This window comes from Saimiri boliviensis, chromosome X (assembly GCF_048565385.1).
Source record: "Saimiri boliviensis isolate mSaiBol1 chromosome X, mSaiBol1.pri, whole genome shotgun sequence".
NCBI classification, from domain to species: Eukaryota; Metazoa; Chordata; class Mammalia; order Primates; family Cebidae; genus Saimiri; species Saimiri boliviensis.
In genome coordinates, this window is record NC_133470.1 from 25,028,431 (window position 1) to 25,100,519 (window position 72,089).

The window sequence follows — 72,089 nt, forward strand, 5'->3', positions numbered from 1 at the left end:
TAACTCAGCCATGTGTCCAAGGTATCTTTAGATCAATTAAGAGTAAATATAAAAACACTTTCTTGAACAGCATGCTAGCAGCGCTGAACAGAAGTGAGGGTGCAAAAGATTTTTCAAAAGGAATTTAGCATGAAGAATGCCATATATGCTGTTGTTAATGCTTTTAATACCATGCTAAAAACACAATTGCTTTTAGTATAGCCTGCGACTATTTTCAGTAATGGTGATGAACAAGGTGGTGACTTTGAAGGATTTCAAATTATCAAATTTTAAAAATTGATGTCTGACCTCCTTACATATGCAAAAAGTATATCTTCAGAGTCCAGAGTCTATCATGAAGGTGGAAGAAGTGGCTATTCAAGAAGTTTTTAACATCAATAATGTGGCTTCAGTTATACATTTATTGACCAATGGTGAAACAGCCAACATGGTTCTGAATCAAGGTGATCATGATCATAGAAATGATGAAGATGACATTGTTAACATTGCAGAAAAAGTGGCTACAGACAATATGGTGAAAATGTGTGATTGTTTTACTGAAGGAATAGAACAGTGTACATTCATAACAGATCAGGAAGTCATGTCAGTTTATAAAATCCAAGAGAGACTTCTGAGACAAAAAACATTATTAAAGAGGCAGATGACCCTGGAGGGAATATTTTTTAAAAGCCATCCAGCAGAATGCCTCCTCATCACTAGAGAATGCACTTCCTGGTCCCTCAACGGCTTCTGATGTTTCTTCATACCTAAAAAATAGAATACAACATACAATATCCTTTTACACAGCAACATAGATAGAGACTGAAAGCCTGCTGTTGTTGTTGTTGAACAGTTGATACAGGTTTTCTGGTGTTGCCACTGTGCTGCTTAGTTACCCTGAAAAAATTTTCTACTGTATCAATGGTATGTAATATTTTTCTTACTAAGTACTTAGGTATGAATAGGTTTAAGCAAATAATTTCTTATCAGGAGCACATAAATACAGTCAAGAATAATTGTGATGCCTAGCAACCCCAGATTTTCTACATGAGTGGCTGAGATAGCAAAACACCTTTACTTTCTGATTGTTGGATGTACACTTTATTCCTTGCACAAAATTACCTAAAATATTGTATAAAATTACTTCAGGCTATATGTATAATATGTCTAGAAAACAAATAAATTCTACGTTTAGACTTGGATTCCATCCACAAGATATCTTGTTTATATGCTATTATCCATAATCTGAAAAAAATCTAAAATCTGAAACACTTCTGGTCCGTAGCATTTCAGATAAGAGATGCTCAACCTGTACTGCATTGTCTTAATGTTCAGTTTAAAATGACACACAACACAATGGAGTACAAGAGGTATAATGCTTCTAAAATAAGTCATTATTAGGTTCATAATATTAAAGTAATAGCTAAAAGATGTTTCCCTTAAACTTTTCAACAATTTATTCATAAGTACAAAACTGTACTTATGATCAAAAGAAATACACACACATATCCGTGCCTATATATTATATACTTTTAACATATGTTATACATTTCTAACATCTACAAATACTAAATTTTTCAAATTAGGACTTAAGTTTGTTCACTATACATACACAGAATTGACTAAATCATATAGATGCCATAAACCTATAACCAGAAATTGTCTTCTAAAGAAGGACAATTTGGCCTAGAAACGTTCTTTTTCTTACTCCTTTTCATTTCTGTCCACTAAATGGACAAGTGTAAGCATTTGTAATGCTAAGAGGTGATTGTAACAATTGTATTTCCCTAAGTTATTTTCAGAAGACTTTCTTGAATATGAAATTTAACAAGAAATGAAGAAAAACTTACTAACTCCACTTTTGTCATAACTGACAACCTCTTTAAATTCTAGAAAGACTAGATGTAAAATGAAAACTGGTTAGTCCATTATAAACACCATAGACCAACAAAGTAAGAAGACATATACAAAACATGGAGGACAAGTGTTTGTTTAAAATGATACAACTGTGAACACATTGCCACTGAGTCCTGAGTGCTGTGTTCTCCTCCCTCTTGCCAGACCAAGTGCATAAACACAATGAGTACTGCTCCAAGAGAAGGTTTAGCCATTTCCTTCCTCAAAGATAAGATTTCACGTAAATTTCATATGAAAGTCTTATTTTACTACCACTAGTATAAATACATTGGACATTTCTAAATATTTAGAAAGTCTGCATATTTGAAATAAGAACTTATTTGTCCATTTATGCAGAATGCCATTCAACAAAACTGCACACACAAAATGATGCTTATGGTTTGAGGTGTCTCCTAATTGTGTCCATCTTGGTCTTAAACCATGTCCTCCTCTCTTCACCCTTTTCACCACCAATTCAGTGGACAAGTATAGACAAGTGTACTGCTTAGAGGCGGTTGAAGAAATTTAAATTTATTTCCAAAAGTGTTTTACAGAAGACATGTTTTCCTATGAGTTCCAATACAAAGTGTACAATGTTTTAGTTTTCTTAACACAATTAAGAATTCATAGAATTCTTTAACACATAGATAATAGAGGTTGCAAAATTGGGATGTATTCATTGATTATGTGCTTATAAATATTGTAAAACAAAATACAGCTCACAAGGGAAGTTTAACTATTTTATTTCCAAAATATATGATTTAATCTGAAAATAACAAACATAATTAACAAAATGTGTTATTTTATTTCACTGTTTTTGACAGACTTTGTGGACCTCAGAACATATAGAGTGACTAGATATTTCAAAGAAAAGTAACATTATCAATGATATAACAAAAGGGGAACCAATGCACAAAGAGATGATTAATGTTTTGAGTGATGGATTTACTAATTACTCAGATTTGATTATAACACATTTTACATATGTATCAAAATATCACACTTACCCCATAAATATGTACAAGTATTATGTCAATGAAAAACAATAGCAAAATAATTAAAATAAGAAAAAGTAAAGGGAAATATTGTTTTGAGGGGTGTGTGGGGGTGGGGAGAAAAAATGCATACACAGAATGCATTTGTTATAACATGAAATATCCTCTAAATATGAACTCTTTTCTTTCTTTCTTCTCAAGTCCTTTGCTCCACCTCCTCTAACCCACCAAACAAATGTGTTCATATGTTGCTCCTGATGTCCCTTTTAGTGGTTATATTCCCAGATGTCATTTCCAGAAGATATTTATTTTTAAGTGTTTTTTAAAACAAAAGGTCACCTACAAGACCTGTGATTTTCTAACTCTACATTTTTAACATATGTCAGCAACCTTTTTATTTCTAGAAGCCTAGATGTGGCAAAATAAGAATTTAAAGTTGTCTTTTAAAAGGTTGACAAAAATTGAGAGAAGTCTTTTTATAGTTATATGCGTTAAGCCTTTTATAAATGACCTGAGCATCTTTCAAAACGTTGTTGGGCACTCCCTGCTGACCAAATGAAGTACGTTGTTCTAGTTTTTCTCTCGCCCACTCTCCCGGCCTGGTAGTAGGCCAACTGCTCACTTGCTGGCCACTGACTTCCCCCTGGCCTTGTCCAGGCTCTGTACATCTGCTTGGACCCAACAAGGCCTGTTCTGTCATGGCCACAGCAAAGCAGGATCTATTTCACTTGGTACAGGGAGGTTGCACCAGATGCCTGGATCTGCATGTCTCCATTAAGCCAAGGTGGCTGAGCTCACATCCATGTAAGCTTCTTCTCACACCTCTGATGCCCCTGTTATCCTCCACAGTGTTCTGACATCTGACAGCTTCTTGGCCCCACTGCAGTAACCAAATGGCTGGACCTAGTTGGGATTCTGGGCAGCCAGGATCAGTGAGGCCACCACCACGACAATCAGGTCATCAGTATATATCATAGCTGCCTTCAGGCCTGGCATGGTCTCCAGCGCCTGGGCAGACCAGTGCAACTGTCCCAAGTTCCCAGCACAAGGGCAGGTTGGTGGCCTGAAGGTCCCCAAAACCCTAGTGCACCAGCATGCTGGTGGTCAGAAAAGCCCCTTGAGGGACCAGCACAAAGGAAGTAGCTGGAAGGGCCCCCTGGGGCAACAGTGTGAGGTTCAGAAAGCAGCTGGAAAGGCCCTTGTTTCCACAGCACATGAGCAGGTGGATGGCCAGAAGGGCCTGGGTTTCTCAGCGGATGGGCATGGTGATGGCTAAAAAGCCCCAACAGGTTATACAGTGGTTATACAATGATTGAAAGGGCTAGTGGGTCTAGAGTTAAGGAGTGGGCCAGTGACTGGAAAAGACCTGGGGGCATCATTGTGTGGCATGCATGATTGCTAATAGAGCCTGAGGTTCCGCAGATCACAGACAGGCTGCTGACCAGAAAGGACCCTGGGGTACTAGCGCCCAGGAAAAATGTTAGCCGAAAGGGCAACGAGGTCTGAACGTATGGGCTCACTGGTGACTAGAAGGGACTCCGAGGTTCCAGCCTGCTGGACAGATGGTTGCTGATAGGGTTCCATACCAAACAGGCAGGTTGATTACTAGAACGAGGGCCTGGTTACCAGAGCAGGAGAAGGATGGTCACCAAAGCCCTTGGTTTACTAACATGTACGTGGCAGGTCAGTGGTAGAAAACAGAAACAGCCCAGTTGCCTCAGTGTAGGATGGAAGGTGACTGGAAGGTCCCAAATTTACTCAACACATAGGCAGAGTGGTGACTAGAAGGTCAAGTCCAAGGCAAGAAAAAGTGTATCTGGAAATTAATACAGAAAGACTTGAACTGGGACTATTGGAATGGGAATAGGAGGACAGTTGCACTAGGGATATGCTGAAAACCTAATTCAGAAACATCTCAGGGAAGGAGTAGGCAAGCAAAGCTTTTGTATGCAGTTGCCATGGGATAGGTGGCTGTGGAAGGAGGAAGTGAGTGCTAAAACTGCTAGCCAGAGGGCTCGAAATTACACAACTATGTAAAATACTGCAATAAGGAGAATGTTGAGGTAAGAAGTGTTTATTTGTGTTTAAGCACAAGGCAGAGGTTTGGGACTGAGATGAGCAAAGCAGTTATAGTGCAGGATGTTCTCATAAAAATTAGCATCTAGCTGTCCTAGTCAAGCCAGTCTAAAATTATGTCAAGCATAAAGTTTCATCAATCTTGTCAGTACCTTCTCTTTTTCAAGACAGACTCAGCCAGAGACTGTTCTTGAACAACTCAGGGATAAAGGGAACCAGAAACAGAATAGCTAAGTGAAATAATCCTCAGTGTGAACGCCTTCTTGTTGGGATTGTCCCTATAGGACCAGTTGAACCATCTGTTGGGCCAGGTGGCAGAGCTCAGTTGTTTTAAGGTCCTGCATTTGAGGCATTTTAAAAGAGTGGTGCCCAAAATGAAAATGATACATACTATTATAAAAGGTTATATGAAAGTAAACAGCCAGGAGTTGAGCACTAAGGGTATCCAGTTAAGCAAATTCCAAGAGGCTGATAGATGAAAATCTTTTGATTATGCAGCATTGCTCATGAGTTTCTGGTACTCTTGGTAATGTTGTTCACAGTATTTGTTACCTCACTTATAAGGACATACATTGCATGATGGATCTACTAGACTTTCTTAGTATCTCAGACATGTGTCCAGTGAGAAATCTAGCCCATGCATAGGCTGCCATGGTAATGAATCCTTTAAGGTATATATCAAGCTCTTTGGGCTTTAAGTAACAGTGCTCCTTCAGATCTTGGGGAAAAGGCCAGCGATGGGTTTACCTGGAGTTTCTATAAGGATCTGGGTAGCCATGTTTTATAGTTCTTGATGATGCCAAGGTAGGAGGGAGGGAAAGAAATTGGAAATGTTAATTTGGAGTAATGTAACCAGATATTGAACGAAACTAGAAGAATGGAAAATTTGGTATGGGTTGACAATTTAGAATCTAATCCAGTTTACAGGTAGGTAACAAAACTGTTTTCTTCAACAGTGGGAATAAAATTCAATTGATGGATATACAAATTCTATCTTTTTTTTTTTTAAGAAACTAAAGTCTTTATTGGTAAATAGCTTACAATTAAATAAATAGAGCAGGGGTTTGTTAAAGAATAAAAACTAGGACAGAGGCTAGGTGTCTCTCCACCCCTGCCTCCGGCCCTAAGCTTCAGCCTTCTGGCTGTACACTTTGGATGATGAGGACTTGATGTTGATGGGCAGCCCAGCCTTTCTCGAGCCCTTAGGGGCCTCTGTCTTCCTGGACAGGTGTGCAGGCACCACCTTGGACCCACTGGCCTTAGCAGAAGCACCCTTGGCATTCGGCCCCTGCCCAGCCCTGGGGGCATCTGCCCCTCTAGGGGCCTGGGCCTTGGCCTTGGCTACCAACTTCTTTTTGGTTGGGGAAGCAGCACCATTCTTGACCTTGCTGACCATGGGTCTTGAACTCTTACTCCCGGCTTTGATTTTCCTGCAGGCCTCAGCATCTCCTCGGCTCCTCCTGCTGCCTTTGGCCTCTGCCTTCCTGCTGAACCTTGCGCACATGACAGCCCCCCAGCCCAGCCCCGCTGGAGGGAGCCTGGGGCCTGCGGCCGAGGGGGACAGGGCTGCCTCCAAGGCACTAGAGGAGACCCGCCCAGCCCCCGAGAAGGCAGAGGGCAGCAAACTGAAGTCACCCTGGCAAGCAGCTGGCATCTGCCCCCGAACCCCTTCCTGGTGCCCCTGGAGCTTCTGGGTCGGGTGGCCACCCCTGCTAGGGTGCCATAGCTGGCAGTGCACACCATGAACCCCCGAGCACATGAACCCCTGAGCACATGTCCCTCCTGCCTGTACCTCAGGACAAGCATCTGACCTTCTTAAGAAACTGACCAGTCACGGATACTCCCTGCCAGCAGGTCCTTCCCCCTCTGTGGGTGTTCTGTGACCGTGAATAAAGTTCTTATCAATCTGCAAAAAAAAAAAAAAAAAAAAAAGAGAAAGGACTCCAGGCCCAGCCAAGGAGCTTCAGAGACCCCCACCCAGAAGCCCCCAGCCTGCAGAGCGAGCGGACCCAGCCCTGCCCCTGGAGAAACAGCCGTGGTTCCACGGCCCCCTGAACAGGGCGGATGCGGAGAACCTCCTGTCCCTCTGCAAGGAAGGCAGCTACCTAGTGCAGCTCAGTGAGACCAGCCCCCAGGACTGCTCCTTGTCTCTCAGGAGCAGCCAGGGGTTCCTGCATCTGAAGTTCTCAGGGACCCGAGAGAACCAGGTGGTGCTGGGTCAACACAACGGGCCCTTCCCCAGCGTGCCTGAGCTGGTCCTCCACTACAGTTCCTGCCCCCTGCCTGTGCAGGGAGCCGAACATCTGGCCCTGCTGTACCCTGTGGTCACGCAGACCCCCTGACAGCGACCCTCGGCCCCCTTTTGAGTCCTCGAGCCTAGAATTGTATCCCAAAGCCCTCCCCTGGCCTAGAAAATAAATAAGTTATTGTCTAAAAAAAAAAAAAGACAGATTTGTATATCCACCAGACAAGATAGAATTTGTATATCCATCAGTTACAAAGAGGTAAGTAGCTGAAAGACAATAAAAAGGACAAAAATCTTATAATCCATAAAGGTGGGCTATAGGTTTTCCTTATTGTATATTTTTAAGGTGTGCAACATGATGTTTTGATATAGATATACATAGTGACGTAATTACTGTAGTCAAATAAATTAACATCTGTATCTCACATAGTTCCCTTTCATTTTTGTGTGGTAATAAGTATCTAAACTTTACTCTCTTAGCAAATTTCCAATATACCATACAATATTATTAACTATAGTTCTCATATTGTACATTAGCTCTTTAGGCTTATTTATCTCACATAAGTGCAACTTTGTACCCTTCGACATGTATCTCGCCATTTCCCCTGCTCCCTATTACTATGACTTTTGTAATAGTCATCTGTATTAGTCAGTTCTAGCATTGCCACATCCCTGGTAACCACTTTTCTACTCTCTCTTTCTATATATTCTATTTGTTTTAGATTCCCGATTAATGAGAGATCGTGTAATATTTTTCTTTCTCTGTCCTGTTTATTTCACTTAGCATAGTATCCTCTAGGTTGATTCATGTTGTCACAAATGGCAGAGTATCTTTTTTAGGGCTGAAAAACAATGTGAATATTATTCAGCCCTAAAAAGAATACTCTGCAATTTGTTCATAATCTTATGGAATTATGCATATATATACCACTACTTCTTTATCCATTCTATATCAACAGACATTTAGGTTATTTGCATATCTTCATTATTGTGAATAATGCTGCAGTGAACAAAGAAGGGCAGATACCTTTATAAAGTGGTGATTTTATCTCCCTTGAGTATATACTCAGAGGAGTGATTGTTGGTTCATATGGCAATTCTATTTCCAGGTTTTTTTTTTGAAACTTACAAATTACATTCCAAAATTGATACACTAATTTACATTTCCACCAACAGTGTACTAGAGTTGACTTTTTCTTCCACACTCTTGCCAACACTTGTTGGCTCTTCTATTTTTTTTTTTTGTAATAGTCATCTGTATTAGTGAGTTCTAGCATTGCTATAAAAAAATACCTGAGACTGGGTAATTTATAAAGAAAAGAGATTTAATTGGCTCACTGTTGTGCAGGCTGTACAGGAAAAATGATGCTGACATCTGCTTGGCTTCTGGGGAGGCCTCAGGAAACCTACAAACACGGCAGAAGGCAAAATGAGAGCAAGCACCTCACATAGCTGGAGCAGGAGGAAGAGAGAGAGGGAGGAGGTGATACACACTTTTAAACTACCAGGTCTCACAAGCACTTAGTCACTATCAGGAGAGTAGCACCAAGGGGCACATCCACCCCCAGGATCCAATCACCTCTCACCAGGCCTCACCTCCAACATCAGGGATTAGAATTGAACATGAGATTTGGGTGGGGTCACAGAGAGAAAAAATATCACCATCTTAACTGGTGTAAAGTGATATCTCATTGTGGTTTGATTTGTATCACTTTGATAATTAGTGATGTTGAGCACCTTCTCTCATACCTGTTGGTCATTGATATGTTTCTTTTGGAGAAATATCTATTCAGGTCTTTTGACCATTTTTAAGTTGGGTTATTGGTTTTCTTTCTATTGATTGGTATGAGTTCCTTACATACTTTTAATATTAACCCCTTATCAGATATACAATTTGCAAATGTTTATTTTGTTGTTCTGTGGCATGCAAATTCTGGTAATGTCAATCAAAAAAGTTTTATACAAAATATCTATAACATAGTGATTAGCCTTATTTTCAGAGAAAAGTGGATAGATATCTCATTCATAAAAATGAATAAGCACAATTATTACACAGAAAAAAATCTTCAAATGTGTAAGAATCCTGACACATAACACACCATAAGTATATCAAGTATTTAGTTAGAATATACCAAGACTATATCAAGGGTATCAAGTAAAGAGATTCAGTCAGTCTAGAGTAGGTCCTAAACAACAGTATATGAAAACTCCATAGGTTAGTGATATGAATCCCCCATTGAAAACCACTGGTCTAGAACATACTAGATTGAATTTTAAGAAGTAAAACTGTGACCAAGTTAATGTTTTTAAAAATAATTAAAGTTATCAGTAATAACACCATACTGTTGTATAATATTAGGCAAAATAGCACCAGTACTCTGGTAAACAGAAACATCATGGACAGCAACAACACGGAAAATTCTCTAAGAACTTCATATAATTTCTGAACTACTTATATTAATAACATTTTACTCAACATAGATTTGACCTAAGAAAGGCTAAATGTCTCTTCTGATTTGACAACCCTTCCTATGCAACTCATAACATTTCAAATAAACCTAATTATTTCTAGTACTTCTCTTTGTACAAGGTGAAAGAACAACTCCTTTGTGATTTTCCAGGGACCTTCTGGGATGCAAAGGAAGTTTTAGGTGCTAAAGATAACACTTAAGATCCAATTTAAGGAAGACAAAATGCCAAAATTTGTCAGGAGGTTTGAACACTCTATTAAATAGAATCATGGGTGAGTGGAAAACAATACTTGGTTACTTATTTAATCCAAATGACAATGAAACAATTTAAAAGTAAATATAGGAGGTAATATGATTGTAGAAAACATTCACACTTTCAAATGGGATATGAGGCTGGGTGCAGTGGCTCATTGCTGTACTCCCAACACTTTGGGAGGCAGAGGTGGGAGGATTGCTTGAGTCCACGAGTTCTAGAACAGTGTGAGCAAGATAGCAAGACCCCATCTCTAACAAAAAATAAAATATAAAAAAAAAGAAAAAAATGTGAGATGAATTTTCTTCTCAAATAATCAAAGATGTAATAAAGTCAACATAAAGCATCAGAAATTATTCTGATAAGACACAGACTATTTACCTTCAAAGCAGAATACTTAAAAGGTAAAGGAAAACCTTTTCCAACCTCTTAAAAGAAGATCAATAATTCATGAAAATATTGTCATTTTTAGAGAAAAGCAAATTCTAATTTTGTATCAGTACATTTGACACTAAAGTGCTTTCTAAATATTATCAACAAATGTATCAACGTTTGTTTTGACCACTGCAAAATTCTCTTTATCTGACTTTTTATAACTTTTTATATCTATTCAGGTTTTATCCTATGCTTTTTTCTTTACCACTCTGGAACAAACAGTTTTTTGACTTAGGACAAAACTATTCTCTTTTTCTTAATAAAAATATATTCTGCCTACCTTGCATATGTATACTATGTTGATTACAATTTTTACCATTGATAATTCTGTTTTACAAAGAAACTTAGAGGTAAATAACTGTGAACTATCTGGCATACATTGGTATTTTGTAGCAGACTAGCAAAGCTTCAAGATATACATTTAACAACTTTTTTGTTGTCCTTACACAAAGGATATAGTACTACATCCTTAAAGTACAATTTCCTAATTTGGCAAAAATGGAAACACTAACACATGTATATATGTCCTTAAAATTATTTATAGTATGATTTCAGTATTTTATCTCATTTTTAATGATCTACATATATAATGAATATTTATTAATTAGACTAATTTAGATAAATCCAAGGTTTTCAGCTACCTAAACAGCTTGAAACTATCTTTTTTTTTTAATTTGTATAAATTTGAAGAGTACAAGGCCAGGTTATTTTTTGTTACATGGATATATTGCATAGTATAGTGAAGATGTCTGCGCTTTTAGTGTAACCGTCACCCTAATAACGTACACTGTACCCATTAGGTAATCTCTCATCCCACATTTCCTTTCCTCCTTATCTTACAACAGTCAGAATGACTACTATTAAAAAGTCACAAAATAACAGATGTTGGTGATGATTCGGAGACAAGGAAACACTTACACATTGTTAATGGTAATGTAAATTAGTACAACCTCTCTGGAAAACAGTATGGAGATTTGGCAAAGAATGAAAAAAAAAATTTAAACACCTGAATAGAAATAGAATTCATATATTGTACAATTCAGTCCCCTAATGGCACAATTCAACAGTTTTAAATATATTACTGATTTTTAAAAATTACACTAAAATTCTCTTTTAACCACTTTTCAGTGTTCAATTCACTGTCATTAAGTACATTCATAATGTTGTACAACCATTACCATTATCCTTTTGCAGAACTTTTTCATCATCCCAAATAAAAACTCCATACCTAATTAACAAGAACTATTCTTTCTATCCTCCCCATTCCCTGGTAACCTCAATTACACTTTCTTAGTCTATGAATTTGCCTATGGGAGATACATCATATAAATGGAATCACACAATATGTGCCCTTTTTTTGGTCTGGCTTATTTCACTTAACACAATTTTTTCTAGGTTCCTCCCTGTTGTAGCATGTATCAGAAATTCATTCCTATTAATGGCTGAATAATATAATATTGTATGCATATACCATATTTTATCTGTTCATCTAGATGGACACTAAGATTTTTTCCTCATTTTTTTCTTTTGTGAATCATACTACAAAGAACATCTAACAAGTATTAAACAGAACAAGTATCCGAATATCTGCTTTAATTTCTTTGATTATACACCTAGGAATGGAATTGCTGAGTCATTAGTAATTCTATGTGTAGCTTTTTGAGAAATTGCCAAACTATTTTCCCTAGCAGCTGCATCATTTTACCTTCTCACCAGCAATATATGAGGGTTCCAATGTTTCCACATTCTTGCTAACACTTCTTAGTTTCCATTTGTAAGTTTTAAATATAGCTGTCTAAGCAGGTGTGAGGTGGTATATCATTGTGGTTTTGATTTTCATGTCTCTAATAACTAATGTTGCACATATTTTCATGAGCCAATTGGCCATTTGTTTATTTTTTTTTAATAAATGTCTATGCAAAATTTTTACTGTGTTGTTTGTTTTAGAGTTGTAGATGTTGTTTATATATTGTGGCTATTTAACCTTATCAGATCTATAGTTTCCAAATATGTTCTCTCATTCTGTAGGTTGTTTTCATACTCTTGATAGTGTACTGTTGTGCACCAAAGTTTTTAATTTGATGGAGTTCATTATCTATTTTTCTCTTTTGTTGCTCATGGTCTTCCACTGCCAAATCCAAGGTCACATAAATTTATTTCTATATTTTCTTTTAAGAGCTTTATGGTATTAGCACTTATATTCTGGTTGTTGCTTTTTTCTGAGTTAACTTTTGTATGTGGTGTGATGCAGAGGGGTCCAGCTTCATTCTTAAGAATGTGGAAATCCAGTTGACCATACCATCATCTGTTGAAAAGACTATTCTTCCCTTGTTGAATGGGTGTGGCACTCCTGTCAAAAGCAATTGCCATAGATGCATAGGTCAGTTTTTGAAATATCAGTTCTGTCACATTGGCTTATATGTCTATCCTTATGGCAGTACTGCCCTATTTTGATCATTGTAGATTTGCAGTAAGTTTTGAAATTTGAAACTATGAGTCCTCCAACTTTTTTTCAAAAATGTTTTGACTATGTGTATCTCTTGAAATTTTATATGAAGTTGAGGATTGGCATTTTCACTTCTTCAAAACAAAAGCTGTTTTTATAGGAATTTTTGATAGAGATTGTGTGGAATCTGTAGATTGCTTTGGGTAGTATTGACACCTTAACAATATTCAGTCTCTCTATGCATGAATCCAGGATGTCTTTCCATTTAATTAGGATACTTTTTGAGCAATGTTCTGTATTTTTTCATGTACAGTTTTTTCACCTAATTGATTAAATGTATTCCCATTTATTTTATTATTTTAGACACTATTATAAATGAATTGATTTCTTAGTTTCCTTTTTAGAGTTTCTATTCCTGGTGTATGAAAATGCAAGTGAATTTTATGTTTTGATCTTGTACCCTGCAACTTTACTGAATTTGTTTATTAGGTGTAATAGTTTTCTTGTGGATTTGTGTTAGTCCATTTTCAGACTGCTATAAAGTCATACCTGAGACTGGGCAATTTATAAAGAAAAGAGGTTTAACTGACTTGCAGTTCCGCATTGCTGGGGAGACCTAACAATTATGGCAGAAGGCAAAGGGTAAGCAAAGACTTTCTTCATACACTGGCAGGAAAGAGAGATCGAGTGTGTGAGCACAGGAAAAACTATCTTTTATAAAACCATCAGATCTCATAAGAATTCACTCATTATCATGAGAACAGTATCAGGGTAACTGCCCCCATAATCCAATCACTTCCCACCAGGTATCTTCCTCAACAGCTGTGTATTACAATTCAAGAAGAGATTTGGGTAGGAACACAAAGCCTAACGATATCAGGATTCTTTAGGATTGTCTATATAAAGGATTATGTCATATGCAAATATATATAGCTTTGATTCTTCCTTTTCAATTTGAATGCCTTTTATTTCTGTTTCTTGTCTAAATTCTTTGGCTGGAAATTACAGTAAAATGTTAAATAGCAATGGTGAAAGCAGATATCCTTGTCTTGTTCTTGAGCTTAAGGGAAAAGCTTTCAGTCTTTTAGCATTGAGTATGAAGTTAGCTATTTTTTTTTAATAAACATACTTCATTATGTTGAAAAAAATCCTCTTCTATTTCAAGTTTTTTAACATTTCTTATCATGAAGAACTGGTGAATTCTTTTCATGTCAGTGGAGATGATTATGCATTTTCCCCTTTGTTCTACTAATGGGATGCATTAAATTAATTGATGTTCTTATGTTGAACCACACTTGCATTTCTGGGTTAAATTCCACTTGGTCATCTTGCTTTGTGAAATTGCACTCTGTCTTCTGGCTTCAGTATGGAAGGTCCCCAAACACACGGTAACAAGATTTACAGGATGATCAAACTTGGCCTGGGTATTGATGAAGATGACCCTACTGCTGATCCAGTGCAGCTGTAACTGAAGAAACGCTACCCCCTGAAGGAGAGGACGACAAATCACACATAAAAGAAGTAGACTAACCTCCATCTGAGGGATGACTTACCTGTTCAATACTCTATAATTCCTCTGATAATATATTTTCAAGGATGTTTTTCTTTATTTTTGTTAACATAAAAAATTCTGTAAGGCATGACAACAACTATTTTAAGGGGAAGATAAGATTTCTGTCTACTTCTAAGTGATACTGTAATACCTTAGGCCCTAAAGCAGAGCTAGTAATGCTTTCTTAGTTTCACACTGGGTTATTTTAACAGATTGAGGTAACATGTGTTGTAAGATGTATGTAACATGATGCTAACATTGTGGTCTAAAGTGTTTAGCTATCAAGCCAGATTCCTTAGTAGATCAAATCTTGTTATCAAAGTGTTTCTGAGGTATACCTTGATATTTAGAAGAAAAGTATTTGTTACATCTTGTAGGATCTACTTTTTGAACTTTTCATCCCCTGTAGTTGCTAATTCTGCATATACTTGTCCTCTAGAAATAGGTTAAACTGAAGCAACTTGATGGAAGCAACTCTCCACAGGGCTTGTTTTCCAAAGAAAATTATTGTTTGGAGGAGCAAAGCTATAAGCCTACCTAGGCATGTCATAAAAGCTGTTCAAAAACAACTCAGAGCAGTCTTGTGGATGGAAATGTAGTGCCTGAGTCACAGTCTGCTTCAAGATGTAACAAATACAGATTAGTTAAAAGAAAAAAAAAGCCACTTGGTCATGGTTTATAATCCTTTAAATGTGCTGTTGGAGACAACCTACAGAATGGGAATGATATGGTTTGGCTGTGTCCCTACCCAAATCTCACCTTGCATTGTAATAATCTCCATATGTCAAGGGTGGGGCCAGGTGGAGATAAGTGAATCATGGGGGCAGTTTCCCCCGTACTGTTCTTATGTTAGTGAATAAATCTCGTGAGAGCTGATGGTTTTATAAGTGGTAGTTGCTCTACACAAGCCCTTTGCCTGCTTCCATGTAAGAGGTGACTTTGTTCCTCATTTGCCTTCTGTCATGATTGTGAGGCTTCCCCAGCCATGTGGAACTGTGAGTCAATTAAACCTCTTTCCTTTATAAATTATTCCGTCTCAGGTATGTCTTTATTAGTAGCATGAGAACAGACTAATACAGGGAGAAATATTTTGCAAACTGTGCCTCTGATAAAAGTCTAATATCTAGCATCTATAATATAAGGTATGTAAACAAATTTACAAGAGAAAACTAAACAACCGAATTAAACATTGGGTACAGGACATAAACAGACACTTCTCAAAAGAAGACATTTACATGGCCAACAAGCACATGAAAAAAAGCACAACATCATTGATCATTAGAGAAATGCAAATCAAAACCATAATGAGATACCATCTCACACCAGTCAGAATTGCTATTATTAAAAAGTCGGCTGAACACAGTGGCTTATGCCTGTAATCCCAGCACTTTGGTAGGTTGAGGCAGGTGGATCATCTGCCAGGGAGTTCGAAACCAGCCTGGCTAACATGGAGAAACCCTGTCTCTACTAAAAATACAAAAAATTAGCTGGGCATGTTGGTGCATGCATGTAGTCCCAGCTACTCGGGAGGCTGAAGCAGGAGAATCACTTGAACCTGGGAGGTGGAGGTTGCGGTGAGCTGAGATCATGGCATTGCACTCCAGCTTGAGCAATGGGAGTGAAACTCTCTCTCAAAAAAAAAAAAAGTCAAAAGTAAATGCTGATGAGGTTGTGGAGAAAACAGGACACTTATACACTGCTGGTAGGAGTGTAAATTAGTTCATCCATTTTGGAAGGTAGTATGGTGATTCCTCAAAAACCTAAAGACAGAAATATGGTTTGACCCAGTATTCCCATTACTAGTATATACCCAAATAAATATAAATCATCCTATTATAAAGACATATGCACATGTATTTTCATTGTACCACTGTTCACAGTAGCAAAGACACAGAATCAACCCAAATATCCATCAATGATAGACTGGATAAAGAAAATTTGGTACATATATCTCATGGAATACTATGTAGCCATAAAAAAGAATGAGATTATGTCCTTTGCAGTGACATGGATGGAGCTAGAGGCCATTATCCTTAGTAAAAAAAGGAACAAAAACCAAATATTGTGTGCTCTCACTTATAAGTGGGAGCTAAAATGATGAGAACACATGGACACATAGGAGGAACAACACCCACTGGGGCCTATTGGAGGGTGGAGGGTGAAAGGTAGGAGGAGAAAGAGAATCAGAGAAAAAAAAACTGATGGATGCTAGGCTTAATACTTGGGTGATGAAATATTCAGTACAACAAATCCCCATGACACACGTTTACCTATGTAACAAACCTGCATATCCTGCACGTGTACTCCTGAACTTAAAATAAAAGTTTGAAAAAAAGCGTGCTGTTGAATTTGGCTTGCTAGTATTTTGTTAAGACTTTTGCAGCTATATTCATAAGGAATACTGGTCTGTTATTTTCTTTTTTTGGTGATATCATTATCTGGTTTTGGTATCAAGGTAATGCTGGCCTCCTAGAGTGAATTAGAAAGTGTTTTCTCCTATTTTTTGGAAGCTTTTTTTAAAAGAATGATGTTGTAAATTTATTTAAACATAGCAATATTTACAATATGCCAAAATTTTGTCCTAATTGACTCTATTTAAACTTATGATGAAAAATGTAAAATGTCCATTTAAAACTGTCAAAAACAGTATAGATAAACTCAAAATTACTTTAGGCAGAACAAATACATTTGAAGACTAGATTAGCTTTAATGTAATTCAAACTTTTAGAAACTGTAAGAACAGAAATCCAAGGTTCATACATTCATTCAAATGTTTACTGAGCACCTGATATGTGCCAGGTAGTATTCAATATGCTAATGATACAGCAGGAAACAAAATAAAGATTCTACCTTATGAATTTTTATCCTAATGAGGAAAGAGAAATAATAAGCAAGTATTCATGTAAATGTATAATATGTCAGGTAATGAGTGCTACAGAGAAAAATACAGTAAAAAAGAAATAGGATGAAGGATAATGGGAAGGATTGCAATTACAGAGTGAAGAAGGAAAGTGCAACTGCTGAGGTGACTTTTCAGCAGAGACATGATGATGAATGACGAAGGATGTCAGCAAGGTGGCCATGTGATTATCTTCTAACCAGGTTGGGGGAAGAGATGGGCATTTCACTCTGATTGAAAACAAAAGCCACTAAAGGATGGAGGCACAAGAGTGTTCTTTTAACAAGATCCCTACAGACTAAAGGATGAGGGTACAAAAATGGGTTTAAATAATTTTCATTTGAACTAGCAACTTTGAAGGGCAAAACCATTTCAATTTAGGTTTATAGAAAATGAAAATATAAATGTACTTATTGTCCATTAAATACAAGTCAGTGAGTTACTTCTAAACCAATTTATTATACAGCTAAATAATTACAAGTTTATATTAGATCTTTATTTTCAAGGATGAAAACATTGGTTAGCTCCTATTATTAATATTTCTGTCTTCAATTGCTTAGCCCTGGGTTTAGCCTATCAAATGGAAGCAATGCACATATGAGGAGTACCAGCTTATAGCAATTACTATTATATAATTCCAGGAACAATGCCTAGGATGTTTCAAAAATCAAATTTAAATCTTAAAAGAAGGCAGAATTAAACCATTAAAGTGGTTTTAAACTTGTTTTTTAATAGCAGAATCCTTCAAAAAAAATCTAAAATTGAACTCCACAGCTACAAGAGGTATTTTACTAATATACATTTATTGCATAGACTCAGATTCATAATTTTTACTAATATAAAGTAGATAAATGAGAATAATTTGTTCTGATGAAATATAAAAACTTTAAATTAATTGTCAGGGTTATGTCCACTCAGCATCCAATGTATTTCTATATTTTGTCTTACATACCCAGTATTGAGAAAATTCAAGGAGATCAGAAACTATCTTATTATATCTGTTTATGATTACAGCCACTTAAGAATTTGCCTTTTATTTTAAGGCCACTCATTGCTTAAAAGATTTCAGTTGCTTGAAGGAAAGTTAGAAATTTTGTTTTTAAGTTCATTGTTAACAGTATTTAACTGCATATATTCTTTAAGGGTGATTATTCAATCGAAGAAAATAGATTTTAGAAGCTTTTGAGAAAGATTGGTATTAACTTGTCTTTAAATCTTTGGCTGAATTCACTAGTGAAGCCATCTGGTCCTGGATTTTCTTTTGTTGGTAGGTTTTCAATTACTGATTAAATCTCTTTACTTTATATAGGTTAATCAAGATGTCCATTTCTTCTTCAGTCAATTTAGGTAACTTGTGGATTTCTAAGAGTTTGTCCATTTCATCTAGGTTAGCTAATTTATTGGGATGCAACTGTTCATACTAGTATTCTCTTATAATCCATTTTTTTTCTCAATGGTCATTAGTAATGCTCCCACTTTCCTTTCTGATTTTAATTATTTGCATCTTCTCTCTTTTTTCTTTGTCAGTCTGGTTAAAGGATTGTCAATTTTGCAAATCTTAGTTCTAAGAACCAACTGTTATTTTCATTGATTCTCTGTATTGTTTTTCTATTCTGTTTCATTTATTTCTGCTCTAATCTTTATTATTTCCTTCATTCTCCTAACTTTGGTTTTAGTTTTCTTTTCCTAGTTTCTCAAGGTATAAAGTCAGGTTATTGATATGAAATTTTTCTTCTTTTTTATTAGTAGACTTAATTGTTACAGCACATTAAGGCTTATAGATAAATGGAGAAGAAATTGCAGAGCTTCTACTGCTTCCACATCCCATACACACAGTTTCCTCTATTATTAATATCTTGTATCATTGTTGCACATTTATTTCCATTGATGAGTCAATATTAATATATTATTATTAACTATAGTTCACAGTCTGCATTAGGGCTCACTCTTCGTGTTATGCATTCTATGGGATTTCACATATGTATAATGACATGTATCCACCACTACAGTTTTTTAAATGTCATATATATGACATTTATAAATAATATATATAAATAATATATATATTATTTATATATTTATATATAAATAATATAAATAAATGTCATATGTATGACATATATATATAACATTTAAAAACTGTAGTGGTGGGTCTCACTGTTTCTCAGACTGGTCTTGAACTTTTGGCCTCAAGTGATCCTCCTGCCTCAGCCTCCCAAAGCACTGGGATCACAGGTCTGAGCCACCACACACAGCCACCATCATAAAATAGTTTCACTGTCCTAAAAATCCCTTGTTCTTCACCTCTTCATCCCTACTTCCCTTTCTCTGAGACCTTGGCAACTATTAATCTTTTTACTGTCTGCATAGTTTTGCCTTTTCCTGAATGTCAAAGCATTGTTATCATATAGTATGCAGCCTTATTTCACTTACCAATATGCATTTAAGGCTTTTCCATGCCTTTTCAGGACTTGATAGCTCATATTATTTGTATTGCTGAATAATATTCCATTATATGGAGGTACCATGGTTTGTTTATTGATTCACCTATTGACAGACATTTTGGTTGCTTCCAAGTTTTGTCAATTGTAAATTAAGCTGCTAGAAACATCTGTGTGCAGATTATAGTGTGGATATGTTTTCAGTTCATTTGGGTAGATACCAAGAAGGACAATTCCTGGACTGTATGGTAAAAGTATGTTTAGTTTTCTAAGAAACTGTCAAACTGTCATCCTGTCAGCCAAAGCGGCTGTACTATTTTGCATACCCACCAGTAATGAATGAAAGTTATTGCTTCATATCCTCTCCAGCATTTGAGGTCAGTGTTTTGGATTTTAGCCATTCTAATTGGTGTGTGGTGGTAACTTGTTTAAACTTGCAGTTCCCTAATGACATAGGATGTTGAGCATCTTTTAATATGTTTATTAGTCATCCTCTTTGGTGAGGTGTCATATCATTTGCCTATTTTTATACTGGGATGTTTGCTTTCTTAATGTTGGGTTTTAAGAGTTCTTTGTGTAATTTGGATAACGGTCCTTTATCAAGTATTTTATTTGCAAAAATGTTCTCCCAGTCTGTGGCTTGTCTTTTCATTCTCTTAACAGTGTCTTTTACAGAGCACTTTTAAATTTTAATGAAGTCTAACTTATCAATTTTTTCTTCTATGACTCATGCTTTTGCTGTTGTATCTTAAAAGTCACTGCCAAAACCAAGGTTATCTAGATTCTGTGCTATGTTATCTTCTAGGAGTTTTCATATTTTTTGTGTTTTACATTTCTCTCTTTGATCTATGATCAAATGTGTTCTAGTTGACACATCAGGCAATAGGCTGATGGCGAAAAAACCCTTGGATTAGCAGCATGCCAGCAGGGTATAGCCAGAAGAAGGCTAGAACCAGCCTAGTGGGAAGTCTGATGACTGAAATGTTCCCTGGGGCACTAGTTTGGTGAACAGTGGCCAAAAGTCTCTTGCTTTATTGGCTTGTAAGGCATACTGAGGTCCAAAAGACCCTATGGTACCCCTAGGAGAAGCCAGTACTATGACCTAAAATGCTCTCATTTCTACTACACATGGACAATCTGGTAGTCAAAGAACCCTAGCTTCCTCAGCCAGAGGATGGGCTTGGGACAGGTAGAAATACCCCAGCCCTCCATTGTGAGGAAAAACTGGTGGCCTGAAGTTTTCCCAACACACAAGAACTCTGGAGGTAGAGTGGCTGAAAGGGTTTCCAAGGCACCACTGTGTTGGAAGGATGATTTTCAATAGGTCCATAATTCCATAGTAATGGATCTAGTGCCCGTAAGGGCTCAATGGAATCTAACCTGTGAGCAGTCTGGTCTCAAGAAAGGTCGATGGGGCATAAGTACAAGGGGAGAATGTGTTTGGAAGTTCTCCAGGGTACCAGTACACTGTAAAACACATGTCTAGAAGAGCCCCAGGGTCCTAGAGGTAGGGATGTACTCAATGCCCAACAGATTCTAGGCTTCATAACCTAGAGAGAAGGTTGTGGCCCAAAAGCTATGCAGTTACCTGGCACACAGACAGACTGGGGACCATGAAGACCCAGGGACCCTTAAGGACCAGGCCATCTGGTGTTCAGAAAGTTCCCAGGGACAGAATTTATGGGAAAGTCGGTGACCAAAGTGTTCCAGTTTCTATTACAGATGGGCTAGCTGAGGGCTAAGAGGGTCATTGGTTACCTAGAGCCATGCCTGTGGGGAAGAGAAGGGTTTTCTTTTCCACATAATATGGGTAGGCTAATTGCTGAGAACCTTTGGTTTCCAGGTACACAGGATGATGCTGGGCAAGAAGGAACTCCACAACCCTAGCAAGTGGGCATGTCGATGGTTAGGTATTTTCACAGGTTCTCTTGATAGGAGAAGGGTGGACATATGGTAGCAAAAAGATTCACAGTACCCCTGCAGTGGCCTGTACTGTGACCAAATATGATTCAGTTTCAACAACAGGCTTGCAAAATGATGACTGGTGATACCTCAGGTCATTGGCATGCTTATGTATTGTGGGCCAGAAGGAACTCCAGAAATGTCTAGAGTTGCAAAACCCTTCATGACACCACTGTGTTAGGAGTACAGGACCAAAAGGGGCACCAGTGTGCAGGAAGTATGATTCTCAAAAGGGCTGTACATTCTACTGCACAGGATCTGACTACTGTTAGCCGCCCATAGAACTCCAGTGCATAGGCACTCTGGTCACCAAAAGGGCTTACTGGGCAGCAGTGTCAGGGCAGATGGTATCCAAAAGTATGACCTGAGGCACCAGTGAGGTGACAGGCTCATGTCAGGAAGTCCTGGACCTTGAAAGGGTACAATAGACCCAGGTGGAAAAGCTTTGTCCTGCTGACAGTCTAGTAGGAGGAACCCCGGTTCCATCACATAAAAGAGCTATAGATGAATGGAGAAAGAAAATGTGGTACTTATACATAATGGAGTACTACTCAGCCATAAAAAAGAAAGAGTTTCTTTTGCAAGTCATTTGCAACAACATGAATGGAACTGGAGATCATTATGTTAAGTGAAATAAGCCAGGCTCAGAAAGACAAACATCGCATGTTCTCAGTTACTTGCAGAATCTAAAAATCAAAGTAATTGAACCCACGGACATAGAGAGTAGATTAATTGTTACCAGAGGCTGGGGATGGTAGTTGTGGGCTGGGGTGAGGTGGGGATGGCTAACAGTTTCAGGAAAAAAGAAAAAGAATAAATAAGACCTTGTATCTGATAGCACAATAGAGTGACTACAGTCAATAATTAATTGTACATTTTAAAACAACTTAAAGAGTGTAATTGGATTATTTGTAACTCAAAGGATAAATGTGTGAGGAAATGGATATCCCATTCCCCATGTTGTGGTTATTTCCCATTGCACGCCTGTATCAAAACATCTCATGTACTACATAAATATATACCCCTACTGTGTACTCACAAAAATTTAAAAAATAAATAAATAATTTTGTTTTAACAAAAGAAGGATCCTGGATACTCTTGTGAGGTGTCTAGTGACAGTGGCCAACAGTCCTCAAAACTCCCAGGCTTGTGGGCTTCCTGAATGCATGAAGGGCTAAGGGTTCCTGTGGTGGATGTCAGTGCCCTGACCATAATCACCCTCACTCCATTGCAGGCAGGCCGGCAGGTGGCTAAATAACCCTAGGTTCCCCAGCACACACTCAGATGTGCTAAAAGGAATTCCAGAACTCAGGGAGTTGGGGAGCGTTGTGACCACAAACTTCCCCAAGTCACCACTGTGATGAAGGTATATCAGCCAAAGATATTCTAAATCACCAGCTTTCTGGATGAATTACTGATAATAAGGCTCTATATTTGACAGCACAGACGATGGATGGTGCCTATAAGCTTCCCTTGTAACCTAGTGCGAGGCTTTCTGGTAACTAAAATGTTATCCAAGGCACAGTGTGAGGGGACGCTGTATGTCGAAGTGCTTTTGGGGCACCAATTTGTTTCCAGGCCATGGGGCCACAGAAGCTAAGATGGGCCAAGACTGAAAGTGCTTTCAGTTCTACATCTCGCAGGATGTTTGATACTCCACAAACTCTTATTTCCGTAGCACACAGGCAGGCTGGAAGCAGAAGGACCCTTGTAACCTTCAGAGAAGAATTTCTGCTGGCCAAAAGTTTCCCAAGGACACCAGCTTGGTGGCCAGACAGTGAACAAAATGGCTCTTGATTCTTCTGCTTGTGTTCTGGCTAAGGGCTGGTAGGATTCATGGTTTCCCTAGTCTGTCCTATGGCCAAAAGTATTCCACAGCAGACAGCAGCTGATTACAGAAACTCCTTGATTCCCAAATACATGAATAAGGTTTGGTTGATAGATACCCTGTAACCCCAGGTGGCTGAAAATTTGGTGATCATAAGGTTCCCCAGGACACCAATGAAAGGGAGTGTAGATATGGTGACAGAAAGGGCTCCCTCACACCAGCACTTTAAACAGATTATTGCCAATAGGGCCTTATATTCCATATTTTTGTGCCTCCATAGCACAGGTGGAGGCTGGTGTTGATAAGTGCACCTAGAAACCTATTGGGAGGGCTATCTGGTCACCAAAAGGGCCCCAAAAGGACCATGCAGCAGTGCATGGGCAGAGTTTCCGGAAGAGTCCTGGGAAGGTGGAGGGTGGGATGATGCAAAATTCAAAGATTGCCATATCCCACAGGATGGCTAATAGCCAATGATCTCTGTTTCCAAACACATAGGACTTAGTAGAGGGCAGAAGGCCCCCTTGGACACTAACACATGAGAAGTACCTTGGCCAAAAGGGTACTAAGGTCCACAGCACACAGACTGGCTTATGGCCAACAAGACCTTGTGTGCCATGGCACAGGAGCATGCTAGTGTGCCCATAAGTGCCCCCAGGAACCCAGTGTGTGGGATATCTGGTTGCCAAATGGGTGAGTAGGACATCAGTGTAAGGGCAGGAGTTTCTAAAAGTGCCCCTGAGGCACAAGTGTGCTGGTAGGCAGTGTCCAGAGGAATCCCAGGGACAAAGAAAGTGGGATGATCAATGTCCAAAGGGTTCTAGTGACACCGCCTATAGGGACAGTGACATAACAGTACATAGTTCCCTAGCACACAGACAGGCTATAGGGACCTGTGGAACGGCAGTGGGAGGGCTGGCTGGTGGTTGGCATGTCGCTAGAGGTACCAATGCATGGGAAGGACAGTGGAAAAGCATTCTAGGTTCCACAACACAGACATTGATTGAAGGCCAGAAAGGTCCTTAGTTCCCCAGTAAGAGACCTGGGCTGTGACTGAAAAGGTTCTAATTTCTGCATCACATGGGCAGGCTAGTTGCTGAAGAATCCGCAGTTACCTGAAGAGAGGACAGAATGGGGGCCAGAAGAAAACCACAAACCCTAAGTAGTGGAAGGTCAGCTGGCTAGGGAGTTTCCTAGGGCACCAGAACAATGGAGGAACAGTGTCCAAAAAGGCCTCAGAGCACCGACATTCTAGATGGGCTTTTACTAATAGAACCAATGTTGTATGGCAGGGGAGTTGGCTAGTGCCCATATGAACCTCCAGGATACCAGTGAGGAACAGTCTGGTCACTGATGGAACAGTCTAGGGCACCAGTTCATGGGGGAAAACCATGATCAGAAGTACCCTCATGGTGTCAGCATTATGTCAGGCATGTGTCCCTAAGAGTCCCTGGCCTGCAGTGCATAATATGGATTAAAGCTAAAGGGATCTAAGTTATACGACATCCACAACAATTCAGACTGCTATTAGCCTTAAATCTTTATACCCTCAATACAAAGGCAGGCTGTGGAGGCTGGGGTGGTGAAAGGACTCTGGAAACCCTAATGGGCAGGATATTTGTTGGTCAGAAGGCTCCCCAGTGCTGTGGACAGACCGTACGTGAAAAGGTTTGCTTCCTCAGCTTGTGGGCTAGCAGAGCATCTATGGGGCCCACAGTTCTGCAAGAGGCCAATACTGTGACTGAAAGTATTCTCTTTTTCACAGGAGGCAGCAGGCTAATCCCCAAAGAAACCTCAATTCCTCAGTAAATATACAAGCTGGGTGACAAAACAAAGCTAGGTACCCTTTGTGACAGGATGGCTGGTGGTTGGAAGGTTCCCCAGGGCACAAGTGTGCTGGAGGTTTAGTTCCCCATGGGCAGGGTGCAGTTGCTCAAGCCTGCAATCCCAGCACTTTGGGAGGCTGAGGCCAGTGGATCATCTGAGGTTGGAAGTTCAAGACCAGCCTGGTCAACCTGGCAAAACCCTGTCTCGGCTTAAAATATAAAAATTAGCCTGATGTGGTGGCACATACCTGTAATCTCAGCTGCTCGGGAGGCTGAGGCAGGAGAATTGCTTGAACCTGGGAGGCGGAGGTGGCAGTAAGCCGAGATCGAAGCACTGAACTCCAGCCTGGGCAACAGAGCAAGACTCTGTTTAAAAACAAGAAGAAGAAGAAGACAAAGATTAAGAAGAGGAAGAAGAGGAGGAGGACCTTGTGTTAGTTTGCTGGAGTTGCCGTAACAAAATACCACAGACATCGTGGCTTAAACAACAAAAATGTATTTTCTCACAGCTCTGGAGGCTGGAAGCCTAACATCGTAGTGTTGGCAGATTTGGTTTCTTCTGTGGGCTCTCTCCCTGGTTTGCAGACTTCTGGGCTTGCAGGTTCCTTGACTTGCAGCCTTTTCAATGTGTGCCCTCACTTGATCTTTCCTCTTTGTGTACATGTTTGTGTTTGAATTTCCTCTTCTTATAAGAACATTACTATCTTATATGACATTAAATCATATAGAATTAGGGTCAGCCATATGACCTCATTTTATTTTTATTACTCCTTTAAAGGCCCCAATTCAGAGATACTGGGGATTTGGACCTAAACATGAATTTTGGAGGGCACAACTCAGATGATAACATACCCCTTGTACTAACAATCTGGATAAATGGTTGTCAATGGGGTCCTATGTTTTACAGCACAGGAACAGGCTAGTGCCCATAAGGGTCCCTAAGACCACCATGAGTGGGCAGTCTGGTCACCAAAAAGGCATCCAGAGCACCAACGTGGGGACAAACTTTGACTGGAAGTGCTCTGCAACACCCTGCCAGCCATGTGTCAGTTAAGTCTCAAATCTAAAGAAGGTCGAATGGACTGAGAGTGAAAAGACTCTTAGTTCAACAGCAGGCAGGGTGCTGGTCATAAGAGTACTTGGTTTGTTACAATCTAAACTCCCAGCAGAAACTAGTATAAACAGGCTTGTACATAAAAGGACCCTTACATGCTATGGAGCAGGCTGGCTGGTATTTGAAAGTTCCACAAGGATGTTAATGAAGGGATGCCAGTGGCTGAAGGGTTACTAATTTTCATTGCACATTGGCTAGTTAAGGATAGAAAAGGCCATTGGTGTCCCCAACACAAGGCCTATTGAATCACCAAAAGGATTCTAGTTTCATTAAATTGGAAGACTAATGGGCGAATAACCTTTGGTTCTGCAGCACACAGACTCAATGGGAGATGAAATGACCTCTGGATATCATGCTGATGGGAAGTGGCTGTCTGAAAGTTTCCCCTGAGCAGGAGTATTAGGGGTATGGTGGCCAAAAGGGGCATTAGTGTGCTGAAGAGCTGGCTGCCAACTGGAAAAATATTTCACAGCTCAAAAGCAGACTACTGCCTATAAAGGTCCCCATACTACTAGAATGTGGGTAGTCCTCTTGCTGAAGTGACATACAGGACACTAGTACATGAGCAAACTGTATTTAGATGTTCCCTCTGGTCACCAACATTCTGCCAAGCAAGTGTCCAGAATGGCACCAAGGTAGCACAGGATGAGATGGCATGATGCCCAAAAGGCTCTTGATTTCATAGCAGACTGGACAGCCTATGAACCCTCATATCACCAACACAAAGGCCACCAGGGTTGCAGGGAAAATAAATGGAATCATAGGGAGCAGGCTGACTGTTGGTCAGAAATTTCTCTAGGGCACCAGCTCCATAGATGGATGGTGAACAAAATGGCTTTTGCATTCTCAGCTTGACAGCTAGCTGAGAGCTTGTAGAACTCATAGTTTCCTATCTGGAGGCCAGTAATATAGCTAAATGTGCTCTTGTTTCCACACAAGCAGAGGAAAAATTGGCAAAGAGCTTTTAGTACCCTAGCATGCAGACAACTTGTGAGCCACAAGGAAAGCCAGAAATCTAAGGAGTGGGAAATATGGTGACTAAGGCTTTCTGCAGGGCATATCCCAGATGGAGCTGCACTGGTGAAAAGGGGCCTGTGCACCTGTGTTCTGGATGGATGTTTGTCAAAAGGGCCCTGTATTCCACCACATGGGAGCAGGTTCTGAGGGCTACCCTGGCATCCAATGTGGAGGCAGTCTGGTCACAGGGTCCAGTGGGCAGCAGCACCAGGGCAGAATGAGTCTGGAAGTGTTCCTGGGGTGCCAGCACCCTGTCTGGTACAGCTGCAAAGAAACACCCAGGGTCCTAGGGTTCAGGATGACTGGATGCCAAATGGCCCAGGTCCACAGCATGTGAGGGAGAGTGATGGGCAGGAGAGTACACAAGAAAGGTAGGGATGGACCTGATGTCCAATGGTATCTGTGTTCCCAAACCTATAGAAAGGGTGATTAATGATCAGAAGGGGATGTGGTTCCCCAATTCTTTAGGTAAGCTAGAAGCCATAAAGACATGTGGAATTCCAGGGGCCAGGACAGCTGGTGTTCTGAAGTTCCCCAGGCACACTAACATGTGGGGAGGGAAGTGACTGAAAGAGTTCAAAGATTCATTGCACATGGGGCAGCTGAAAGCAGGAAGAACCAATGGCTTGCCAGTGCGAGGACTGACAGAGACCAGAAAGATTTTGGATTCTGAATTGTGAAAGCAGGCTGGTGGCTAAAGAACCTTCCCAAGCACGCACAATGACTTGTGACCAGAAGGAGTCCTAGAACCCTAATGAGGGAAGATTCACCAGGTTATTCACACCAAAAGATTAACTGTGTAAGGGCCTGAATGATCACCAGAACTTTAGCAGGAGGTCAGATTGTTGATAGGAAAATTCCCTAGGGCACACTTGTGAGGGACAGGGGCTAGTCAAGAGGGATCATGATTCCTAAATTTTAGTCTGCCTGAAGGACCAAAGAGTTCATGGTTCCCTTGCAAGATGGTAGGGCTATGACCAAATAGTCTCTTTTCCACCTAGGATGGGCAGACTGGTCCCTAAAAAACTGTTGGTTACCTACAGCACACACAGGCAAGGGCTGACAGGAAACCTGGGACCATAGTTGGCAAGAAATATGATGGCCAGAAGGTTCTACAGGGCACTGCAAAGATGGAGATGTGATAATAAAAAGAGGTCCCTGTGTCCTAGGGTCAGGATGGATGGTTGCATCCTGACCTGTGTTCCACTGTACGAGTACAGGCTAGGGCCCATAAGGGCTCTCCTGAACCCAGTGTGCAGGCAATCTGGTCCCAGAAAGGACCTGAAATGCCAGTTCCCTAAACAGTATGTGTACAGAAGAAGAGCCCATGGGCTCATATAGGTCAGAATAGGGAAGGACATGATGCCCAAGGGGACTGGATTTCCCAGTTCATAGGGTTTGTGTGAGCATAGCAGGCATGAGGACACACAGAACCATAGTGGCAGGCTCAGAAGGATATCAAAAGTTCCCCAGGGACACTAATGAGTGGGAAAGAGCTATACCAAAAGGAACCTGGGTTCCATGGCAAGCAGTGTAAGGTAGGACAGGACAGACCATTAGGATCTTGATGCCAGGCCTGTACAGTCAGTGGAAAGGATTCTGGATTCTACATTATGCAGAAAGGCTGGTAGCTGAAGAAACTTTGATTCCAAGGAAACGCTGATGACTCCGGGTCAGAAGGTGCTACAGAATCCTAGCAAGGGGTCACACAGGGGAATCAGACAATTCCCCAGGGAACCCACATGGTTAACTTAGTAGAGGAAAAGGACAGTGACTGAAATGACTCTTATCCGTGAGAGCAGAGTACCCATGCTTCCCCAGTATGAGGTGTATAGAGTGATCAAACTTGTTCCGGTTCCAACAGCAGGCAGGTAAACTCATGACTAAAAACCTCTCAGAACCTAAGCATGGCCAGGCAGGAAAGAACCCAGAAACTTTATGGCCAGAAAGGCCCTGAAGTCACTAAAATCATGAAGTGCAGGTGCCAAAAGGGGTCCCAGAGCCCTAGAGTCTTGTTACCATGATTTTCAATTAGGGTCATATATTCTATAGTATGTGATCTTGCTGTGTGGCTCATAGGACCCCAGTTCACAGCCAGTCTGGTGGCAAAAAGTTCTCCCAAAGGAGCAGTGCTGGGGCAGCGGGTGTCCAGAAGTCCTCTGTCCCTGCCCCTGGCACCCGTAGAGTAGCTGACCTGTGTCCAAAAGGATGCTGTGGTATAGAATATTGAGATGGACCCAGGCTGAAAGCCTTAGTCTTGCTGACGACCCTAGTAGGATAAGCCCCTGTTTCCATCCGAAAAGGATTATATGAGGACATGAAGGATTTCTGGAACACTGGCAAGAGCAGAGATTAGTGACTGGAAGCTTTCCTGGGGACACTCACAGGAGAGACAGACAGTAGCTGAAAAAAATCATGATTCCTGAGAGTGTGAATTCACTCAATGCCTAAAGGGCTCATGGTTCTCCTGCAGAGTGCCAGTGGTCTAATGGTAAATGCTCTTCTTCCACCACAGGAAAGCAGACTTGTCACAAAAGAAACTTTGTTTTCCCAAGGGCATTAACATGTGGGCAGTCCAGTGACTGAAATAATTCCAGGCTCAACTCCATACTTGGACTAGCTGAGGACCAGAAACATTAAGTTCCCCTGGCCTGTCCAGTAATCAAAAGGATTCTGGAATCTGCATCATTCAGGTGGGCTGATGACCAAAGAACCTCTGTTTCCCAGGTACATGAGATGATGGGGCCAGAAAGAGCACTGGGACCCTAAATAAAGGGGCACATCCGTGGTCAGAAGATTCACCAGGATACACGCACCAGGGGAAGGGTGGTGGTAGGGACTAAAGGATCACCGAAACCCTAGTGCACAGTCTGACTATGATAGGAAGAGTCTTTTAGGGGTGCACTTGCAAGGGACAGACAGTGGCTGAGAGTGGTCATAACTTCTGAACTTGAAGCTTGGCTAAAAGCAAGAAGGGCTTATGGTTCACTTGCCCAATGAAAGTGCTGTGACCAAAAACGCTCTTCCTTCCAGCGCATGCAAGTAGGTTGTTCACCCCTAGGGGGTGGAGGCCAACAAGAAACCTGGAACCCTAGCTGGCAGAAGTATGATAACCAGAAGATTCCCCAGGGTACCACAAAGAGGGAGGTATGGTAGGGAAGGGGTTCTGAATGGATGGTTACCAACAAGACCCTGTCTTCCACACCACGGCACAGGCAAGTGCCCATAAGGGTTCTCCTGGAACCCAGTGTGAAGGCATCCTGGCTTCACAAAGACTCTACAGGGCACTGGTATCCCAGACAGTATGTGTTCAAAAGAATCCTAAATGTCCTGAATGTCAGAACGGAGATGGACATAATGCCCAAGGGGTCTGAGTTCCACAGCCTAAAAAATATATGATGATTGCAAGCATACATTGTTCCCCAGCTGATGAGCAACAAGTCTACAGACCATAAGGACATAGGGAACAATAGGCGCTAGCCCAGAGGGTGATCAGAAGGTCCACAGGGATTCTTGGTACCATTCCAAATAGGGTCACAGGACTGGAAGGGCCATAGGCTTCCCTCCCCAAACCTCTCCCCCAAGGGCTGCTCTGTGACTGTGATTGTTCTGATCTTGGCATCACGCAGCAGGCTTGCCAGATTACTTGGTTGGAAGGAGCGCTTGCCAGGCTTGCTGGATGATTGGTTGGAAGGAGCTCTGGAACCTTAGCAAAGGAGGCCCATTGATGGGCTGGAACGTTCCCAGTATACCTGCACTGGGGAAAGTACAATGGCTCAAAGGGCTGAGATCCTTGAGCCAAAATGTCCCACTGTGCCCCAGTATAATGCCTGTACTGTGAGCTGGGGGATTCCAGTTACAAGAGCAAGCAGGCAAACTGGTGTCTAGACAATCCCTTAGTCCACAGCATCCTGGTGAACTTTGGGTGAGAAGAACCTCCAGAAACTTTTAAGGCCAAAGGGCCCTCATGATACTAACACTATGTGGAGTACAATGTCTAAATTTGACTGGTGACACCAATATGCTGGAAAAATAATTCCCAATAGGGCTGTGTATTTCACAGCAGGGTATCTGGCTATGGCTCTTGGAACCCCAGTTCAGGGTCAGTCTGGTCTTAGAAAGGGCCCCAGGGCAGCACTGCCAGGGCAAATGCTGTCCAGGAGTGCCCCTGTACCGGCAGTGTAACTGGTATGTGCCCAAAGAGTCCCTAGTTGTGAGAGGACAAGATAGATCCAGGCCAAAAGGCTTCCCACTGTTAATGGCCTATCGCAAGAAACCTGTGTTTCCACCACATAAGGACTATTTGGCAGTCCTGAAGGATCCCCAGAACTCTGGCAAGAGAGGAGGCTGATGGCAGAAAGGTTCCCTGGAGCAGCCACAAGAAGGGTAGATTGCTGCTAGTGGTCATAATTCCTGAAGTTGCAGCTAACTCAGGGCCTTAAGAACTCACATTTTCCTTGTCCTAAGTCAGTATCCTAAAAATATAAATATAAATAATAGAAATGTTCTCCTTTACCACAGGAAGGCAGGCGGATTACATGAGAACTCTCATTTCCCCAGAGACACAGGATGTGTGACAGCAGGAATCTAGAAACCCTAGCTGCTGGGAAGACTGGTGGCCAGAGAGTTTTGAGACAATGCCCTGGTAGAGGGGCAGTGGAGGAAAGGGGCCCCAGTGCTGGAGTGCTGGATGGATGCCTGCTTATATTAGGCCATTCTGGTGTTGCTATAAAGAAATACCTGAGACTGGGTAGTTTAAAACAAAAGAGGCTTAATTGGCTCACAGTTCTGCAGTCTGTACAGGAAGCATAGTGGCATCTGCTGCTGAGGAGATCTCAAGAAGCTTCCAATCACTGCAGAAGGCAAAGGGGGAGCAGGCATATCACATGGTGAAAGCAAGAGTAAAAGACAGAGAGAGTGGTGGGGGAGGTGCCATACACTTTTAAACGACCAGATCGCCTGTGAAATCAGGGCCACAGCTCACTTAACACCAAGGGGATTGCCCATTTATGAAGGATATGCCCCTTTGATCCAAATACGTCCCACCAGGCCCCACATCCAATATTGGGGAATACATTTCAACATGAGATTTGGTTGGGGACAAATATCCAAACTATATCGCTGCCTTTAGGGAATTGTGATCCACGGCATGGATGCAGTCTAGTGCCCGTAAGAGTTATCTTGGAACCCACTGGGCAGACAGCCTCGTCTCAGAAAGGGCTTGCATGGCATCAGCATCAGTGCAGAATGTATCTGAAAGTGCCCTTGGGGTGCCAGTGTCCAGGCAGGGTAAGGCTAGAATAATGGACAGAGACCTAGAGGTGGGGATGGACATTGTAAGGGTTATTACCCAGTCAAAATGAGGAAACTGAGGCCGGAGTAAGAAGAATAAATTCCAATTTATTCAGCTCGCGGGCGAGGTCTGGGGAAGGGGCCAGAGAAGTCGCGCCTGACTTCCCGAGGCATGGGGTTTTATAGCGTGCGAGGGTGTGAGGGAACAGGATGTGGACGGGGCATCTGCTATTGGTAGGCAGGCTGGACTGATGGCGAGCGGCCCACTTCCCCCCAGGGAGTGGGACATGAACCAGGCAGACTGCTATTGGGCGGGCTTAGCGGGGCTTCTTTTGAATTTAGGCGGGTTTTCCCAATGGCGGGCTAGGTGCCCAGTGCAGAGTCTAGTGTTGAGTGCAGACTTGGGTGCAGAGTGCAGAAGTAGGCGTTGTGGAAGCTACGTGGCGAAGCTAGATGCTGAGTGTGGGGCTTGGTGCTGAGCGCGGGGTGTTGACGTAGTTTGCAGGCGCGGAGAGGGATGGGCGTGTCCGGGCTCCCGGCGAGGCAACCGGCCTTACAGACATAACATCAGGTGGGTTCTGGGTTCTGAAGCCTGTAGGGAGGGTGAGGGGTGCAAGGGTACAAGATGCTCCAACTCACAGTCACACTGGGACCATAAAGATCACGAAATCTAGGGACTGGGCCAGTTGGTGTTCAGGTCTCCAGGCTTGTGGTAAGAGGCAACCTGGAACCCTAGCTGGTGGGAAGTTTGGAGGACGGAAGATTTCCCCAGTGCACTAGCCGGATGGAATTAAGGTGACCAAATGCGTTCTCTAAGCTCCCCCACTCCGGAAGAATGATAGCCAGTAGATCCCTGTTACCCACGGAAGGGAGCAAGTTATAACCTGTAAGGCACCCCTGGAAACCGGTGCGTGTGCAGTCTGGTTTCAGAAAGGGCTCTTAGGCCCCCAGGCGCCAGGACTGAAAGTGTCTGACATGCTCTCGGATGCGACTGAGGTGGCAGGTAAAAGTCTGAAAGAGTCCCGGATTCTGAGAGTGAGATGGACCCAGGCCAGAAGGGCTAGTTCTGCTGATAGCTAGGGGTTCCGCAGCACCCGCATCACAGAAAAGGTCCCCTAAGTCCCCTTCGTATGGGCAAGGTGATTGCTGCCAGGGCCCTGGGTTCTTTTAGGCTGTCTTAGGTAAGCAGTCTGATGCTTCGAATGCTTTCCGGACACCAGTTCTTCGTCATTCTGGTGCCCCTGAGGGTCTGGGTCAACATCTAGAGGACTGTAAATTAAACTTAAGAACCACTGGCCACTTGTGCCTCGTCACGTTGGTGCTGTAAGGACCATGTTTCCCCATAGGGAATTTTTTTTTTTTGGCGGGAGGGCGGACAGTTTCGCTCTTGTTGCCGAGGCTGGAGTGCAACGGCGGGTTCTCGGCTCACCGCAACCTCTGCCTCCCCGGTTTAATCGATTTTCCTGTCTCGCCCTCTAGAGTAGCTGGGATTACAGGCATGCGCCACCACGCCTGGCTAATTTTGTATTTTTACTAGAGACAGGGTTTCTCCCTGTTGGTCAGGGTGGTCTGGAACTCCCGACCTCAGGTGATCTGCCCCTCTCTTTCCCCCCACCCCGCCCCGCCTCCCAAAGTGCTGGGATTACAGGCATGAGCTATCGCGCCTGGCCCCCATAGGGAATTTTTTGTTGGCTTCTACTTTTCTGGGATCATTACATGAGAGCTAGATAATGACTGGAAGTGCCCCTGAGCCCCAGCACGGACAGTGGCTGCTCCTTATGTACGCTTTGCTCCTGGAATTCCTATCTAGTACTTTTCCAGGGAGAAATATATCCCACTGCAATCCTCAATTTAACTAAACTGCCTTTTACAAACAAGATGACGAATTCTCAAAAACAAGAGACTTGGAAATTTACCATCCTTGCACTAGTCCAGAAAACTCTTCTTGTATAAACAAGACAAGCAGGGAAGTTATATGCAAAAGAAGTTGCAATTCAGATCTTATCCATGTAGATAAAGGGATATTTAAGTAATTTTGATTAATGCTATAACAGAAGATAATATGCAGATATGCAGATTATAATTCCTGAAACAAAAGCTACATTATATATGCATAATTGTAATTTAACTCTAGTAGACTAGAACCAAAATCCCAGAAAATAAATTTACATAGTAAAAGAAAAAGAAAACACAAACTGGCCTCACCCCTTCTCCTTTGAGCATGGGGTTCAGGTATAAGTTGTTAGTGTAAATGGTTTTGTTATTTTTAAAATTATTTAATTGTCCTTATGATGGAGAAATGTAAGACCATGTCTTGGAGAAATTGAGTTGAATTATTCTGTGTAATAAAGTACAAGCAGATGGAAAAGTACCTTTGTCAGATTATGATATATGTATATATATGATTCATATATGCATATCCATATATATCCATATATATGATTCATGTACATAAATTATATATGTAGAGGTAATATATATGTATGTATATACACACAAACACACACACACACACACACACACACACACCCCAAAAGTTTCACCTTGGCAGGGACTAGGGCCAAAGAAAAAATTTTTAGGATTAGATGAATTAATGTCCTTTGTGAACAGTAATTTTAAGATATTTTCAGCTCTATGCTGGTCTGTATTCTTCTATATTATTGCAAACTGTTATGAACTCTTAGTTATACACATTAAACTTGTTTTTATAAGACAAGGAAAATCCAACCTTGCAGGCACCACATCTCTGGTGAGTTTGGCTTTCCAAACCCAAAGCAGAGCTGAGGACAGTAGAAATAGGGGATAAGAGAACATCTATTTTTAGAAAGGGTTGACCCAGAAATTAGATGACAGATTTCTTTTTTAAAAAAACGGGGGGTATATAGTAGGTGTATATGTTTATCGGGCACATGAGATGTTTCGATACAGGCCTGCAATGTGTAATAATCACATCATGTAAATGGGGTATCCGTCCCCTGAAGCATTTATTCTTTGTGTTATAAACAATCCAATTATACTCTTTTAGTTATTTTTAAATGTACAATTAAATAATTATTGAATATAGCCCCTTTGTTGTGCTGTAAAATACTAGGTATTATTCTTTCTAACTACTTTTTGTACTTATTAACCATCCTCACCTCCCTGCACACTCCCAATACCCTTCCCAGTCTCTAGTAAGTATCTCTCTACTCTCTATCTTCGTGAGTTCAGTTGTTTTGATTTTTGGATCCCATAAGTAACTGAGAACATGCAATATTTATCCTTTTGTGCCTGGCTTATTTCACTTAGCATAATAAACTCCAGTCCCATCCGTGTTATTGCAAATGAGAGGATCTCATTCTTTTTTGTGGTGGAATAGTACTCTATTGTGTATATTTACCACATTTTCTTTATCCATTTGTCTGTTGAAGGGCACTTAGGTTGCTCCCAGATTTTGGTTATTGTGAACAGTGCTGCAACAAATATGGGCATGCAGATGTCTCTTCGATATACTGATTTTCTTTCTTTTGGGTATATACCCAGCAGTGTAATTGCTGCATCATATGGTAACTACATTTTTAGTTTTTTCAGCAACCTCCAAATTGTTCTCCTTAGTGGTTGTACTGATTTACGTTCCTACCAATAGTGTGCAAGGGTTCCCTTTCCTCAACATCCTCACCAGCATTTGTTACTGCCTGTCTTTTGGATATAAGCCTTTATTTATTTATTTATTTATTTCTGAGACTCAGTTTCACTCTTGTTGCCCAAATTGGAGTGCAATGGCATGATCTCGGCTCATGGCAACCTCTGCCTCCCAGGTTCAAGTGATTCTTCTGCCTTAGCCTCCCAAATAGCTGGGATTACAGGCATGTGCCACTATGCCTGGATAATTCTGTATTTTTAGTAGAGATGGGGTTTCTCCTTGTTTGTCAGGCTGGTCTCAAACTCCTGACATCAGGTGATCTGCCCCCTTGGCCTCCAAAAGTGCTGATATTATAGGCATGAGCCACTGCGCCTGGCCAGATAAAAGCCATCTTAACGGGAGTGAGATGATACCTCATTGTAGTTTTGATATGCATTTATCTGATGATCAGTGATACTGAGCACCTTTTCCTATGCATGTTTGCCATCTTTTCATATGCATGTATGTATTCTTTTGAGGAATGTCTATTCAGACCCTTTGCCCATTTTAAAAATTAGATTATTAGATTTTTTCCTATAGAGTTGTTTGAGCTCCTTATATATTCTGGTTATTAATATATATAAATATTATTAAATTTCTAATTTCTTGTCAGATTGGTAGTTTGCAAATATTTTTTTCTTTTCTGTGTGTTGCCTCTTCACTGTGTTGATTGTTTCTTTCCTGTGCAGAAGCTTTTTAACTTGATGTGATCCCATTTGTCCGTTTTTGTTTTGATTGCTTGTGCTTGTGGGATATTACTCAAGAAATTTTTGCCCAGACCAATGTTCTGGAGAGGTTTTCTGATGTTTTCTTGTAGTGGTTTCATAGTTTGAGGTCTTAGATTTAAGCCTTTAATCCATTGACAAATTTCTTTTACCCCAAATATTAGAGAAAGTAATTGAAGAGGGATAAGCAAAAACCAGAGTTATACTATCACAAATTGAGAGGAATAAATTAATAGTCAGGGTTTCATTTTAGAAATTAACTGAGGAAAATCAGTTTGAAGAAAATATTTTCATTCATAAAGGTAGCAATGTCAAATGTCAAAGACAGTTTACTTTAGAAATCATTGGAAAGGAAAACCGGATACACAGAGAAATATATGTTTGTCAGCTTTTTTGATACATCAACTTGACTAGGCTACTGTCTTCAGTTATTCGAACACTCGTCTAGGTTTTGCTGTGTAGGGATTTTTTAGCTATAATTAAACTCGAATTAATTGACTTTCAATCAGGTTGGGCTTGACCTAATCAGTTGGAAGGCCTAAAAGCAGGACTGAGGCTTTCCTATGACAGAGAAGATACTCTTCCTGTGTACAGTAGTTTCCACCTGTGGCATGGACAACTTTGGTCTTTCTCATAATTGTCCCTTCCTGACTGCCTGTGGGCACAATTTTGACCCATGTCCATGGGTTTCAACCTGTTTATGATAATTCCTTCCTGACTTCCTGCCTTACAGATAATGGATTTGCTTAGCCAGCCAACACAGTCATGTTCTTTGTATAAGATGAATCTCTCTCTCTAATATATCTATGTCTGTACCTCTCATGTATACTTATCTTACATATGCCTATCTTATACATACCTACCCTACTGGTTCTGCTTCTCTGGTTGATACATTATGATAAAAATAAAGAAATGTAGAAATATCTTAAATGAAATAAGCTGAAACTGATGCTTTTCTTTTTAGAAAGTGAGAAACAAAAAGAAAAAAAAAAAAGAAGAGCAATTGACAGATAAACCTAAGAGGTAGTCTTTTGATAAATTAAACAGATTCTATTAGTTAAGCAAAATTAGATATGAGAAAGTGGAAAATAACAAATTTATGCAAAAATGAAAGGATCACAGGAGACTGTTTTCTGTAACTCTGCACTAATAGCTTTTCCAGTGTTATATAATACCCTGAATTTGACTCAAGTACAGAAAAAAAGCCACAATAAACCATTTAACTCTGGAAGAATTAGAGATTGTAGTCAAACGTACTACTCTGTTAAAACCTATACTGCTGTTTTTCATATAATTTCATTCAAATTATAGGGAATAGATTGTATGGCATTAACACTTCAAATCATAAAGAATGCAGAAAAACCTAAAAGATGTTTATATGGAGCTATAATACAGTTATATTATTCAAACCAAAACAACTGAATATTGCTTCTTTATGGTTACATATAAATTCCATATAAAATATTAACGAATATAATCCAGAATTACATTAAAAGAATAAAGGTTTAAGACAAACTGGTATTTATACAACAACTACAAGAATTGTTAATATGAGAATTTTATTATTTTGTCAAAATAATTATAAGGTAATTTTGATAGAAGTTGATATTGCATTTGATAAACTTGAAATATTAATTCCTAATAATACAATTTTTACTAAAAGAGAAACATAAAGATGCCTCCTTACTCCTTAGTAAATGATTTTTTTTCAACTTAACATATGCACACATATGCACACATATACACACACATATACTTATACACACTAAATGATAAAAGACCAAAAGCATTTCTGTTAAATTTGGAGAAAGAAAGAGCTATCTAAAATATTATTATTTATGTACATTTTGGAAATGCTAGCAAAAACAAGGAAAAAATAAGAGTAATAAATATTGAAAAGTTTAAAAATACATCTTCATTTGTACATGATATGGCTGTATACATGAAAAATTCCACAAATAGACAAAGACCAAACATTTAAAGAATTATGAGAGTATTCAGAAAGTTGAGTAATTAAAATTAAAATGTTAAATTTATAGCTTCTTTGCTACCAAAATCTTTTGAACTTTACAGAAGAACATTAAAAATAAACCTAGAATGACTTATTTTATTACTGGATAGACAGACTATTTAAAAGATTCTAAATTTTAAACTTTTATAAATATAGTGCAATTAAAACCCTACATATGCTTATGTAGTTGTGTTTGTTCTTTTATTTGTTTGGCAGAGAGGAGCAAGAATGTTATGTGATGACTTTAGATATCTTGGTGAAATTTAGGTTGGAAGTGAACACAGGTAGGATGAAACAGAGCGCAGGTAATTTACTTCATTTCCATGTACTTTCAGTTACCACTGTTATCTTGAATCAATAGTACTGTCCACTTAGATACAGTCTGAGTTTTAAAGTAAGTAGAGTATCTGAAAAGTAATAGCAATAATGCTAACATGTAGTGAATACTCAGTAAACACCATCTCCCTTTCTTTTATCCTTCTTAGATGATCTGGTAGCCCAGATGAAACAATTACAGTTGTCTATGATTTGAACTAATGTATTTTGATACAAAATCAGAGTTTTTAATGTATTACTATGTAGAATAGTTCAGAGCTATCATATTTACTAGCACATGCATCCTTATGTGACTGAAGGACTAACATAGTCTTTGGGATAATGATTAATCTTTATGTAACTTCAGAGTTCAAACTTTAGGTATTGGGCCAATTAGGGCAAGTTCCCAAAGCCTTAACTTGGTAGATCTCTAACTCAGTTTCTTTTGCTATTTAATCTTCTCTTCGGTTGGCTGGCAAAACCTGATGGAGCAAGAGCTTAAATGAAGATCACTAAATCTCCCCTTTTCTGTTCAGAATCCCATGAGATTTCATTACATCCCACACACATCCGATTTCATCTCCAGGTTTCAGGGAAAGGAAATGATCCCTGTCCTGTAGACAAGTTATAGAATCCTTTTTTTAGTTTATATATTCTCAACTTAGCTTATGATAAATATCAGGTTAATGTTTCATCAGAAGGCTGGAGATTATTTCAGATATAAATAAAATGTTTTCTCCATTCTGTGGCTGTTTTCTGATAAGCAAGATTTGGCTGGAGATTCAGTTTCTTGATCATAAAACACAATTTCCACTGCTAAGGTGCTGTGATCAGGTCATTACCATGGTAGTCAAGCCCTTTACTTTGTTACACTTAGCTGCCAAGTATCTTCACATAACCATCCCTGTTTTTCTTATATATGTGTTTGCTGGTGGACTTTTTGTTAGCAGATATTTGGCATTTCAAGGTTGTCTGTGAACTTTTATTTTCATTAGTTTAATAAATATCTCCCCCATGTCAGATCTAGCGAAATATCTTATAGGACATAACTATGACATAAGTATGAAGTCCCCTTAAAGATGAGAAAACAATAGATCACAATTCAATTATGGCAATTTAAATGTAAGGAATCCATAACTTACATCCTAGCAGCCTCTAAAAGAGAAAAAAGTGACCATGTTTTTATTATATATATATGTGTGTGTGTGTATATATATATATATATATATATATATATATATATATAAAATGTTAAAACAGTTATTAATAGGGTATATTATATAGCACGCTTATATATAGGTCATGAAATGTACCATCTTATATTTGTCCTACGGCAGAAAATTATTATAGTTTGTTTTTTACTTTCTGAAGTGTTTTGAGGGAGGTTAAAATAAATACACATGCAAAAAATTCATTCAAATAACTGAAACTCCCCCCCCCCCCCACACACACATACGTTAAGACAGACTGACAAAGAAAAGAACTTTCAGATCAATGGGAATAGTATATGAAAAAATGCAAGCTATAGCAACCAAGCTCTAAATTTCACCTGAAGCATTTTAGGATCTTTATTACCTAAAGGAAATGCACTAAGGCAAGAGGAAAGATTTTTTTCCCTTGTTATAAGCACCAAGAGGAATTTGTCATAGAATTATTTATATTTAAATGAAAAATGCTTTATTACTTAGAGGTGGGGAAATGGACATTGAAACCATTGGATTATTTGCATTCAATATTAATCTCCATTATTCTAAAAAAAACCTCATTGTTCTACAGAATTTAATTCTAGAATCTTGAAAACATAAATAGTTTGAAAACAGGATTATTTATATAAACTCTAAGTATTATTTATATAAAATAATCCAGGGCTTATGGTGTGAAATTTATGTAATGATGTTTGTTTTAACACAATATATGGCTAAAGAAAGTCCCTGAAAACATCTTTTTAATTGTAAGTATAACATAAGGATGATCTGATCAATGTAGCAAAATGACTGAAGAACACATTGAGTTGTACGTCACCCTAAAATTTCCAAAGCAATAGGAAAATTCCTAACCTTTGGCAAATTTCAAATTGCTTTATTGACAGTGGGGGAAGAGAATATGTTTGGAGGGGATTCAGAGTGCCAATGAGAAAGAAACCTAAAGGAAATCCTTTGAGACTGGTTTCTTAAATGATTCTTTATAAACTCAAAAGGGAGACAAAGCAATGTAGATATGTAAAAAATGATGAAAGCCCATCTACCCAAAGGGATCACTAGGGTACACTATTTTGGTTAATCTATTGTTATCTAGGCTCAGCTCTACAGGTCTGATAGTTCAGATAATTAATTTCAAGAGCACAACACGAACAGGTTTGTCACCCAAAACCAGATCTATATTCACTAAGCTTAGAGATAACTACCTGCAAAATTATAATAAAAATTTGTAAAATCAAAATAAAAATTATCGATCTGTTTTAATCTATAGACTAGAGTTCATATGCAGTAGTGTGCATATGTTGATATGACCAGTATCTTTTCTTTCCTTGGGTAGATCTACAGTGAGAAATTGAACCATAACTGAAACACTGCTAAGGAAGTATGGGATGATGAGAGAAGACAAATTCCTCTTAGGATGTATTCGTTAACCATAGGTAGCTTAAACACTCATCCTCATAATAGTACCTTAATAAAATGTATGATCAAGACTCACTGTTCCCTAGACAGTGTTTGGGTAAGTTCCACACCCATTTCCTACTTCAACTCTTCTTCTTTATTTACATTGGCAATAAACTCCAAGAACCACTTTTAATATAGCTTAATACCTTCAGTCAAGCCCCATAAATATATATGTGAAATATTTATATGAAATATAAATATATATAACAAATATGTACATATATGAAAGCCTGTCTACCCAAAGGGACCATATTCCAAAGATGGCAGCTGAAGTCCCTGAAAACATCTTTTTGATTGTAAGTATAACATAAGGATGATCTGATTTATTTATTAAATCTGATTATCTTATTAATAATAAATATATGGAGCTTGACTGAATGTATTAAGTATATATATATAAATATATATAATATGTTTAATCTAAACCAGGAGCTATACTAATATTTAAAGTAGTTTTATATATCCTTGCTGTTATTCTTTCTGGGCTGAATTTAGGGTAATACTTATCTGCCTTATTTCTGAGGTTTTTCTCACAATAGGCAGCTTAGCATTGCAATTAAAATGTGTCTTGAATATGATTGCATGTAAGGCTTCATAACGTGCCTCATATAGATTTGCTAACATATCTGGAGGTGAAGGGTTCTCTTCCCCCAATCTGACTTGTTTTAAGAAAGTGGAATTGGCATCTATATGTAAAGTAGGATTAGAATGGATATCCTTTTTTAGAAACTTTTATTTTAGATACAGAGGGTACATGTGTAGGTTTGTTACATGAGTATATTGTGTGATGCTGAAATTTTGGGTATGATTGAAGCCATCACTGAGGTAGTGAGCACAGTACCCAAAAGGTAGTTTTTCAACCCTTGTTCCTCTCCCTCCCTCCTTCATATTGTAGTCCCCAGTGTCTGTTGTTCCCATCTTTGTGTCCAGGTGTACCCAGGTTGTACCCAGTGTTTAGCTCCCACTTGTGAGAACATGTGATATTTGGTTTTCTGTGCCTGCATTAGTTCACTTAGGATAATAGCCTCTAGTTGCATCCATGTTGCTGCAAAGAACATAATTTTGTTATTTTTATGGGTGCATAGTGTTCCATGATGTGTATATACCATTTTTTAAATCCAATCCACCTTTGATGGGAACTCAGGTTGATTGCATGTTTTGTTATTGTGAATAGTGCTGCATTGAACATGCAGGTGCATGTGTCTTTTTGGTGGAATGATTTATTTTCCTTTGAGTATATAATGGAATTGCTATGTTGACTGGTAGTTCAATTTTGAGTTCTTTGAGAAATCTCCAAACTGCTTTCCACAGTGGCTGAACTAATTTACATTCCCACCAACAGTATATAAGTATTCCCTTTTCTCTGCAACCCTGCCAACATGTTTTTTTTTTTAACCTTTTTAATAGCCAAGGTATCAATGTCTTTAATGTTCTAGCATCCCTGATTTCAAATGAGAATGCAAATTGAGAGATTTTTATTTTTATTAAAACTATGAATATACCCTACATTTTAAACCTGAATATATCTTTAAGTGTTAAAATTATGACTTTTTTCTCCATAAGTAAATGATAGAGGAAGACAAATATAAGGGATTATTGAGTTTATATCTTAAAAAATGATTGCAATAAAGTTCTGATAATATTGCAGAGGTTATACTTTTTTGCATGTAAAGGCAATCATATTTTAGTTGGTACTCATGGACATGAATTGAAAGAATGAATTGAAATGGTTATAATACTTTCATCTATTATTCAGCAAGCTATCAAATGAGATGTTATGACTTACAGTGAGCAACTTCAACCTATCATTTTTGCCAATCTAAAAATCTAATTAAATGTCAAACAAGTGCAATGTGAATGTACTTTCCAGAAATGTTCTAAGTTAGTAGATATGGCTGTTTCTGTGGCTTTTCTGATATAAGCTGTGCTCTTTTTTTTTTTTTTTTTTTTGAGACATCAAGTTATTAGAACTGAGATGAACACTGGGTACCCCAAAGTGAAAATGACTGAATTTCAGCTGAGCAGCTTACCTTATGATCTAGTTCCTCTTCCTACTCACCCCCTTTTCATTATGCTCTAGTTATGTTGACCGTCTTTAGATTTCTTCCATATTCCTTTAATACTAAGACATGTTGCCTTTTTCAGCCTTTACATTCGTGCTTGCCCAGACTGGATATCTGCACTCAAATCTTTGTATGACTGCAGTCTTTGAAAGATTAATAGGGCTAGAAGATCTGCTTCTAATGTGGCTCACTCATATGGCTGCCAATTTGGTGCTGGCTGTTAGCAGGAGAACTTATTTTCTCTCCACAAAGCTGCTTGAATGTTCTCACAATATGGAAGCTGGTTTCTCAAAGAATGAGCTATCCAAGAGAAAGACAGCCAGACATATTTATGCTTTACATAACCTAACATTGGAAGTCACATAGTATCACTTCTACTCCATTCTATATTTTAGAAGTGATCACTGAAGACCACTCCACATTAAGGGGGAGGGGAATTAGGTTCCACTTTTTGAAGGGAAGAGTGTCAAATAATTTGTATTTTAAAACCACCACACTAAGACCTGATTTTATTGAATCTAAACAGTTACTCCTCACTTAACAGATATTGTATGGCTCATAAAATTAGTATAATAACAATAGTAGTATCTAATATTTATTTTAATATTGTCATCTTTTCTTTCATCATGTAACTTTTTTAGACTCCCTTGAAATTTTAAATTTAATTTTATTGTATCTACTGTTTCAAGTCTTATCAAGGATGTTTTTCTCCAATTTTATAATGCAAATATGTAGAAAATCAATTCACTCACAAATTGATCTATAGCAAACAATGTGGGACACATAGATTCTGATATATCCTATATAATAGTATTTATAAAATATATGTGAATTTTAGTTCATTTTAAAAATTGATTATCAAATGATAAATTGTATTATGTATGAAGGTTTGCATACCTACATTTCATTTTATCCAATTAATTAAAGTAGAAGTTATTTTATTCTAGGACCTACTTTAATTTTTAAAGAATTGTATAAAACTGTAAAAAGAGAGATGCCATGGCATATAAGAAGTGTGTAAGTTTTTCCTTTTTTTAAACAATGTAATATAATAAGGGTAATTCAAACTAAGGTTTAAACTGAATTGGTTAAATGTTACTGCACTTATTATAAATTCTTAATCTTTGAAACAACTAATTTGATAAGCATTTTTTTACAAAAATAGAAGGTAAAACTTTTAAGTGGGATTTTATGCATCTTATGTTGAAATGATAAACAGAAGCGAGTTTACCAGTGTCCCAAATATACTATAATCAAGCCTTAAAACAAAATAGCAGAGTGCATTTTTCAAGTACACAAATATACAAAACTCTAGAAATTAAAGGCCTTGTAATTATCCCAGCATCCACTATACTTAAAATATTCATACTATGGACTGATATCTTTCCTGGAGATATATTCTGTTATAGGCAAGAAAGGAATGTTTAAAATTACTAAAACTATTTCTGTTCCTCGGCTAGAAAAATTCAGTTACATCACCAGCTGGAATCTAAACACAATGCATAGCCTAACATTGAGTGGAATTAGTGTCTTAAAAATTGTCTTTTGATAATAGTTGTTAATTATAACCATTTTATTAACCAAATCTTGTAGTGTTGTTTTAAGTTTTTCTTCTTGCTGTGATTTTCTTTCATAATTGTACAAGGTGATTGTTTTCAAATTGGGTTATTTTTAATACACCAAGAAAATCTGCTTTGTCTCTCCCTGGACAGCAGCCTGTTATTTTTGAAAAAAGACAGGTTTTAGAGTCATTTAGAACTATATTTGAATTGTAGATCTGCCTTTCCTTTACTTGTGACCTTGGAAGTTACTGATCTTTTCTTGATTTCATTGTTCTCATATTTAAAACATGGGGTTAACACCCGATATGCAGTGTCATTTTAATGATTTAATTAGACAACATGTATGTTTGGTACATACAGATGTCAATAAATGTAAGTTATTCACCCCTACCCAAAATACCATTACCTTGGTGCCATTTTTGTTAAATACAAATAAAAATGTTTTGCAAATCTTTTTAAGAAAAAACTTATATGTGGTTATAACCTGTGATCTGATTCTGAGAAAATGATGAAAAACAAAAACAAAAACAAAAACAAATGAATGTCTGTTTTCTTCTGAATCTATTTTAGGAAATCCTCTTCCTTTTTTGCTATCACCTAGTAGAATCTAGCATTCACTAGCTGTGGACTTGAATAAATTACTTAACCTTCTTGTGCCTCAGTTTACTTATCTATAAATTGGATATAATAATAGTGCCTGTATCATTAGATTGTTATGAAAATCAGTTGAATTAGTTCAAATAAATACTGTAAAATAATGAACAATTAATTTATATTAGCTACCAATATTATTTGTAAAGTTTGTGTAATTCTTTTTCCTAATGCTGAAGAACCACCTCCCACCCCCTACAACCTGATGACTTGAATTTAAATTTCAAATTTTTATGTATTACCATCACTACCAACATCCTATATAATTCTACTAAATTCCAGGCAGATGGTACACTATAATTTCAGGAGGTTCCCACAGCTCTTGAAGTCCATTCTTAGATCCCTTAACTTATTTACAAAAATTTCTAACTTGAGTGTTATGCAAAGGAATATATAATATTTTAAGTGCAGAAGTATAACACAGCTCCAAATACACAGCCTAACATTTGATATTTTTATAAAATGATTTCTATTTATTTAGACATCTTTGCTATGTGTTTATTCTACATCTCCCAAGCCTAGTCTCTTAAACTTCTATGGATTCCTTTTTCTGGCTTTTTCATCCAAGTTCATAGCATGTATTTTACTACAAACACATTCTAATGTATGTGTCCTCATTTTGCTGTTTATAGCTTAGGTGAAATTTTTCATTATGTCGAACATGGCGATTATTACACTAGCTTTTTAAAAAAGCACTCATTTTCCTCCCTTCAAAGACATGCAAAACAGAAATCTTTCATAATTGTATTTACATAATGGGGTCCTATTGTGTGAGTCAGCATTAGCATTTTTCAGTGAACCATTATTTCCTTCCTTACCTAAAGGTAGCAAGTCCTTTTTTTATTGATAGATCCAAATTTCATCTCTCTGGTTATTGATAAAGAATGAATTATTGGAAACTTGTCACAATACGAACGGATGAAGAACATAAATAATGGGTCTGCAAAATAAACTCTGATGAGAAAGGAAGGAGAATGGAAATAGCATCAGAGCAATAGACCTTTTCATTTTAAAATATTAGTTTATTTCAGAACTGTACACACTGTCTGGGATGATGAGTAAGCAAGAACATCAATAAATGGGAAAGTCAAGCCCTAAGAGTTTGTTTTATAAAATGTTTTTTTTTAAATCATATAACGTTAGTCTTGAATTTTGTAAATTATGGTCTGGAAAATGCTTAAAACAGCATTTTTTCATCTAGCAATAATATAGTCCCAAAAATATACCAGTTGTATACATTTAACCTTTTCTTCATTGCTATAGAAATAGAAGGGAACTAGAACTTGATCTTTTCCTGAAAAATTAAGTGGATAGGTTCTGGGGAGGTAGAAAAATGATTCAAATGCTTGTTTTTAGTTTCCGTTTTCTATGATTAAAAGGTACACAAATGGGGCCGGGCACAGTGGCTCATGCCTGTAATCCCAGCACTTTGGGAGGGCGAGGCAGGTGGATCACGAGGTCAAGAGATCGAGACCATCCTGGTCAACATGGTGAAACCCCGTCTCTACTAAAAATACAAAAATTAGCTGAGCATGGTGGCGTACGCCTGTAGTCCCAGCTACTAGGGAGGCTGAGGCAGGAGAATTGCTTGAACTCAGGAGGCGGAGGTTGCGGTGAGCCGAGATTGCGCCATTGCACTCCAGCCTGGGTAACAAGAGCAAAACTCCGTCTCAAAAAAAAAAAAAAAAAGATACACAAATGGCTAACAGGTATGTGAAAAGGTGCTCAACATCCTTAAATATCAGAAAAATGCTAAGGAAAACCACAATGAGATATCTCTTTAAACCCATTAACATGGCTATTATCAAAATGACAACAAAAAACAAATGTTGGTGAGAGTGTGAAGAAAAAGGAACCCTTGTACACTGCTGGTGGGAATGTAAATTGGTACATCCATTATGGAAAGCAGTATAGAAGTTGCTGAGAAAATTAAAAGTAGAAATATCTTTTATTCATATCCTTGACAATTATTTTCCTTTGTCTTTTTGATAATTGCCACCTAACAAGTGTGAGGTGATATATGATTATAGTTTTGGTTTGCATTACTTTGATAATTAGTGATGTTGTGCACCTTTTCCCATACTTACTGGCTGTTTCCATGTCTTCTTTGAAAATATGTCTGTTTAGGTCTTTTGCCCATTTTTTACTTGGGCAGTTTCCTTTTTTTTCTATTGTGTAAGTTTCTTATATATTTTGGATATTAACCCCTTATCAGATACATGGTTTGGAAATGTTTTTTTAAAATTATACTTTACGTTCTGGAATGCATGTGCATGAACATAAATGTTTGTGGCAGTTTTTTAAAAATTATACTTTAAGTTCTGGGATACATGAACATGCAGGTTTGTTACATAGGTGTACATGTGCCATGGTAGTTTGCTGCACCCATCAACCCAATATCTACATTAGGTATTTCTCCTAATGATATCCCTCTCCTAGTCTCCCACCCCCTGACAGGCCCTGGTGTATGGTGTTCACCCCACAATATCCATGTGTTCTCTTTGTTCAACTCCCACTTATGAGTGAGAACATGCAATGTTTGGTTTTGTCACTTTGCTGAGAATGATGGTTTCCAGCTTCATCCATGTCCCTGCAAAGGACATGAACTCAGCTTTTTTATGGCTGCATAGTATTCCATGGTGTATATGTGCCACATTTACTTTATCCAGTCTATCATTGATGGGCATTTGGGTTGGTTCCAAGTCTTTGCTATTGTGAATAGTGCTGTAATAAACATATGTGTGCATGTGTCTTTATAGTAGAATGATTTGTAATCCTTTGGGTATATACCCAGTAATGGGATTTCCGGATCAAATGGTATTTCTATTTCTGGATCCTTGAGGAATTGCCGCATTGTCTTACACAATGGTTGAACTAATTTACACTCCCACCAACAGTTTAAAAGCATTTCTATTTCTCCATATCCTCTGTAGCATCTGTTGTTTTCTGACTTTTTAATGATCGCCATTCTAACTGGCGTGAGATGGTGTCTCAATGTGGTTTTGATTTGTATTTCTCTAATGACCAGTGATGATGAGCTTTTTTTTCATATGTTTGTTGGCTGCATGAATGTCTTCTTTTGAGAAGTGTCTGTTCATATCCTTCACCCACTTTTTGATGGGGTTGTTTTTTCTTATAAATTTGTTTTAAGTTCCTTGTAGATTCTGGGTATTAGACCTTTGTCAGATGGATAGGTGGTTTGCAAATATTTTCTTTCAATCTTTAGATTGTTCCTTCACTCTGATGATTTTTTTTGCATGCAGGGGCATGCAACTCCAAATCAGGAAATGTAGTTGTTGCCATACCCAGGTTCTGAAATGTCTCAACAAAAATGCTTCTTTTATTATTTGAGTATTTTTAAGAATTAATAAAATGATGGGTATCATTCTTCATTCTTAATGCCAGCTGTGACTTCAGTAGTGGTAGAAAACATATTTTATTTAATTAATGAAAGAGCCAGTAAATGAAATCTGCTGAATATTATGCTAAACTAGAAACTTTGTTAATATTATATTTTATTTGAATTTATATTTCTATATACATATAGGTAGGTATGCATACTGACTTTGAATTTATATATATGAATATATATTTGTAAATATATACATTTATATATAAATATATGAACATATATGCATCTATATATTTATGGAACTGATGAGATAGAGGGTAGTTGATATATCATTTATCTTATTCTGTTATTAGCTCATAGAAGATAGAGCATCTGTCTTTTACTTCCTGTGAAGAACTCTACATTTTCTAAAGTAATATTTTACATGGGTGGTAGTCCAATTTATGTAGATTGAACAAATTATAATGATCATAAGATTTTTAACTCAAAAATTTTTAATATCTACTTTGCAATTAGCAACAAAGTAAGATGGAAATGGTAATTTTTCCTACAGTTTTGTATGTGTATAGGTCATTGATTTAAAAGACTCACTACATGCTTCCCATTCCTAAAATTGTGTACTATATCTTTTTTATTTTGTTTTAAATTGTACTAATTTAAATGTGTTTGCACGTTGAGAGTTTTGGCTTACCTCTTTACCTTGTATCTTTCTTTTTGGCTAATTTTTATTATTTTAGTTAATGTAAAATGGCTTTAATCCCCTTATAGAACTTGTATTATGTTCAGGAAGAAAGTACAATCACCATTTATTATACAGGGTAACAGACAACTGGTAGTGAAGTTCAGTATTTGGTGATCAAGCAAAACAAATGTGATCAATACACATACAAAATTTCTAGACTCTTTCTGCTCAGTTTCACAGTCAATTGTTACTATTTTGATTGGGAAAAACTTTAATGAAATATAAATATGTGTTCAATGAAATATAAATGAAATATAAGTGTATGTTCAATATGTCATTTATATATATGCAAGTTTTCAGTGTTTTAGGTGGTTAAAAGCAAATAATGCATAAGTGTTTTGACTATGGTTTTAAGCTTAGGAACAGAGGTGATTGCCCTTAAGGCCTAAGATGGCTGCTAGCCTGTGCCAGGAAGGAGGGTAATGTGCATGGCTGGCATTCTGCAGGACAATAGATTTAATGCAACAGCACATGTAAGTTTCTTTGTTACTATAACCAGGGCTGCTGTCAGTTGTCATGGCAGACTGCCAACTGGTGGAGTCGGTGGTTGTATTTTATCATCCTAAGGAGAATTCATTCAGCAAGCTATAGAATAACTGCTGGCCTGTGGCTTGTTTATTTTTTTAAACAAACATGTAATCCAGGGAGGGAATCACTATTCTATGCCTATTTAGTTTTGAGTCAAAGAGAAATAATCTTTCAGTTGCTGTGTATTTGAAAAGAGAATATTCAGGAGGCATAAAAGCAGTTGTATCTAGTTTGCCTAATATTTATGGCTTTGCTTCTTTAGGAAGTGAGCAAGTCCTGTATTTTTGTGAGTTTCAAATTTTGAACATAAAAAAGTCGAGAAATTTTGGTACTGAAATTTAAGGAGATACTGTGGTTAAATGAAGCAAAATACATAAAGGCCTTTAAGTATTCTACTTCCTGACCTTCAATGTCATCAGTTAGCTGTAGAGTTATGTTTCCTGAATATACATAAGGTATTGGATAGTTAAAACTATTAAACATGTCTTGAAAATGTTAAAGCCATAAAATTATTGTGTTGGCTTCAATTCAAGTGATGTCTAATACATATGCTGTACTTTGAAGGATATTAAATATACTTTATTCTAACTCTTAACCAGGTTAAACTTAAGCATATAAACTGAAGATTTGCCAAATTGAAAGTGAATATATAAAAGAAGCACAACATGTTAATTGATTCCTCTCTGGAAGAAAAAAGTCATTTAAGCAGGATTCCCTTCTTAAATTGCAACCTTGAGAACAGAGGTTTAGTCTTTTTGGCTTCGTGGCCAAATTTTAAGAGGCAATAAGCTGTCCTCAGAATCACCATAAATCTTTGTGGCAGTTTCATGACAGTATATTGCAGTAGTTGAATCTGGTCCATTACTCAAATGAAGAATTCCAAAGGAATTTGATGTTCTTTCTTTTACTCATGCTTCTTTCATTGATTCTGGCTTACAGTTAGGGACAGAAGATTTAAGTTAGCAAATGTGCCAAAATACGGCATCATGTTGGCATGCAAGAAAGCACATGAGAAAAACAGAAATAGCCTGTGACATTTAGCCAGTAAATGTTGAAGGCACGAAACAGACTCAGGGAACAATAACCCAACACAACAGTTCTCAGTGGGTTAAATCAGGCATCCCCAAACTACAGCCTGCGGCAAGCGCCCCCCTGAGGCCATTTATCCGCCTCCCCCCACTCCGCACTTCAGGAAGGGGCACCTCTTTCATTGGTGGTCAGTGAGAGGAGCACAGTATGTGGCGGCCCTTCAATGGTCTGAGGGACAGTGAACTGACCCCCTGTGTAAAAAGTTTGGGGACGCCTGGGTTAAATCAAAGTTTCTACGAAAAACTGATACTCCTAACCTTTCACCAAAATGACATTCATTAATATGTTCTTTCGACATTTATTGAGTGCCAAATATGTGCCAGGTGTAAATCGTTCATCATCTCATACAGCATGTACTGTACTTTGAAAAAATTTCCGAGAGAGATAACAGATTTACTTAACTCAGCTGTGCTCTCTTGCTGGCCTATCTTATAACTGAAGCCATATATTTTGAAATAGGTAATCAAGGTAGAGGCAATGGAATGCAGTAAAAGTTGACAGCAAATTATTTACAGAATCTGATTTAGATTCACCAATACAGCTTTAATGCTGTGACTTCCCATTTTCTCAGCAACCTTATGTTTAACTATTCTTTATATAGTCTCACAATTTCTTCTGGATCCTTCCCATTAGCTAGTAAAATTGTTTTGTTTTACTTTCCTATGCCTGCTGACATGATTTCCTTATCTATCTATCATTCATATTTCAACAATTCTCTTGTCCCAACAATTTCAATGAAATTACTCCGATTAATGTCAATTAAAATCCCTATTTGGATCAGTACAATTGTAACATTTCAGTTCTCATCTTAAATTTCACACCTCCATTTTTTTCCCCACTGTTTCCTGTTCCCCTCTCCACTGTTGTATCCTCTCAGAGTCCCATCATTGCATATTTATGGGGTACATGTGAGTGTTCATTACATGCATAGAATGTGTAATAATCACATTCGGGTATTTGGGATATGCACCACCTTGAGTATTTATTATTTCTATGAGTTGGTATTATTTCAAATCCTCTCTTCTCATTACTTTGAGATACATAAAATATTGTTACTAAGTGTAGCCACCATAATCTACTATAAAACATTAGAACTTATTTCTAACTAACTATATGTTTGTATACATTATCAAAGCTCTCTTCATCCCTCTTCCCACCCTCACAGCTTTCCCACCCTCTGGTATCTATCATTCTATTCTCTATGTACGTGGGATCAAGATTTTTTAGTTCCTAAGTATGAGTGAGAAGATGTGATATTTGTCTGGCTTACTTCACTTAACATATTGACCTCCTGTTTCATCCATGTTTCTACAAATTACATGATTTTATTGTTTTTTATGGCCCAGTAGTGTTCTGTTGTGTATATATACCACATTTTCTTTTCTTTTTTTTAATATATATCTTACTGTGTTTTAGGTTTTGGGGTACATGTGAAGAACATGTAAGATTATTGCATAGGTACATACACGGCAATGTGATTTGCTGCCTTCCTCCCCATCACCTATATCTGGCATTTCTCCTCATGTTATCCCTCCCCAACTCCTCAGTCCCTGCTGTCCCTCCCCTAATTTCCCCCCACAGACCCTGTGGGGTGTCTCCCCTCCCTGTGTCCATGTGTTCTCATTGTTCAACACCCACCTATGAGTGAGAACATGTGGTGTTTGATTTTCTGTTCTTGTGTCATTTTGCTGAGAATGATGGTTTCCAGGTTCATCCATGTCCCTACAAAGGACACGAACTAATCATTTTTTATGGCTGCATAGTATTCCAAGGTGTATATACCACATTTTCTTAATTCGTTACTCTGTTGATGGCCATATAGGTTGATTCCCTATCTTTACTATTGTGAATAGTGCTGTGATAAACATGCATGTGCTGGTATCTCTTTGATATACTGATTACTTTTACTTTGGATATATATCCAGTAGTGGGATTACTGGGTCGTTTGGTAATTCTATTTTTAATTTTTTGAGAAATCTTTATACTGTCTTCCATAATGGTTGTAGTAATTTACATTCCCATCAACAATGTATAAGAGTTCCCTTTTCTCAGCATCTTCACCAACATGTTATTTTTTTTTGTCTTCTTAATAGCCATTTCATTTGGCACCCCACAATGATATCTCATTGTGGTTTTAATTTGCATTTTCTGATGACTAATGATTGATGTTGAGCATTTTCCATATACCTGTTGGTTATTTGCATGTCTTTTTTTTATTTTTTAGAAATGTCTGTTCAGGTCTTTTGCCCATTTGTTATTTGGGCCATCTGTTTCCTTTCTATTGAGTAGTTTTTTTATATATTCTGGATATTAAACCTTTATCAGATAATATGGTTTGAAAATATTTTCTCCCATTCTGTCAGTTGTCCCTTTACTCTTTTGATAGTTTCCTTTGCTGTGAAGAAACTTTTTAATTTGATGTAATCCCATTTGTCTGTTTTCACCTTTTCATCCATGCTTCTGAGGTTATATTTAAAAAAAAAAAATCATTGCCCAGAACAATGCCATGAAGTTTGTTTTCTTGTTTTCTTCTATTAGCTTCATAGTTTCTGGTTTTAAATTTAAATCTCTATTACCTTTTGACTTGATGTATATGGAGTGAATTGAAATGTTATGGTTAATTTGAAATGTTAATTTGTATATATTATAATTAAAACTATATTGATGCTAATTTATAATAAAACTAATGTTAAATATAAATATTAGTTTATTAACATTTAATATCTATAGATTTGTTAACATATACTATTGTTAAATATATAAACTCCACATTCTTTTCTGCATGTGGATATCCAGTGTTTCAGCACCATTTATTACAGAGATTGTCCTTTGCTATTGCATTTTCCTGGCACCTTTGTTGAAAATCCATGTGTAAATGCATGGATTTATTTGTTGGCTCTCTATTCTCTTCCACTGGTATATATGTCTGTTTTTATGCCACTGCTATGCTGTTTTGTTTACTATAGCTTTGTAGTATAATTTGAAATCATGTAGTATGATGCCTCCAGCTTTGTTCTTTTCCCCAGGATTCCTTTGGCTCTCCAGGGTTTTTTGTGGTTCCATTCTAATTTAAGATTTTTTTTTTTTTTTTGAGGCAGAATCCCCCTCTGTCACCCAGGCTGGAGTGCAGTGGCATGATCTCAGCTCATGGCAGCCTCTGCCTCCTGGGTTCAAGGGGCTCTCCTGCCTCAGCCTCCTGAGTAGCTGGGATTACAGGTGTGCACCACCACATTTGGCTAATGTTTTATCTTTTTGGTAGAGATGGGGTTTCACCATGTTGGACCAGGCTGGTCTCGAACTCCTGACCTCAAGTGCTCCGCCCACCTTGGCCTCCCAGAGTGCTAGGATTACAGGCATGAACCACCATGCCTGGCTTTTTTTTCTATTTCTGTGAAGAATGTCATTGGTATTTTGGCAGAGATTGCATTGAATCTGTATGTTCCTTTGAATAGTATGGACATTTCACGTCTATGTTCGTGAGGGTTTAGCATCTATATTATGTGCTACAACCATTGTAAAATTTTCTGAACTTTCATCATCAAAATGAAATATCCCATTTCTCTCTTTAGAATGAGCAGTCAGATTTCAAAAAGGTGTTTCTAGTATCGAGAGGAAATAGATTTATTTTCTTATGTTTTATCAATTGTTTCAGCAAATGGAATATTATAGTTTGTTTTGTAATTCAGGTATTAATTTTATAGAAAATTCCTCCTTGAGTTACCATTGGTTTATATTTGTATCATTTGTCTTTCAAGTTTTTATTAAATATTAAGCATATATCAAATAATTTTTATAAAAATTAAATATTTAATACAAATTAAACTTTATATTTCATTAAATATGTACTTTCTTATGCCTTTAATATAAAATATGAGATACTTTGGAAATGTGAATATGTATATATTATAATTAAAACTGTATATTGATAGTTACTAATTCATAATATTAAAACTAATGTTAAATATAAATATGTTTATAAACATTTAATATCTGTAAATTTGCTAACATATACTACTTAAATGTATATTAAATAGTTCAATATATATTAAACACAATTTATATGTTTTTAGGATTGATGATAATATAAACATCCATGTATTCATTAATATTTAAAAAACTAAAACATTACAATTAAATTTGTAATCTCTGTGGGGAAGTGTCTTCTACCATTTCCTTCCATTTAGTTTCATAGATAACCACTAATGTGAATTTAATATTTACCATATCTTGCCTTTTTATAGAGATTTAACATATATATTGCATTCCCAATATATATTGTTTAAGTTTGCATGTTTAGAGTCTCTATGTAAATGGAACCGTAATTCTCTATTAATCCATACCATTTATTTTTTCTTCCTGTCATTTCATTGAAAATTATTTATATTTACATATTCATTACATTCATGTAATTTGCCTCTGATTACCTTAAACCAAAGGATTAAAAATAATACTTAAATATAATTGCATTCATAATATACAAAATTTATTTGCTGTAAAATTAATTACATTTTTAAAATACAAAAATAAAATTATTTCCACATGTTTTTAATGAAACATTTTATTATAGAAGTCAAAGTTGTGTACCAAATTTCAAAAGCATAATACAATTAATAATGGGTATCAAAGTATTAAAATCAAAATTATTTAAATAATGCTGAATTAAATTTTTTTTTCAAAACTTATATCAAATATTTATACAAATAAAACAATTCAGACTTATACAGTTTAGTGGTTTAATGTTCATATGTTTGCAAAAAGAAAGGATTGTGTGATGATTCATGCATGTTACATCTATAGTAGTGGTTCTAAATGTGGGGGTGAGAAGCAGGGGTTGTTGCCCAGGGGATGTTTGGCAATGTCTGGAGATACTACTTTTTGTTATTACAACTTGTGGGTGATGCTGTGGCACCTAATGAGTACAAGCCAGGGATGCTGCTCAACATCCTGCAATGCACAGAATAGCCCCTCTAAATAAACAATTTTTTGACCAAACATATCAATAGAGTCAAGGTTGAGAAATCCTGATTGAGACCTACATATATTCCTGGCACATAATTGTCATCCTGGGATCTTTCTTTGCCATCATCTTCAGTAGTCCTTCTGCCTATTTTGTGTTTTGGATCTCCAGTTTACTTTGTCCCCAAGTTTTCCTGTGTTTATTTTTTCTTTTCTTGATTACTCTTTTTTTTTTTTTTAATGGAGTGCATGCTCCACTGGGATGCTAAGAAAGAAGGAATGTTTTGTAAAAACTCTTCCACCTCAGTACCCAAGACACTGTTTCTTATCTGTTTTTTATGCCGATCACCTGCTCATCCTGTACATCGCGGCTTAAGTGCATACTTTGTCTCTAAGGATTTAGTAAGCTTACCCTTGCTATGTGCTTTTATAGTGCTCAGTACCTTTCCTGGATAGCATTACATTATATATTTATCTATTTAATTGTTTTTTCAATATTTTTCTTCCCTGCTGGACCATAAACTTCATAATAGCAAGGCTCATCTCAGTTTTATTATCTGCAATGTCTATCACAGGGGCTGGCACATTGTATCCAGTAAATATTGGTCCACTGAATTAATGAGTAAATAATTTTGTGGAATAGTAATGGTACTAGAAGGCTTCCAAAAAAAGTTGCAAGTTTTAAATATCCAGTATTCTAATAGTACTTGATTTTTATTTCAATGTGTTATTATCCTCTTGTAAAACTATAAATATGTCTTCATCTGGCATTCTTTAGATACTTGCCATTATTAACACAGTTTGTGAATATTTTATATAATAGTTTAATTCTCCAAATTGACATTAGGCTTATAAAGGATATTCATATAAATATAAATTGATCAACTTTTTTGATACTGGCTTATGCACTGCTTGCCAAATTCTCCTGAAACAGACACTGAGTCGGAGTTTGAGGGCCAAGATGCTTATTAGAAATTAATACCTGTGAAAGGAAAGGGGATGGCTGGGCACAGTGGCTCACGCTTGTTATCCCAGCACTTTGGGAGGCCGAGGTGGATGGATTGCTTGATGTCAGGAGTTCGAGACAAGCCTGGTCAACATGGTGAAACTTTGTCTCTACTAAAAATACAAAAATTAGCCAGGTGTGATGGTGCACACCTGTAATTCCAGCTACTCCAGTGGCTGAGGGAGGAGAATCACTTGAACCCAGAAGGTGGAGGCTGCAGTGAGCCAAGATTGTGCCACCAGCTTGGGGAGCAGAGTGAGACTCTGTCTCAAAAAAAAAAAAAAAAAAAAAAAAGGAAAGGGAGAAGGCAGGGACAGAGAGATAAGCTGATCTGTAAATGCTGGGCTGATAAAGCCTTGACCAAACCAGCCAGGGCTTCTGAAACACGATGCCTATCAGAATGTCCCACTCTGTCTGAAATGGCAGGGCCTTTACACCCATGCCTAATTCAGTCACCAGATACAGGCTGCTCTGAGAAGAGAATGGTCCTTTGACAAGGCAGCTCCCAGCAGCTGAGGCTGACTCTGAAGGAGCTGCCAGATAGAGGCAGCCTGCTGACCATACTTCCTGCAGGTGGAGAGCAAAACCTTCCTATGCTTACCATGTAATGTAAGTTCAGTATTCTGAGTACTTGTGAGTTTTGGCTCATTTTGTCCACAAAACAACCGTATTCAACAAGAAACACTAGTAAATAGCAGAGTTGGGATTCACACCCACTAAGTTTGGCCTCAGAGTTCACACTTCACCAGTCTGGTATTCTGTCTCCCTCCACTGTTCAGTAGAGAACTTCAAGCACAATATGAACAAATTGACTAGCTTTCTCTCTCTCTCTAATACATTATATACAGACATTTATATATATATATATATATATATATATATATATATATATGAGAGAATGTGTAGTTTAAGCTTATATGGTAAACTGTAATTATGTTAATCCTCAAAAGTATCATTTTTATCTTTGCCTGGATCCATTTTCTTTGATTGGCCATGCAATCAAATTGTTCTGTTACTCAACTGGCCTCCTCTATTCCAAGCCAGTCTATTCTAACCTGGCTATTTCCTGGGTTTTGAGCCAATCTGTTAAAGCAGGAATTTCCTCCACTTATAAATCCTCGACGCCCCAGAATTTCTTGGAGTCTCAAGGGAGTGTCTCACATGTTCTCATAAAAATATTTGTTGTTCTACTATATAGTGCCCATGATAGATTTCTGTTCTTTTGTCCTTCTGTCCTCTACCATGTATCAGTGTATCCATGAGGAATGGCCATGTCTGTCAGGTATCTCAGCCTCCAAAAATGCACTACTGTTGTGTTTTCAGCTTCAAATGAAGAGATGGGAGAGTGGACAATACCACAGGGTACTTAGAATTGCCCCTCTCCCCTGATAAATATGAAGTTGTTACTGGATTAAGTGACTTGTCTGGCTCTCTTCTCCCTTAGGCTGGATTCCCTTTTGGAGTCCAGTCCCAGATCCTAATCCACATAGCTGTCTGTTGTTCCATGCATACCAGTATCCTAATATTGGTGGCTATAGTGGTGTTCGAGCTATATGTCTTAGGCTACATTTCCTGGAAATTAATTCTGAGTTGGAGTTTTGCTGGCAGGAGATTCACTGGTGACTGCCCGCAGGATCAAAATCTGTGATAGAGTGAGCGTAGCCCCAAGGAGCAGAGGAAGATGTTAAACTGCAGTAAAGAGAAGCCTCGTTATCCTTGGAGGGCTCGGGACTGGAATAGCTCTTCAGTGTTTAGTGTGTTCGGCTAAAAGATGAGAGTGGCCTGGGTCTTTTACCCCTGGGTAGATCGGTCATTGGATGCTCTGTCTGTAACCTTAGGTGAGGCATTTCCCTTTAGCTGAGAATGATTTCCTGAGGAGAGTCTCTGCTATAAGCTGCCATCAGGTAGTATTCTCAACAGCAAGAGAATGATTGCCTTAGTCCTGACTTGAGTCTTGCAGGGGGCATCTGAGTGGCACCTCACACCATTCAGTGTACAGCCCAAAAGATTTTTTATGTCACTGATTAATATTTGGTCTTTAAAGTTATAAGATGACCTTTAAAATACTCCCTATTGTATTTCTTTGGTTCTGGATATTTTATATTTTTGCTTCTACACAAACACACACACAGGCGCGCATGCACACACGATGCTTTTGCTATTAGGACGCTATGCCCTTAGCCCTTTTAGTCTGCCTGTTCTGGTTATGGTGTTTTTCATTTTAAAGGTTACAAAACATTCTGGCTTCAGGCAAATAAAAATATTATCTTCTGAGATGAGTGTTGTCTGGAAGACATGTGTAATTCACATGTGCTTTGCCTGCATGATGGATTCCTTTCTTTCAACATAGCTGGGACAGGAAGCTTATTAGCCAAAGACTGCCTCACTGAAGCCACTGAAAGTGAGAAACACAGCTCCCGACAGAAGGAGTTCTAAATAAGCTTTTTTTGTTGAGTATTTCCAAGAATAATCATCTACTCCCCATTGTCCTATTTCTGCCCCTTGTCTCTCATTCCATTCCTCAGTGCTGTAGATCTCTGTCAAGTGTTAGGGCAATGATGAAATCAAACACTTAGACTTTAAGAAGGTAACAGTTTATGTACCTCTTCTAAATATTTGCATATGAAAACATGAAACCCTTTGGTGAATTTTGGGGCTGTGAGGCAACAACGAATGAAATCTTTCTATATGTTAGATTGTAAGGAGGCTGGCATTCCTAATGCCCCTTAAAATAAACAATTTAGGTAAATTCTGATTCCCATAAACAATTGACCTGCTAATCTTTCAAAATTTTTTAATTTTTAACTTTTGTGGGTACATATTAGGTCTATATACTTATGGGGTATATAAGATATTTTGGCATGGACATGCAATGCATAATAATCACATCCTAGAAAATGCAATATCCATTCCCTCCAGCATTTATCCTTTGAGTTACAAAAAACCCCAATTATATTCTTTTAATTATTTTTAAATGTGCAATTAAATTTTTATTGATTATAGGCCCCCTGTTGTGCTGTCAAATACTAGGTCTATCCTTTTCTTTCTACTTTTTGTACCCATTAACCATCCCACCTTCCCCACCCTGTATCACCAGTGCCATTCCCAGCCTACGGTAACTGTCCTACTATTTCCCTGAGTTCAATTGTTTTGATTTTTAGAACCCATAAATAAGTGAGAATGTGTGAAGTTTGTCTTTCTTTGCCGGCCTTATTTCACTTAACATAAGGGCCTCCAATTCCATCCATGTTGTTGCAAATGAAAAGATCTTATTATTTGTTAATGGCTGAATAATACCCCATTGTGTATAAATACCACATTTTCTTTATCCACTTATGTGTTCGTGGACACTTAGGTTAATTCCAAATCTTGGCTATTGTGAACAGTGCTGCAACAGAATGCAGACCTCATTTTGATATACTTATTTTCTTTCTTTTGGGTATATACCCAGCAGTGGGATGGCTTGGTCACATACGAGCTCAATTTTTGTTTTTCTGAGGATTCTCCTAATTGCTCTCCATTGTGGTCATATTGATTTACATTCCCACCAACAGTGTACAAGTGTTCTCTTTTCTCCACATCTTCACCAACATTTTTTATTACCTGTCTTTTGGATAAAAGCCATTTTAACTGGGGTGAGATGACTCCTCATTATAGCTTTGATTTGCATTTCTCTGATAATCAGTGATGTTGAGCACATTTTCATATGCCTGTTTGCCATTTGTATGTCTTCTTTTGAGGAATGTCTATTCATTTGCCTATTTTTGATTGGATTAATAGATTTTTTTCTATAAAATTGTTTGAGCTCTGTATTTATTCTAGTTATTAACCCTTTGTTAGATGGATAATTTGCAAATATTTTCTTTCATTCTGTGGGTTATCTCTTCACTTTGTTGATTGTTTCCTTGACTGTGCAAAGCTTTCTAACTTGATGTGATCCCATTTGTCCATTTTTGCTTTGGTTGCCTGTGCTCATGTGATATTACTCAAGAAATTTTTGCCTGGACCAAAGTCCTGGAGCGTTTCCCTGATGTTTTATTGTAGGAGTTTCATAGTTTCAGGTTATATATTTAAGTATTTAACCAATTTCTATTTGATTTTTGTATATGGCGAGTGATAGGGGTCTAGTTTGACTCTTCTGTATGTGGATATCCAGTTTTCCCAGCAACATTTATTGAAGAGACTTTTTCCCCAGTGTATGTTCTTGGTACCTTTGTTGAAAATGAGTTCACTGTAGGGGTGTGGATTTGTTTATGCATTCTCTATTTTGTTCCATTGGTCTGTGTCTGTTTTTATGCCTGTATCATGCTGTTTTGCTGTAGTATAAGTTGAACTCAGGTAATGTGATTCCTCCAGGGTTTTTTTTTTTTTTTTTTTTTCCCCCTCAGGATAGCTTTGGCTATTCTGGCGATTCTGGGTCTTTTATGATTCCATAGAAATTTTAGGATTGTTTTTTCTGTTTCTGTGAAGAATGTCATTGGTATTTTGATAGGGATTGCATTGAATCTGTAGATTGCTTTGGATAGTATGGAAATTTTAACAATATTGATTCTTCTAATTCATGAATGATGAATAGCTGTCCTTGTTTTGCCTCCTCTTCAATTGCTTTCATCAGCATTTTATAGTTTTCATTGTAGGGATGTTTCACTTCTTTGGTTACCTTAATTCCTAGGTATTTAAATTTATTTGTGGCTATTGTAAATGGGATAACTTTTTGATTTTTTCACAATGTTTACTGTTAGCATATATCAATGATACTAATTTTTGTATGTTGATTTTGTATCCTGCAACTTTACTGAATTTGTTTATTAATTCTAATAGTTTTCTTCTGGAATATTTAGGTTTTTCCAAGTATAAGAGCATATCATCTGCAAACAAGGATAATTATACTTCTTCCTTTCCAATTTGGATGCCCTTTATAACTTTCTTTTCTCTGATTGCTCTAGCTAAGACTTCCCATACCATGTTTAATAACAGTAGTAAAAGTGAGCATCCTTCTCATGCTCCAGATGTTAAAGGATTTAAGTTTTCCCCCGGCTCAGTATGATACTAGCTTTTAGTCTGCCATATATGCCTTTTATTATGTTGAGATATGTTCCTTCTATACCCAGGTTTCTGAGGGTTTTTATCATGAAGGGAAGTTGAATTTTACTAAATGCTTTTACAGCATCAATTGAAACGATCTCATGGTTTTTGTCCTTCATTGTGTTGATACAGTGTATCACATTGATTGATTTGTATGTGTTGAACTTGAACCATTCTTTCATCACAGAGTTAAATCCCACTTGGTCATGATAAATGGTCTTTTAATGGATTGTTGAATTTGATTTGCTAGTATTTTGTTGAGGATTTTTACATCAATATTTATTAGAGATATTAGCCTGTAGTTTTCTCTTTTTTTTTGATGTGTCTTTGTCTGGTTTTAGTATCATGGTAATACTGGCCTCATAGAATGAAATTGGAAGTATTTTCTTCTCCTCTGTTATTAAGAACAATTCGAGTAGTATTGGTATTAGTTCTTAAATTCAGCACATCAGGTCCTGGGCTTTTCTTTACTGGGAGACTTTTATTACAGCTTCAGTCTCTTTACTTGTTATTGGTCTGTTAATATTTTGGATTTCTTTGTGGTTCAATCTTGGTAAGTTATATGTATCTAGGAATTTATTCATTTCTTCTTGATTTTCCAATTTATTGGCATATACTTGCTCATAATATCCACTAATGATCCCTAGAATTTCTGCAGTGTCAGTTGTAATGTCTTATTTTTCATCTCTGATGAAAGAAATTGAAGTCAATACAAAAAAAGATATTCTATGTTCATGGATTGAAAGAATCAATATTGTAAAAATGTCTATGCTATTCAAAGTAACCAACAGAATCAATGCAATTCTTATAAAAATACCAATGATATCCTTCACAGAAATAGAAAAAATATATATAAAATTTATTTGGAACCACATAAGACCCAGAATAGCCAAAGGTATCCTGAGCAAAAAGAACAAAATTGGAAGCATTGCATTATCTGACTTTAATTTTACTACAAAGCTATAGTAACCAAAACAGCATGGTACTGGCATAAAAACAGACACATGGACGAATGGAGCTGAATAGAGAACCCAGAAGTAAATCACACATTTAGTCAACTCATCTTTGACAAATGCACCGAGAACATACACTGGAGAAAGGACAGTCTCTTCAATAAATGGTCCTGGGAAAACTGAATATCCATATACAGAAGAATAAAATGAGACCTCTAGCTCTCACCATATACAAAAATAAAATGAAAATGGATTCAAAACTTAAATCTAAAACCTGAAACTATGAAACCACTAGAATAAAACTTTGGGAAAACACTCCAGGACATTGGTCTGGTAATGATTTCTTGAGTAAGATCTCAAAAGCACAGGCAACAAAAGCAAAAATGGATAAATGGGGTCACATCAGCCTACAAAGTTTCTACACACCAAGGGAAGCAATGAACATAGTGAAGAGACATTCTACAATATAGAAGAAAAAGTTACAAAGTATCAAACTGACAAGAGATTAATAACCACAATATATAAGAAACTGAAACAGCTTAGTAGCAAAAAAACAAATAATCCAATTAAAAATGTGCAGAAGCCCTAAGTACATAATACTCAAAAGAAGACATCCAAATGGGCATTAAATGTATGAAAAAAGGCTCAACATCACTAATCATCAGGAAAATGCAAGTCAAAACTACAATGAGATATCATCTTACTACAGTTAGAAAGGCTTTTATCCAAAAGAAAGGCAATAACAGATGCTGGCGATCATGTGGAGAAAGGGGAACCCTTGTACACTGTTGGTAGGAATGTAAATTAGTATAGCCACTATGGAAAATAGTAGGGAGATTCCTCTACAAACTAAAAATAGAACTACCATATGACCCAAGAATACCATTGAGTATATACCCCCCGAAAAAATAAAGTTAGTATAATCTAAGAGATATCTTCTGCACTCCCATATTTGTTGCAGCATTATTCACAATAGGCAAGATATGGAATCAACCTAAATGTCCATCAATGAATGATTGGATAAAGAAGATGTGGTAAAGAAGACATATACACAATGGAATAATATTCAGCTATATAAAAGAAGGAAATACTGTCATTTACAGCAATACAGATAGAACTAGATAGAGGACATAATGTTAAGTGAAATAAGCCAAGTACAGAAAGATAATGTCACCTGTTCTCACTCATATGTGGAAGCTAAAACAATTGAACTCCTGGAGATAGAAGGCAGAATGATGGCTACTAGAGGCTGGAAAGAGGGGAGGGTGGTAAGTGGGAATAAAGAGAGAGTGGTAAATTGGTACAAAAATATAGTTAGATAGATGGAATAAGGTCTAGTGTTCAGTAGCACAGTAGGGTGATGATATTTAATAATAATTTGTTGTTGTGTCCTGTAAAATATCTGCAAAAGTAGATTGAAATGTTCCCCAAACAAGGTGATGTTAAAGGTTTGATGTGATGGATATCCCAACAAACCAGATTTGATCATTACACACTATATTTTTATATTAAAATATCACACATATCCCATAAACATGTGTAACCATTATGTATCCATAAAAATTAAAAGAAAAAAATGTAAAAAGAACCTATTCTCATCTAGTTCTTTATTTTAGTTCTAGGAAAATCATGAGGAAGAGGACCAAATAAATGTTTTTTTGACAATACAACAATAGGAAGAGGTAAGTTAACCCCATTTTGGTTTGTTCATTTTGGAGCTGCTCATCACTGTACAAATGATTTTCATATAAGTTTTAAATTATTTAATAAGCAGATGATTTTCTTTAGCTTCAACATCTATATTAAATGTGTTTGCACACAGCCTGTGATTCCTCTTTATTTATAACTATTTGCAAATTGCAGCCAACTGCAAGTTAAAGATTAACATATTGAAGTCACACTTCTTTATCTAGGAATTATAGGTTATGACAGGCAACTTAACCCTGTGATATGCAAGTTTCTTTTAAAAATAATTTTTAATTATTATGGGTATGAAATAAGTGTATTTATTTATTGGATGTATGTGATATTTTTATATAGGTGTACAATGTGCAATAATCAAATCAGAGTAATTGGGGTAACCACCACCTTAAACATTTATCATTTCTGTTTTAGGAACATTCCAATTCCACTGTTTTGATTATCTTAAAATACACAAGTTGTTGTTGACTATAGTCACCTTGTTGGGCTATGAAATACTAGATCTTATTCATTCTTTCTAGCTATATTTTTGTACCAATTAACCATCCTTGCTTGCTCTCCACCCTTCCCAGTCTCTGGTAGCAATCATTCTACTCTCTGTCTCCATGAATTCAGTTGTTTTAATTTTTAGCTCCCACAAATGAGTGAAAACATGTGAAGTGTGTCTAGCTTGTTTCACTCAACATCATGCCCTCCAATTCCATTCATGTTGTTGCAAATGACAAGATTCCCTTCTTTTTATGGCTGAATAACATTTCATTTTGTGTATATACCATATTTCCGTGTCCAGTCCAATGTTGGTGGATACTTAGGTTGACTCTGAATCTTGGCTATTATGAGTAGTGTTGCAATAAACGTGGGAGTGCAAATACCTCTTTGATATGCTGATTTTCTTCTTTTGTATATATACCTAGCAGTGGTATGGCTGGATCATTTGGTAGTTCAATTTTTAGTTTTTTGAGAAGCCTCCATACTGTTTTCCATAGTGGCTATACTGATTTACATTCCTACTGTAGTGTATCAGAGTTCCCCTTCCTCCACATCCTTGCCAGCATCCGTTATTGCCTGTCTCTTGAATGAAAGTCATTTTAACTGGGGTAATATGATATCTCATTGAAGTTTTGATTTCCATTTTTTGATGATTAATAATATTAAACATTTTTCATATACATACCTGTTGGCCATTTGTATATCTTCTTTTCAGAAATGTCTGTTCAGATCTTTTTGCCTATTTTTAAATTAGATTATTTGTTTTCTTCTTCTTGAGTTGTTTGAGCTCCTTATATATTCTGATTATTGATCTTTTCAGATGGTGAGTTTGCAAATCTTTTCTCTCATTCTACATGTTGTCTGAACACTTTTTTTACAGTTTCCTTTGCTGTGCAGAAGCTTTTTAACTTAACGTGGTCCCATTTGTCCTTTTTTGCTTTGGTTTCCTGTACTTTTGAGGTCTTACTCAAGAAATCTTTGCCCAGACAGTGCTTCCTCAATGTTTTCTTTTACAGTTTCATAGTTTCAGGTTTAGATATAAGTCTTCAGTCTATTCTGGTTTAATTTTTGTATATGGTGAGAGATAGGGGTCTAGTTTCATACTTCTGTATATGGATATCCAGTTTTCTCAGCACTGTTTATTGAAGAGATTGTACTTTCTCCAGTGTATGTACTTGGCACCTTTGTGAGTTCATTGTAGTTGTGCGGATTTATTAGTATTTTATACAGAATAATTTTTCCCATGATTAAAACAGTAAGGAACACTAAAGTCATCACAATAATTGACAGTCACTCAATGCAGGGAAGGCTTTTATTGTGAATCTAGGTCAAAGTGAAGTAGTGGCACCTATTTTCAAGATTATCCTGCCATGATTGCCATACCATTTTTAGAAACTTTATTTCATAAGTATTTAGCTCTTCAACTGGAAATTACATGGGTAAAATGACTATTATATATATATATGCATACATATATATGTATGTATATAGACCCTTCATAAATATATATGTATATGTACATATATTTATGATGGGTCTTCTAAAAATGGAAAATACATATTATGAAAAAATATGCATACATTTTAAATTTTTGACACCAAAATAAACGCACTAAATTTTTATAACATATCTGAACAAGCTCTAGTTGAGAAGACATCAGTTTGACAAGTCTCTATCAGAACAACATGAATTCTGCTAAAATTGAAGCAAAAACAAACATCAAATTCATGGTGAATCTTGAGTATAAGAATAGTGAAATCATTCACCATGAAAAGTTTATAGTGAACGTGCCCCCAAAGAAATCAGCAGTTTACAAATGAATAACTTGTTTTTTTTTGTTTGTTTCATAAAAAAAAATTTTAGAGTTTTTTTGAGGCAAAATTTACTTATAATATACACACTTGAAATGTCCAATGTAAAGTTTGGACAAATACATATACCTACATAAATTTATCAAATCCAGAGTATTTTCAACACTCCAGAAAGTTTCCACAAACATCTTATCAGCCTGTCCTCTCTCACCTGCAGAGGCAATGACTTTCCTGATCTTTTTTCTTTTTTTTAATTTTACTTTACGTTCTGGGGTACATGTGCAGGTCACACAGGATTGTTGCATAGGTGCATACATGACCAGGTGGTTTGCTGCCTCTATTCCCCCTTCATCTATATCCGGCATTTCTCCTCATGTTATTTCTCCCCACCCTCCCCACCCCCCACTGTCCCTCCCCTAGCTCCCCCCAACTGCCCCCAGTGTGTGATCCTCCTCTCCCTGAGTCCACATGTTCTCATTGTTCAACACCTGCCTATGAGTGAGAACATGCGGTGTTTGGTTTTCTGTTCTTGTGTCAGTTTCCTGAGAATGATGGTTTCCAAATTCATCCAAGTGCTAACAAAAGATACGAACTCATCGTTATTGATAGCTGTGTAGTATTCCATGGTGTATATGTGCCACATTTTCTTTGTCTGGTCTGTCATTGATGGGCATTTGGGTTGGTTCCAGGTCTTTACTATTGTACACAGGGCTGCAGTGAACATATATGTGTATGTGTCTTTATAATAGAACAATTTATAGTCCTTTGGGTATATACCCAGTATTGGGATTGCTAGGTCAAATGGAATTTCTATTTCTAGATCCTTGAGAAATTGCCACACTGTCTTCCACTATGGCTGAATTAATTTACACTCTCACCAACTGTGTAAGAGTGTTCCTATTTCTCCACATCCTCTCCAGCATCTGTTGTCTCCCGATTTTTTAATGATTGCTATTCTAACTGGGGTGAGATGATACCCCAGTGTGGTTTTGATTTGCATTTCTCTAATGACCAGTGACGATGAGCATTTTTTCATATGTTTGTTGGCCTCATATATGTCTTCTTTTGAAAAGTGTCTGTTCATATCCTTTGCCCACTTTTGAATGAGTTTGTTTTATTCTTGTATATCTGTTTTAGTTCTTTGTAGATTCTAGATATTAGACCTTTGTCAGATGGTTATATTGCAAAATTTTTTTCCCATTCTGTTGGTTGCCAGTTCACTCTAATGATTGTTTCTTTTGCTGTACAGAAGCTTTTCAGTTTAATTAGATCCCATTTGTCTATCTTGGCTTTTGTTGCCAATGCTTTTGGTGTTTTAGTCATGAAGTCCTTGCCTATGCCTATGTCCTGGATGGTTTTGCCTACATTTTCTTCTAGAATTTTTATGGTGTTAGGTTTTATGTTTAAATCTTTAATCCATCTGGAGTTAATTTTAGTGTAAGGTGATAGGAAGGGGTCCAGTTTCTGCTTTCTGCACAATTGCTAGCCAGTTTTCCCAACACCATTTATTAAACATGGAGTCCTTTCCCCATTGCCTGTTTTTGTCAGGTTTGTCAAAGATCAGATGGTCATAGATGTGTGGTGTTGCTTCTGAGGCTTCTATTTGTTCCATTGGTCTATGTCTCTGTTTTTGTACCAGTACCATGCTGTTTCGATTACTGTAGCCTTGTAGTATAGTTTGAAGTCCGACAGTGTGATGCCTCTGGCTTTGTTCTTTTTGCTTAGGATTGTCTTGGCGATGTGGGCTCTCTTGTGGTTCTATATGAAGTTTAAAGTGTTTTTTTCCAGTTCTGTGAAGAAGATCATTGGTAGCTTGATGGGGATAGTGTTGAATCTATAAATTACTTTGGGCAGTATGGCCATTTTCATAATATTGATTCTTCCTAACCATAAGCATGGAATGTTTTTCCATCTGTTTGTGTCCTCTCTTATTTCGTTGAGCAGTGGTTTGTAGTTCTCCTTGAAGAGGTCCTTCATGTCCTTTCTTAGTTGTATTCCTAGGTATTTGATTTTCTTTGTAGCTGTTGTGAATGGGAGTTCACTCTTGATTTGGCTTTCTGTTTGTCTGTTATTGGTATATAGGAATTCTTGTGATTTCTGCACATTGATTTTGTATCCTGAGACTTTGCTGAAGTGGCTTATCAGTTTGAGGAGATTTGGGGCTGAGATGATGGGGTCTTCTAAATACACAATCATGTTATCTGCAAATAGAGACAGTTTGACTTCCTTCTTTTCTAATTGAATACACTTTATTTCTTTTTCTTGCCTGATTGCTCTGGCTAGAACTTCCAATACTATATTGAATAGGAGTGGTGAGAGAGGGCATCCTTGTCTAGTGCCTGATTTCAAAGGGAATGCTTCCAGCTTTTGCCTGTTCAGTATGATATTGGCTGTAGGTTTGTCTTAAATAGCTTTTATTATTTTATGATATGTTCCATCAATGTCTAGTTTATTGAGAGTTTTTAGCATGAAGGGCTGTTGAATTTTGTCAAATGCCTTCTCTATTGAGATAATCATGTACTTTTTGTCTTTGGTTCTGTTTATGTGATATATTACGTTTATGGACTTGCGTATGTTGAACCAGCCTTGCATCCCTGGGATGAAGCCTACTTGATCGTGATGAATAAGCTTTTTGATGTGATGTTGTAATCAGTTTGCCAGTATTTTATTGAAGATTTTTGCGTCGATATGCATCATGGATATTGGCCTGAGGTTTTCGTTTTTTGTTGAGTCTCTGCCTTGTTTTGGTATCAGGATGATGTTGGTCTCATAAAATGAGTTAGGGAGGATTCTCTCTTTTTGTATTGTTTGATATAGTTTCAGAAGGAATGGAACCAGCTCCTCTTTTATGTCTGGTAGAATTCAGCTGTGAGTCCATCTGGACCTGGACTTTTTTTGTTTGGTAGGCTATTGATTGCTGCCTCAACTTCTGCCCTTGTTATTGGTCTATTCAGGGTTTCAACTTCTTCCTGATTTAGTCTTGGTAGAGTGCAAGTGTCCAGGAATTTAAGCATTTCTTCCAGGTTTACTGGTATATGTGCATAGACTTGTTTGTAGTAATCTCTGATGGTGATTTGTATTTCTGTGGCATCAGTGGTGATATCCCCTTTATCATTTTTTATTGCATCTATTTGATTCTTCTCCTGTTTCTCTTTTATTAGTCTGGCTAGCGGTCTGTCTATTTTGTTGATCTTTTCAATAAACAAGCTCCTGGATTTATTGATTTTTTGAAGGTTTTTTTGTGTCTCTATGTCCTTCAGTTCTGCTCTGATCTTAGTTATTTCTTGTCCTCTGCTAGGTTTTGAGTTTTTTTGATCTTGCTTCTCCAGCACTTTCAATTTTGATGATAGAGTATCAGTTTTAGATCTTTCTTTGTTTCTCATTTGGGCATTTATTGCTATAAATTTCCCACTAGAGACTACTTTAAAGGTGTCCCAGAGATTCTGGTAAGTTGTTTGGAAGAACATCTTTATTTCTGCCTTCATTTCATTGTTTATCCAGTCGACACACTCAGAAGCAAGTTATTCAGTTTCCAAATAGTTGTGTGGATTTGAGTGAGTTTCTTAATCCTGAGTTCTAATCTTATTGCGCTGTGGTCTGATAGACTGTTTGATATGATTTTCGTTCTTTTGTATTTGCTTAGGAGTGATTTGCTTCTGATTATGTGGTCAATTTTAGAGTAAGTGTGATGTAGTGCTGAGAAGAATGTATATTCTGTGGATTTGGGATAGAGCGTTCTGTATATGTCTATTAGGTCTGCTTGGTCCAGCTCGGCATTCAAGTCCTGGATGGACTTGTTAATTTTCTGACTCGTTGATCTAAAATTGACAGTAGAGTGTTGAAGTCTCCCACTCTTTATTGTGTGGGAGTCTAAATCTCCTTTTAGGTAGTTAAGAACTTACTTTATGTATCTGGGTGCTCCTGTGTTGGGTACATGTATATTTAGGATAGTTAGCTCTTCTTGTTGGATTGATCCTTTTACCATTATGTAATACCCTTCTTTGT